The sequence below is a fragment of the Anolis carolinensis genome, chromosome 4 (assembly GCF_035594765.1).
Source record: "Anolis carolinensis isolate JA03-04 chromosome 4, rAnoCar3.1.pri, whole genome shotgun sequence".
In the NCBI taxonomy this organism is placed as follows: domain Eukaryota; kingdom Metazoa; phylum Chordata; class Lepidosauria; order Squamata; family Dactyloidae; genus Anolis; species Anolis carolinensis.
Window position 1 is genome coordinate 180,095,428 of NC_085844.1, and position 72,089 is coordinate 180,167,516.

Sequence of the window (72,089 nt, forward strand, 5' to 3'; positions counted from 1 at the left end):
TGTTAGCCATCTTTCCCTGGGAATCTCCCTCATGTGTTCTGACTCTAAGGGGGAGAGCCATAATGGTGTTTTCATGTAAAATCTATTTTTATATTTCTCCCATATTATTATTAGTGCTTTTCTCACATAATGATTTTTGAAGTTTTTTTCCTTGTAACCTCTCCTTCTCCATAGGTACGCATGCCATCCTTTGTTTAGGTCCTGACCTTCTAATGCTAATATCTTTACCTTCCGTAAGCTGGCCCACTCCTTTACCCATTCTAAAGCTGCCGCGTCGTAGTACAGTTGCAAATCAGGCACTCCCAACCCTCCTCTGCGAATGTCGTCTTTCATATATTGATACTTTATCCTCGCTCTTTTTCTGCCCCATATAAATTTGTTAATTTCTCTCTGCCATTCGTTCAGTGTTTTTTTGTTATTCAGAATGGGTAGATTTCTAAACAGAAATAACATTTCCGCTAATACTTTCATTTTTATAACGGCAATTTTCCCTAACAGAGAAAGATGTAAGACATCCCATCTTTCCATTTTTTTTAAAATTTCTCTCCATTTTTTGTCGTAATTGTTTTTTTTCAATTGAACGTTGTTTGCAGTTAGCTCAATCCCTAAGTATTTGACTTTTTTCACTGTTTCTATCCCTGTCTTATGTTGTAACTCCTCCTTTTGTGCTTGTGAGACGTTCTTTGTCAGAATTTTAGTTTTACCTCTGTTTATCCTTATTCCAGCTATCTCCCCAAACCTCTCGATTACTTCCAACCACATCTTGATCTTATCTTTGGGCTCTTCAATGATACATACAATATCATCCGCATATGCGCCTATCTTATAACTGTTGTTTTTTGCTCTCAGCCCTTTCAACTTGTTATTGTTCCTTATTTCTTCCAACAGAATTTCTGATGTTAAGATAAATAGAAGAGGTGAGAGAGGGCACCCCTGTCTCGTTCCTTTCTTTATTTCTATTCCTTCTGACAGTTGCCCATTTATTATGATTCTAGCATTTTGTTGAGAATAAATGTTTTTATAGCATTTTGAAAATAATATCCTGTATCCATTTCTGCGAGAATCTCAAACATACAAAACCAATTTACACTGTCAAATGCCTTCTCCGCATCTAAGAATAAGAAGGCAACTTCCTTTTGCTGATTTTTTTCATAATACTCCATTGCATTCAATAATGTTCTAATGTTTTCTTTTTGTTGTCTACCATTCTTGAATGCTTGGTCTACTTATCTGAAAGCTGGGCACATCCATTTCACGAACATAGGAGGGCCAGATGCATAAGTAAGAAACTACAAGCAGTCCCTGAGTTACAAACATCCAACTTACAAACAACTCATAATTACAAACAGAGGTAAAACAACAGAAAGTGAGAGAAATCTACCCCTTGGAAGGCAAATTCACATCTGGAAGAGTTATCATGGTTATATGTAACTATGTATATGTTCTGACTTACAAACAAATTCAACTTAAGAATAAACGTATAAAACCTATCTTGTTCATAACTTGAGAGCTGCCTATAGTTGGCTCAGTTCCTGCAGCTGTCTGCAAGAAGATGCAGACAGCTGCAGGAACTAGAGAACTTGAGGACCACTAGGAAGTCCAGGAGTTTGCCCTTTTCTTTCTGTAGGCAAATTTGTAAAATGCTCAGCAGTTTTCAACAAAATTGATACAGCCAACAATGTTTATCAAAGAGTTCACAAGTTATGGAATAGCTTCATATCAATACCGTTGGGTCTCTCTGTCGTGTCCCTCTATTATTAATTAGCCCAAAAAACCTTCAGAGTTTTTGATTCAAACAAACACTGAAAGCAGGAGATCGTTGCAACAAATTTATTTGATCAAGTCACCTTGCAGGGTCGAAAGTGCCACACTGAATTGAAATGCGGTTCAGTTTTTATAGCCAACACCTTTGAGTATGCACATACAAGTTTTTTCTATGAACTTTGCCTCGTTTTTTCTCTTCCTTTGTTCTTTTCTGGTGTCTCTCTTATCGGTGTTGTCTCAGTAGTCATTTTTCTTCTTGCACCTGCATGTTATTAGGTTGAACTTTTCACTAGGCTTGAATTCTCCCCTCCTTTTGGTTCCTTACCCCCTTCTGTATGCAAGACTTTGTCTAAACTTTATTGTGACTGGTAATTTTCTATTTTCCCTAACTCTAGCCCCTTTAGTACAGTACATTAGAAGTTGCTAAAATAATGCATCGGATTTAATCTTGTTTTGTGGTGAAGGGTTATCTGTGATTTTTCAAGAAATGCCATTTGATAAATGATAAGGGCATCTTAAAGTAATTCTCTTACTATAAAAGGTACCTTGTAGTTTTGCTTTTCATATTTTTGAGGAGAGGAATAGTATTCTCTATGGCCTTCTTCTAAGTGATTTTAGAATCTTGATCACACAGGGTTCTTAATCACATAGGCTGCCTAGAGAATCATGCCAAGATTTTCCCTGAACACTTGGGAAACTGGAGGGACAGCTGGGAAGGGTCTAAAGTGGTACAAGCCTATTTGTACTTGTGCTGGTTCCTCAGGCTGCATTTGATAGGCTCAACTCTAGTCCATAAATTATTTATACAACAATGCTTTGTTTGCTTTTATTGTATTGAATACTCTTCATTTTTTCAAAGCTTTTAGGTTTAAAGATCCTTATACCAGGATCCTAATCCTAATAATAATTCTAATAACCCTAACTAATCCTAATAATAGATTCAGCTTTGCCTTTCTGTGCTTTTTCCTTTTTAAAGGAAAGGTATTTTCTTTTCTAGCAAATCAGATTTGAAAGAATTTTACAGATGAACAAGAAATATTTATGGACCACTTTTGATATATAAATTGTTTTATTTTATTTGGTTTGATTTTTAAATTAGCTTTTTGAGGTAGATCATGTTGTTTCTCATCTGATTTATGAGAGAGGGGGGTCTGCGCAAAGCTCCTCTGTGGACCCATGCTTGAACAAGTATTTGGAATTTGTTTTCTTGAGATGAATCCCTTCTGTTTAGTCAATATTTGTCTTTGTTCTAAATAAACCTAAGTCCAATAAATACTTGTGAGTTTTCTCAGAAACATGGACTCACCCAAAGTAACCCCATAAGAAAATATTGATAGCTAAGAGAACTAGAGCATTGACATTACAAAGAGCTTTCCATAGAGGTTCTTCCTTGATGCTGGTAAGCTTCTTTTCAAGGGCTGCTTCCTCCTCCATGGTTAAAGTAGGTTTGGGCGTGTCAGAAATCCCACAGAACCAAAAATATACTTTCTTCCAGCAAGGAAGCTCCACTTCTGTTGGTGAAGAGAATAAGAACTTGTTAAGCATTGTTTGTTTACATGCACTGCTGATGTATGTAGTACTTTTGAAATTTTATGCGAAGGGGAAGTAGGGTAAATAAGATTCAAGAAGGATAGATGGAACAGATATAGACTTGTTTGATCAATCTTGCTCTCTGAAAATATTGCAACCAAGTAAAAAGAACTGGGACCTCCCTGTTCTTGGGCAGAATGAAATGATTATGCAGGGGCGGTATAGTTAGCCATGGGAACCTATGATTTATTCATGTAGTCTCCTGATTCACTCTGTGTACAGTGTTCCCTCACTTATCGCGGGGGTTAGGTTCCAGGACCACCCGCAATAAGTGAAAATCCGCGAAGTAGGGACACTATATTTATTTCAATATTTATACATTATTTTAGTAGTTATACACTATTTTAAGTCTTTATCAATCAATCGTGTGTTGATAAATCGCCTCCTTCTCCTCCTGTTGCTGCTTGGGCTCCTTTTCTCTCCCTTTGACTTCTCCTTCCTCCCTTCCTTAGGCTGTAAATTGTAATTTTTTATGATTTATAATAGTCTTTTAGAGTTTATTGAAAAACTGCAAAACAGCGAATCCGCGAAAAGTAAACCGTGAAGTAGTGAGGGAACACTGTGCACACCATGCTTTGTACACTACGCAACAAATCTTGGGCTCCTGAAAGTAGTCTGTTGCCTCAGATGTGGTCAACACTATTGCCTATCGAGTCAGCCTTCTGTGCATAGACTGGATAAGGAACACAATTTTTGTCCATTGCCTTAGGTGGCAGAATGTCTTAGGCCTGCTCTCATATTTCACTTTTCCCTTCCTTGAGCAATTTAAAATACACACTATCAATGCAATACACTTATCTAAAATGACATAAACACCTAATATATACAGAGTGTCTGTCTCTGTCTTTCTCCACCCCCATCCCCCAGCCTAGCACACACATACACCTCATTATGCCTTCACACAAAGGATGTTACATTTCCTTTATTGTCAGCGTTAATAACCTAATCACCAAGATAGCTGTTCATAAGCAGATGCAAGGACAGGATGAATTGGCTCATGTAAAAACAAAGGTGACAAATAATTAACAACGTTAGGTTGAACAGCTGCTTCAAATATGATTCAAACCAGCTGTCAGACCCAGAGATAAAAAATTGATTTCCTCTTATCTTTTTTTTTTTTTTGGTAGTTAGAGATATGGGTCTTTTTAACCTTCTCAAAAAGAAGTTACATTTTATAGTTAAGAAAACAAGATCTCTTCTCACTTATATTATCATTACTCTCTGGGGCCCTTCCACACAGCCCTATATCCCAGAATATCAAGGCAGAAAATCCCACATTATCTGAAAGTGGACTCGGATAACCCAGTTCAAAGCAGATATTGTGGGTTTTTCTGCCTTGATATTCTGGGATATAGGGCTGTGTAGAAGGGCCCTATGTTCTTTGTTTATTTGTCTCAGTTCAAAAACTTGATCTTAAAAATGTGTCTGAACATCATCTCCAGAAATATAGGAATAAGGAATCCTGGGAATAGGGAATTTCAGGAAGGCAGATTGAATAGTGATAAGGATGGATCGTCAGCAAAACTAGCGTATCCACTTGATTAGAGCAAAACTAGAGGACTGGGGGATTAAACATTGTGGCTCCCGCAGTGCCTCTCAGATTTGCCACAAAAATAGTCCATAAATAGCAAGCAGAAGCAGTATCTCTACATTACTGACTGTTCTAGCAGCTATTTCAGGATTGGGGACATTTCGTCATGCTATGGCTTGAAGGGGTTTGGAAGCAAAGTGGCAACTGGAATATCAGAGTGGGGGGAATTTATTTATTTATTATTATTTGTATCCCGCTTTTTCTCTCTAAAAAAGAAACTCAGAGCAACTGACAATAAAACCAATACAATACAATTAAAACCCCAAAATATACAAAATTAAAGGCTTACCATGATGGGCAGTCACTGGCCTCTATAATCCTTCCACTTTGGCTATGCTAACTACTGCTGATGGCAGTTACAGGCCAAAATGTTTCAGAGGTTTACAGTTGCCACCTTTGTTGTTAACTCTTCTTAACAATGGTTGCCTAAATACACAAAATACGCCATATTCTGTCTAAGCTTGGAAGCTAAGCAAGATCAACCTTGATTAGTACTTGGATAGGAGACCACCAAAAATACCAGGGACCTCTAAGCTGTATTTAAGAGGAAGGAAGTAGGAAAACCACCTCTAAGTACTCCTTGCCTAAAAATGCCCTATGAAATAATTAGACAGGCAGCTTGAAAGCACATGCACACCTATGTAACAATATTTAAAATATAGTATAGACCAGTGTTTCACTAAGTATCTTATGTGGGGGACTTTCTATTACCTTCTCCTATGTGCCTGTAAATTGTAGCAAGAATTAGGAAAGTATTAGAATACAGTATTCCCTCACTTATCACAGGGGTTATGTTCCAGGACCACCCGCAATAAGTGAAAATCCGCAAAGTAGGGACACTATATCTATTTTAATATTTATAAATTATTTTAGTAGTTATATACTATTTTAAGTCTTTATCAACCAATCATGTGTTGATAAATTGCCTCCTCCTCCTCCTGTTGCTGCTTGAGCTGCTTTTCTCTCCTTTCGGCTTCTCCTTCCTCCCTTCCTTAGGTTGTAAATTGTAATTTTTTATTATTTATAATATTCTTTTAGAGTTTATTGAAAAACTGTGAAACAGTGAATCCACAAAAAGTGAACCGCGAAGTAGTGAGGGAACACTGTATACAGCTGATGTGGGACATGATTCGGTGACTTTTGCTGCCCAAGGTATTAACACTATGACATGAGCTACAATTGGTTGATAAAGACTTAAAATAGTTCTTTCTGTCCTGGAAACTTTAAGAAGTTTTCTAGAACATAAATGTTTCAGTGCCTCGAACCTATAGAGAAGAAATTCTTCTGAGCAATGAGAATGCAATTAATCTTCCTATATTAATTTAAATAACCTTAGTAGAAAATGTTATAAATAATTTAATAGATAAATGTTATAGTTCAAAGAAATTATTTCTGATCTTTACGAGAACAGCAGCTATTATGAAAAACTTTTAGGATGTACCTCACTGAAGTCAGAATAGAACAACTGCTTTAGCAATTCAAACTTAGTTTGGAGTCACTGAAGTAGGATAAGGATAAAGGGTGAATGTAGGAGAAGTGTGAAACTAGTAAATTTTAAATGCAGCTGAAAAAGTGGGATGGGATTGTCCCTGATAAATTGGGACTTTGGAAAGCATGGAAGTGAATATATTGGCCAGTATCCAACTCAGTGGTTGGTTTCCAGTTCAATGACTGGGGTCACACTCTGTGCCTCCTCCAATGGTACCATTCATTATTCTATTTCTGTCTCCATGCCCAGGATTCAGGATCTGGGCAGGGTATTTGCAATAAATGGGACACTGTGATGTTCCCCCAAACTTGTCTGAGAGGTTTTGTAAGCAGAATGGGTTTCGCCAAGTTTGCACCAAGAAATGACCTGTCACCATTAGGTGAGCTAGGTGGTTGCCTGAGGTGCCATCCTCTAGGGGGGCGCTGTTGAGGCAACTCTGCCCAGGCGTGGCCTTCCTGCCTCCGTGGCCGCAGCCTGGCCTGCCTCCGTGGCGGCCGCAGCCAGGCCACGGCCACAGGAAGGCCACACCTGGGCAGAGGTGGCTCAACGGCACCCCCTAGAGGATGGTGCCTTCAGAAACCATTGAGACACCTCCACCCAGGCATGGCCTTCTCCTGCCACATGAGGCTGCTGGGCTGTTTCCTGGGCCTGGTCCAGCAGGCGAGGGGTTAAGCAGCAGTGGGCGGGGCTTCAGGCAACACGGCCAGCCAACCAGGCACCCGCTGCCGCATCTGCGCAGAGTGGCCCAGGCTTGAGGCACGGTCTGAGTCACTGGAGAAGTTGCCCCGGGGTGGCCGGGGAGAAGTTGGTCGGCCTGCAGACAGCGGCTTAGAGCCATGAGTTTTGATTTGGATGACAGGGAGGTCACACGGATTCCCCCAAAGTCACACGGGAAAGAGTTCCCACGCAAGGCCCCGGTGGATTTTGTATTTTCCTTCCCCTTTGCCCACTTTCCGCCCTTTGGTTCAAGGCAAACGGATTGAGGCATTTCAATGGGATTCATATTTGCGATGGAAACGCAAAAGGGGAAGCCTCAAAGCTTAGCATCGCTGTGTTTACATCCAGTTCTTCCAGGGACAATCAAAGAAAGGAGCTTGTCTCCCTTTTTGACCCTTAAGCCTTGCTTATGGCAAAAAAATCACCATGGGAAGGTAACAGCGCTCCATGCAGTCATGCCGGTCACATGACCTTGGAGGTGTCTATGGACAACGCCGGCTCTTTGACTTAGAAAAGGAGATGAACCCCAACCTCCAGAGTTGGACACGACTGAACTTAATGTCAAGGGAAACTTGTACCTTTATCTTTCCTACATAGCAGAATGAATCCCTTTTGATTTCACTTCCACCCAGATCCCTTCTAGACAGCTGTATAAAATCCAGATTATCTGCTTTGAACTGGATGATCTGGCAGTGTAGACAATCCAAATAATGTGAATTATCTGCTTTGATAATCTGGATTATATGGCAGTGTAGAAGGGGCCCAATAAATCTTTGTCCTTGTGTGTGTGTGTGTGTGTGTGTGTGTGTGTGTGTGTGTGTGTGTGTGTGTGTGTATATATATATATATATATATATAATACATATACACACAATATTTATATTCCGCCCTTCTCACTCCAAAGAGGAGTCAGAGCAGATCATAAAACATACATATGCGGCAAACATTCAATGCCGTTTATATACAGACAAGACAGACAATTTCATATAGGTATATATAGAGAGAGGTATATATAGCCTTTCCTGTCTTTGGCATCTTGGAGGCTTGTGCTTGGTTACGGCCATGGGGGGGGGGCGTGCTGTCGCTCCATCTCCCTGCCGAAGACCTTTGTTCGTAAACTTCCTTCCTCACTGGTAATTTTTCTGTGTGCCTTTAAAATACCTCCCTGCTTTTAAGCGGTACCTGCTTAGAGGTTGGAGTGTTCGGTGCGAAAAAATTAAATCTTAACATTTTCTGTGGCTGGAAAGTGTTTGCTTACATGGCAGAAGAGCAACTGCAGCCTGCTTTCTTCCCTTTGGAAACCATATATAGTCGCTTTGAAAATTATTTACTTGGTTGCTGTGAGTTTTCCGGGCTGTATGGCCATGGTCCAGAAGCATTCTCTCCTGATGTTTAGTCTGCATCTATAGCAGGCCTCCTCAGAGGTTGTGAAGTCTGTTGAAAAACTATGCAAGTGGGGTTTATATATCCGTGGAAGGTCCAGGATGAGAGAAAGAACTCTTGTCTGCTTGAGGCAAGTATGAATGGTGCAATTGGCTACTTTGATTAGCATTGCAGCTTCAAAGTCTGGTTTTTTCCTGCCTGGGAGAATCCTTTGTTGGGGCTGAAGCTGGATCTAGTAAAGCTTTTCTCCTGACATTAAATCCAGTCATGTCAGACTCTGGGGGTTGGTGCTCATTGCCATTTCTAAGCTGAAGAGCCGGCGTTGTCCGTAGACAGCTCCAAGGCATGTGGCCGGCATGACTGCATGGAGCGCCATTACCTTCCCGCCAGAGCGGTACCTATACACTGCCCTATACCCCAGAATCTGATCCCAGATTGTTTTCTTATCCCAGATTATCTGGCAGTGTAGACTCATATTATCTGGTTCAAAGCAGATAATCTGGGATCAGATCCTGGGATATAAAGCAGTGCAGAACCAGCCTGATTGCTCTAAAACTAAAGGTTTAACACTCTGTGAGAACTGTAAGGAGAAGAGAGATCCCCAACTATTTTAGAAGAGCTTCCTTTTGAATAGATAGAAAATTGGGTGCATTTTTGCAATTGCATTCTGGACTCCCTGCCTTCAGGTCAAGGTTTGTATGGTCTAAGGCTGAGGGAATGTGACTTGGCCAAAGTCACCCAGTAGATGCAAACAACCAGATCCCGAAATATTTTGATATTTGGGGGAGCCAGGTGGCTTCACATCCTGCTCCACTGTGGAAACTCACTGGGTGACCTTGGGCAAGTCACTCTCTCTCAGTTTCAGAGGAAGACCGAGGCAATCTAAACCAATTTTGCCCAGAAAAGGTTGTGACTGTAGGTTCCCAAGGACTTGAAGGCAGATAACAACGAAGCCTCTTTATCAGGATGGAACAGGATAAATGGGAAAAAAATTGATCAGAGGATTATATATTTAAAAATATATAATGATAATGGAGGAAGAAGGAAGAAAGGAGAAGGGGAAGGGAAAGATATAAATGCATTTTGCCCCAAACCTCCAACTTTATCTATTCACCACGTTCAATTCCTTACCCATAGCTAGTTTTTTTAATAAGAGTGTAATAAGACTTATTAAGAAAAGGTGGCGGGAATATACAGAAGATCTGTATAGGAGGGACAAAAATATAGAATATAGCTTTGACGGTGTGGTAAGTGAATTAGAACCAGACATCCTGAGGAGTGAGGTTGAATATGCCTTAAGAAGCACTGCTAACAACAAGGCAGCAGGAGACAATGAGATCCTAGCTGAACTGTTTAAAATCTTGAAAGATGATGCTGTCAAGGTGATGCATGCCATATGCCAGCAAATATGGAAACCACATGAATAGCCATCAGATTGGAAAAAAAATCAATTTACATCCCCATACCAAAAAAGGGAAATGCTAAAGAATGTTCAAACTTCCATACAGTGGCACTTATTTCACATGCCAGTAAGGTTATGCTCAAGATCCTGCAAGGCAGACTCCAGCAATACATGGAGCGAGAGTTGCCAGATGTCCAAGCTGGGTTCAGAAAAGGCAGAGGAACGAGAGACCAAATTGCCAATATCCGCTGGATAATGGAAGAAGCCAGGGAGTTTTAGAAAAAACATCTACTTCTGCTTTATTGACTATTCTAAAGTCTTCGACTGTGTGGATAATAATAAACTATGGCATGTGCTTGGTGGTATGGGGATACCAAGTCACCTTGTCTGTCTCCTGAGAAATCTGTATAAAGACCAAGTAGCCACAGTAACAACAGACCACGTGAACAACAGACTGGTTCGAGATTGGGAAAGGAGTATGGCAGGGCTGTATATTATCACCCTACCTATTCAACTTGTACGCAGAACACATCATGCGACATGCGGGGCTTGACGAATCCAAGGCAGGAGTTAAAATTTCTGGAAGAAACATTAACAACCTTAGGTATGCAGATGATACCACTCTGATGGCTGAAAGTGAGGAAGAGCTGAGGAGCCTTATCACCAAGGTGAAAGAAGAAAGTGCAAAAGCTGGGCTGCAGCTAAACATCACGAAAACCAAGATCATGGCAACCAATCCAATTGACAACTGGCAAATAGAGGGAGAAAACATGGAGGCAGTGACAGACTTTATATTTCTAGGTGCGAAGATCACTGCAGATGCAGACTGCAGCCAGGAAATCAGAAGACGTTTACTTCTTGGGAGGAGAGCAATGGCCAACCTTGACAAAATAGTGAAGAGCAGAGACATCACACTGGCAACGAAGCTCCGCATAGTGAAAGCAATGTTATTCCCCATAGTAACCTATGGATGCGAGAGCTGGGCCATAAGGAAGGCTGAGCGAAGGAAAATAGACACTTTTGAACTCTGGAGCTGGAGGAAAATCCTGAGAGTGCCTTGGACCGCAAGAAGATCCAACCAGTCCATCCTCCAGGAAATAATGCCCGGCTGCTCACTGGAGGGAAGGATATTAGAGGCAAAGCTGAAGTATTTTGGCCACATCATGAGGAGACAGGAAAGCTTGGAGATCATGATGCTGGGGAAAATGGAAGGAAAAAGGAAGAGAGGCCGACCAAGGGCGAGATGAATGGACGGTATCCTTGAAGTGACTGGCTCGTCCTTGAAGGAACTGGGGGCGGTGACGGCTGACAGGGAGCTCTGGAGTGGTCTGGTCCATGAGGTCACGAAGAGTCAAAAACGACTGAATGAAGGAGACGACGAAGACGAAGACTTCCTTATCAGCAGGGTTTACTTCTGAGGACCACAGAGTAAAATCAATTATCTGCTTTGAACTAGATTATATGAGGCCTCTTCTACACAGCCACAAAAATCCAAAAACTGGATTATATGACAGTGTAGACTCATAAAACCCAGTTCAAAGCAAATGATGTGTATCCTTTGCTTTGATAATCTGGATTATATGGCAATGTAGAAGGGGCCTGAGTTTACACTACAATATAATCCAGTTCAAAGCAGATAATCTGGATTTTTATATGTTAGTGTAAGAGCCTCAGAGATACTTGCTTACAATAACTTAGTAAAAGTTTGGGATTTACGGTATGGTGGTGAATTTCCTTCTGGAGTCCCATATCCGCCCCATCTATACTGACCATTAAATGTCTTTCAAACTCAGAGGTATTTTTGCAAATTTGGTGCTAAATTCGTAAATATAGTAATTCCTACATAACATTACCATGTATTGAACTGCCTTTTCTGTCGTTTTGTTGTAAAACATGATGTTTTTGTGCTTAATTTGTAAAATCATAATGTAATTTGATGTTTAATAGGCTTTTCCTTAATCCCTCCTTATTATCCAACATTTTCGCTTATCCAACGCTTTTATTTTTCAGTGATTGGTTGGGGGGGGGCACCAAAATTCTGTTCGCCTACACTTGAAACTTACCTAGGGCCGTCCCTGCCTGTCACTTTGTCTCTTTGGGTACATATGTGGGATAGTAAGGGTCAGACAATACATAAAAGATACAGCGTATAAACAATGAAAACACAGGAAAGCCTATTTAAAAAAAAACTTGGAATATTTCCACTGAACAAAATAGCCACACCTATTTGTCCTATATATCGATCCCTTCCACTGTTCATCTCTTCCACCGTTCTCTATACTATAGCCTACAGATTGCACGCAAATTGGCAATAATTAGAAACATTTTGGCCATAGTTTAATATAGTCAACAGGAAAGATACTCAAACTTCAGAAAATGAACTGATGAGAGACTGTATTTCAGTTCTGAACTAAAGCACGATTAATTACCCTGGCTGTTACGTTCAATATTCCTAGTAACTTCCAAATTTCCCTAGACAACTTTAGGTTGTTGTGATCATGCAATGTGAAGAAAAGTCCTGATGTGTATTTTTGTTGGGGGTTTTTTTGTTTGTAAATATCGATCCTCTACAAGAAAAGGTGTCTCAAATACTGAGACACCTTTTTAAAAATATACAAGCAGGCCCTGAGTTACAAACATCTGCCTTACAAGCAACTCAGGGCCCATCTACACTGTCATATAAAATCCAGATTATCAGCACTAAACTGGTTTATATGGCATTGTAGACTCATATAATCCAGGTCAAAACAGATAATGTGGATTATGTGCTTTGATAATCTGGATTATATGACAGTGTAGATCTTGCTTCATAGTTACAAACAGGGGTGAGAGAAATCTACCCCCAGGAAGGGAAATTCACACCTGGAAGTTATCATGGGGAAAAGGTATCTCCACTGAAGCTTGATCACCAATCCTTGTTTCGGCAACAAGCCATTTTTTTTTTCAAAATCCAGTTATCACAGGGACAGAAAGTGAGTTGAAATATTCTGAACATGGACACAGACAGCAAAACAAACTCCACAGGGGAGTTAACCCTTTCCTAGGCTATCCAACGCTTAAAAAAGATCTATTTTTGGATGAAGTTACATTTTAAAAATATGCCTGTTCCGACTTACACACACATTCAACTTAAGAACAAATCTACAGAATCTATCTTGTTCATAACCTGGGGGCTGTCTGTACAGGATGAGTATATGCAATCTATCTCCAACAAATGCCTGACACCAGGAGAAAGACACTCATATACCTCCTCTGTAATGTCTACTTTGACTCACACTTTGCACCCAAACAGAAGTATCACTTCACTGTTGTGAGCTTTCCATTCACTCTGGGTCATCTGTATCAGCAGACATTCTTCTAGGATTTGACAGACTCTGGAAAACCAATTCTTTGTATATTGGCACACAAAACACATACATCTGATAGGATAAAACAAGAAACATACCACTGTGGTCTGTATACACTAAATCGCCATTCTCTGTCTTCATGGTATCCAAACCATTCTCTCTTTTGGTGGAAGTCATTCTTGCACTTTGGCAGATGTGGTCCTCCACATCATGTTGAGGTGTTTTGCTGTGCCTAGTCCACCAAGTTAACCGGTCAAGCTGAATAATTGCAAATAAGAAAAAAAAGGGAGAGTTGCAGAATGACTGAGAGACTTATCCCTGTGTTTAGCCAAGATTACAGTCAACAATGGTTCACCCCACATATTATACGGCCTCCTGTTATTGGCAATAAAAAATTTTTAGAACACAATTCTAGCTACTTAAAAGGCAGTCCCATTGAGTTCACTATCTTCCAGTGTCAAAACCATAAACATAACTGAAGAAAAGGATTATGCCTCAGGATTAAGAATAAAACAATATGCAAGAGGAAGGGAAGTCCCTGTTTCCATGTTGCTATTTAAAGGAAATGCAATGTTTTGGGTATCTGGACAGATTGTAGTTTGGTATTTTTAATAGCGACAGCTGGGTTAGAGAAGAACATATCATACATGCTGGTGGGTTGATTACATTTTAAGCTGCTAGTGTGAGGAAAAGGAGAAAAGCTGGCCCAATTGTTTTTCTTAAATAGTGTGAAGTTTTGATCTTTTTAATGAAATGTACACCTTAATTTTTAATTTTATAATTATACATATTGGGTATAAGAGCCAGTATGGTGAAGTGGTTTGAACATTGGGCTACAACTTTGGAGACCCAGTTTTGATTCCCTGCTTGGCAATGAAAATCCACTGTGTAATTTGGGCAAGTCACAGTTTCACAACCCCAGAACAAATTTTGCTAAGACGATTTGTGATAGGATTGCCTTATGCCCACCATGAGTTGGAAACAACTTGAAAATACACGACAATAGCAATGAAATAGAATATTACAGGCTTTTATGAATCATGTAGTTGATTTCAGCTTTACATACAACTATTTATATACAGTGTGTTTCAGCTATATTCAATGTTTATATGATACTTAAACACTATAAAATTGGAAACAGGTTATCATTTGTGGTGTTCATTTGTTATACTGTACTAGCTGTGCCCGGCCACGCGTTGCTGTGGTGTTGTCTGGTGGTGTTGGTGAGAACTTGTTGAGGTAGTGGTGGTATTGAATGTCTGTTGTATGGTTGTCTTTATGTTTAGTATGCATTTGGTTGTTTGTGTACTGTGAAAGTGGTGAGGGTAGAGGGGGTCTATGTCCCTGTGTAGTATTGTATAGTATTTATACGTTGTCCATGTGTTGTGAATGCTTGGATTGTGTCCTGCTGCATAGTAGAAAGGGTTGGGCTGGATGGCCCTTAGGGGTCTCTCCAAACTCTTGGATTCTATGCTTCTATTATTATTTTTATTATTATTATTATTATTATTATTATTATTATTATTATTATTATCATCATCATCATCTTCTTCATCATCATCATTATTATGTAGAGGCTGGATGGCCATCTGTCAGGAGTGCTTGGATTGTGTCCTCCTGCATGGTAGAAGGAAGTTGATGTGGATGATCCTTAGGGGTCACTCCAAACCTTAGGATTGTATGATGATGCTATTATTATTATTATTATTATTATTATTATTATTATTATTATTATTATTAATTATTATTGACGCAACGACGTTGTATGACACAGCAAACAAGATAGATATGCTGGATTTCGTTTCACAAAATCACAAGTCGAACACTTCCCAAGTGTCTAGGACTGTGTGATGTATTTTCGGATGATGCGCGCAGATCCCAGTAGGGTGGCCTTTTGCAGTTGGCAGATCGTAATTTTGTCAATGTCTATTGTTTCCAAATGCCGGCTGAGATCTTTTGGCACGGCACCCAGTGTGCCCATCACCACCGGGACCACCTGTACTGGTTTCTGCCAGAGTCTTTGAAGTTCAATCTTGAGGTCCTGATAGCGGCTGAGTTTTTCCTGTTGTTTTTCATCAATGCGACTGTCACCTGGGATGGCAACATCAATGATCCAAACCTTGTTCTTTTCTACAACTGTGATGTCTGGTGTGTTGTGTTCCAGAACTTTGTCAGTCTGGATTCGGAAGTCCCACAGTATCTTTGCGTGTTCATTTTCCACAACCTTTGCAGGTTTGTGATCCCACCAGTTCTTTACTGCAGGGAGGTGGTACTTGAGGCATAAGTTCCAATGGATCATTTGGGCCACAGAGTTGTGCCTCTGTTTGTAGTCTGTCTGTGCAATTTTCTTACAGCAGCTGAGGATATGATCAATGGTTTCGTCGGTTTCCTTGCACAGTCTGCATTTTGGGTCATCAGCTGATTTTTCGATCTTGGCCTTGATTGCATTTGTTCTGATGGCTTGCTCCTGGGCTGCAAGGATCAGGCCTTCTGTCTCCTTCTTCAGGGTCCCATTCGTGAGCCAGAGCCAGGTCTTCTCCTTATCAGCTTTTCCTTCAATTTTGTCAAGGAACTTTCCATGCAGTGTTTTGTTGTGCCAGCTGTCAGCTCTAGTTTGTAGTGCGGTTTTCTTGTACTGGTTTTTTGTCTGCTGTGCTTTGAGGAGTTTCTGATTTTTGACTTCAATCAAAGCAGGTTCTTCACTTTGCTTTACATATTCTGCCAGGGCATGTTCTTCTTCTTTGACTGCTTGTTTGACTTGTAAGAGTCCTCTGCCCCCTGATCTTCTAGGCAGATAGAGCCGGTCAACATCACTGCGAGGGTGCAGTGAATGATGAATGGTCATGAGTTTTCTTGTTTTTCTGTCCAAATTGTCCAGTTCTGCCTGTGTCCAATTTATAATGCCAGCAGTATATCTTATGACAGGTATGGCCCAGGTGTTTATGGCCTTGATGGTGTTGCCTCCATTGAGCTTGCTTTTGAGAATTTTTCTGACCCTTTGTGTGTATTCTTTGCTGACCACAGTTTTCACATGTTCATGCTTGATGTTGTCCAGTTGCAATATGCCCAGATATTTATAGGCCTCTGGCTGGTGACAACTTATTGTTTGGCCATTGGGCATATTTATGCCCTCACTTTCAATGATTTTTCCCTTCTTCAATGCCACCGTCGAACATTTGTCCAAGCCAAACTCCATGCTGATATCAGTGCTAAAAATTCGGACAGTGTTGGTCAGAGACTGGATTTCAGTTTCTGTTTTCCCATACAGCTTCAGGTCATCCATGTACATCAGATGCGAAATTTTGTGAGAATTCTTAGATGTTTGATAGCCGAGATTTGTTTTTTGTAAGATTGTTGACAGAGGGATCATGGCAATAATGAAAAGCAGAGGGGACAATGAATCTCCCTGGAAAATTCCTCTTTTGATGTTGACAAGTCCATAGCTTTCATTTCCAACAAACAGTTCAGTTTTCCAGTGCTCCATCATGTTTTCAATGAAGGTGCCAACGTTTTTACTAATCCCGATGGCGTCCAGGCACTTGATGATCCAGCTGTGTGGGAGTGAGTCAAAGGCCTTTTTGTAGTCAATCCACGTCATGTGAAGATTAGCTTTTCGGCTCTTACAGTTCTCCAGAATCATTTTGTCAATCAATAACTGGTCTTTTGTGCCCCTGCTTTTCCGTTTGTTGCCTTTCTGTTCATCTGGCAAGATGTTTTTTTTCTTCAAGATAGTCTTGAATTCTGTCAGCTATGATGCCAGTCAGTAGTTTAAACATAGTGGGCAGACACGTTATTGGCCTGTAGTTTCCTGTTGCTGCTCCTTTTGCTGGATCCTTTTGTATCAGGTATGTTCTTCCAGTTGTTAGCCATTCACTGATACTTCCTTTCTGCAGCATCTCATTGAATTGTTGGGCCATTTTTCCATGTAAACTAATCAGATGTTTCAGCCAAAATCCATGAAGTTGATCACTACCAGGCGATGTCCAGTTCTTGACTTTTTGCACTCGTTTGCTGATCATTTCAGTTGTTATTTCCATCTGTTCCATTTTGTTCTGTGATAATTTTCCTTCGAACTCCTTTATCCACCCAGCGTTTTTGTTGTAGTTTTTATTATTTTCCCAAAGCTCTTTCCAGAACTTTGTTGTTGCAGTTTTCTCTGGCTTTATGGTTACTGTGTCTGTTGTTTGGTTCAGACTCTGGTAGAACCGTCTTTGGTCTGATTGAAACAGTTGATTTTGTCTGTACTGGATGATTCTGGCTTCATATCTTTCAATTTTTCTGGCTGTTGCTGTAAATTGTTCTTTCACGATTTCCAAAGCTTCTTCAATTTTTTTGGTGTTCAGCCAGTACTTTCGGATCAGGTATTGCTTGATTTTGTCATTCTTCAGTTTCTTCTCTTTCATATTTTTCAGGTTACTTGCATCTGATCTAAGTTTCTTGATTTTCAATTCTAGCCTGACCTTCCACTTTGGTTTTCCAGTCGATTTTCTTTGGGGCTGCCTTGGTTGTAGGAGCCCAAGCTCTTCTGTACTATCACTGCTGCACTGTAGGCATACTGGTTTGTTTGTTCAATTGATGTTATTTGGGCAGTGGAGAGTACTGCATTCACATCTTTCATGAGAGGCGCCAGGTGTCTCTTGGGCACTGTTTTTAGAGTTGGGAGCCGCTGTCTTATTGCATTTGCTGCAGCATGAGCCATGATCTTATCCTTGAGCTCTTGTTGTCTTGCTGTCAAGGTTCCTGGTGGTTCAGCAGATGTTTCAAGTGCTGGTTCTTCAAATTCTTGCAACAGCTCCACACTTTCTTCTGGTTCAATCTGTTCCACCATTCCAAGTGTTGCTGGAGTCTCTGCTGCTGTCTGTGCTGTGGTCTGATGGTAATTTACTTTGCAAATTTTCTGGATTTCTTCGAGTTCAACTTCACTGAACACTTTGTTTCTGATTATGAATCTTCGTTGGTCAGCCAGTCGTGGTTCTGTTATCTGTGAGTCAGGGTACTCTTGTTTCCACAGTTGATGCATCCTTTTTTGGTAGCCACGCCTTTGAGGTTCAGATTTGTAATAGCATTTCATAATTGTGCGGTTTTCTGACATTGTATATTTCTGCCGCTTCTGTGACTGTTCATTTGGGTTTTGATGATTCCGTAGCCCACTTGTCGATGGATGTCCAGAATCAGCAGCATCCACCGCAGTCCTTTTTATCCTGGGCGACGACCGAGCCAGTATAGACTTCGTTTGGGTTTGATTCTCCATAATGCTAATGGGTTAGGTGCTCTTGGTTGTGCTCCTCAGCTGAGGCCTCTCTGGCTTGGTTGGACCTGCCGGTAGTTACACTACCGCCAGCACAGCCCTCAGTCATCATTGGAGCAGCTAAGCCCCCCCACCACGTCAAGGTGGCACCTGCGGGGGGGTTTATTATTATTATTATTATTATTATTATTATTATTATTATTATTAAGAGGCTGGCTAGCCATCTGTTGGGAGTGCTTGGATTGTATCGTCCAATGGCAGAGTTGGGTTGGACTGGATGGCCTTTAGGGGTGTCTCCTAACTGTCTGATTCTATGATTCAATTTGTATTATTATTGTGCAGATCTTAGATGGCTATCTGTCAGGAGTGCTTTGTTTGTGTCGTCCTGTATGGTAGAAGGAAGTTGAACTGGATGATCCTTAGAGTTGTCTCCTAACCTTATGATTGTATGATCTTCTTCTTCTTCTTCTTCTTCTTCTTCTTCTTCTTCTTATTATTATTATTATTATTATTATTATTGAGACGCTGGGTGGCCATCTGTTGGGCATGCTTGGATTGTGTCCTCCTTGGCAGAATTGGGTTGGGTGGGATCACCACAGTAATTATTTCATATTACAGTAGAATCTCACTTATCCAACATTTGCTTATCCAGTGTTCTGGATTATCCAATGCAGTCTGCCTTTTAGTAGTCAATGTTTTTGGAGTCAATTTTCATTGTGATATTTTGGTGCTAAATTTGTAAATACAGTAATTACTACATAGCATTACTGTGCATGGAGCTACTTTTTCTGTCCAATTTGTTGTATAACATTATGTTTGGTGCTTAATTTGTATAATCATTACCTAATTTGATGTTTAATAGGCTTTTTCTGAATCCTTTCTTATTATCCAACATATTCACTTATCCAACGTTCTGCCATCCTGTTTACGTTGGATAAGTGAGACTCTACTGTATATTTATAATCTTATATTATCTGCTTAGAACTGGATTATATGCGGCCCCTTCTTCACAGCTGTATAAAATGCACACTGAAGTGGATTATATGGCAGTGTGGAGTCAAGATAATCCAGTGCCAAGCAGATAATATAAGATTATAAATGGGTTATATAGCTGTGTGGAAGGGCCTTGAGTCTACACTGCCATATAATCCAATGCAAATGAGATAATCTGTGGATGAGGCCTAAGTGAGGCCTAACTGTGCCTGGCCCTGGGCAGAGTAGGTTGATAGGAGTCCAAGTGGGCGGAACTTAGCCTTGTAACTGGCAGTAATTGGATAAAAACAAGTATCCCTCTCTCTCTAATTAGGACTTTATTTTTCTTTTCTTTTTGTTGTATCAACCTAGAACCGTGGATGATGGGTTGTGTTGTCAAATTTCGAGATTGGGGGGCCTGTAGTTTTGTTGTTTTGTCCGCTGCCCTGATGCCATCACTCTTTTATATATATAGATAACTTTGTGTCATTAGGGAGTAGAGTTCTGTGGCGTTGTTTTGCTTTTGCTTTTACAGATTTCCCTTGGGAAAGAGTTTCCTCAAAACACCTTAGGAACTAATTTTATTTCTGTAGCTGTCTCTTTTTGTTTCTGGCTTTTTCTACAGCTTTGGCGGGGGGAAACCGCAAACCTTTTCTCTATTGTGTTGAACATCCTCCTCCCATTCTTCCCCTGCTTCAAATTACCACCTCCACAAACTGCTTTTGGGGAAAATGTAGAAATGGGGTGCTACTATATTATTACCCCTTTTGTCTGCTTGGAAAGTTACTCTCCAAAGGTCACTTATAAATGAGCAGTACTTTTAATATGTTGAATTTCAGGCACAAAATCGAGTAGTCAGTTTCCAGCTGACACAAAAAAGTTGTATAATCTCCAGAAGATTTATAGCTTTATTTAAATTATTTTCAGCCAAGATGAGCATCAGGCAAGGCTAATCTTTCTTGTCACATTCTGCTAAATTGCTTTGATTTGATGATCCTCATCTTTCTTGAAGAATCCTTTTAAGGGGCACTTTTTTGTTACTCATTAAATCTAACTAGAATGTAATGAAGTTGGAGGACACAAAAAGAGCCAAGAGACATTTCCTTCTTTGCACGAACGGTTGTCGGTGAGTCAAGGGGAAGATGTACATATTAGGATTAAATGAATAGTTTTAAATGAAGCTAGAAACCTTAAACCGGTCTAAATGACTAGTGCAGTATAAAATGCAGATTTTTTTTTTGGTAGTGAAAGAGATCTGTGGGCATGGCTCATAACAGATATTTTATTTTTAGTTCTAGTGGTCCCTCCAGGCCATCCTCTCCTCCATCCCAGTGATCTTTTTTTCCTCTTTCTTTGCAGATTCATGTTATTTGAGTGATTATATTCCTTCTGCTTATGTGATTGTTTTAGTCAATTGTTTTGTTTTGTTTTTGTTTTTAATTCTTATAGCGTTTTATAGTGTTTTTAGTGTTTTATTGTACAATGTTTTATGCTGATTTTATATTGGAAACCGCCCTGAGTCCCTTTCGGGAGAGAGGGCGGTATACAAATAAACTTTTACTTACTTACTTACTTACTTATCATGCATGCAGAGGATACCTGTTCCTCACAAACTAGGGTTTCTAGGTTGTTACCTATAGAAGATTAACATGTCTTTCAAAGTCCTGCATACCAAAAGCTTTCTGAGCTGCTCACTTGCTCTTCCCCTTCCCCTTTAATTTATTATTTTGACCAACATTCTACATTACATAGGAGAACCTTCAAAGTGGCAATGACCACCTGAAGCTAAAACCCTGGCTATTTCTCTTATGACAAACTTCTAAATCATTAATAATATATTAACCTGGTTAGATGAGAACAAAACCTTACCCAGTCCAGTATTCCGTCCCTCTGACTGGCCAAACTGGCTAACCAGATATTTCTAGGAAGATCATAAGCTGGACATAATGGCAAAAGTCCTCTCTGATTCTGGTTTTCTAGCAACTGATAATTCAAACATATGTTGTCTCTGAACAAGAGCTTATAAACATTACTGCTGTTTCTAGAAACAAAAGAAAGGCCTTCCTTTCATCCCAACCACACTATCCTGACCTTGAAGGAAGTGAAGAAGAGGCAGCAACTGCTAGACCTAATGCCCTCTCACACTGCCATCCCCTTTTCTTATTGTGTCATGTCTAGTTAGAGTGTAATAGAATAGGGTTGTTGCATGTCTTTCGGGCTGTGTGGCCATGTTCCAGAAGCATTCTCTCCTGACGTTTCGCCCACATCTATGGCAGGCATCCTCAGAGGTTGTGAGGTACCTCACAACCTCTGAGGATGCCTGCCATAGATGTGGGCGAAACGTCAGGAGAGAATGCTTCTGAAACATGGCCACACAGCCCGAAAGACATACAACAACCCTGTGATCCTGGCCATGAAAGCCTTCGACAACACACTGTAATAGAATAGCTTTGTTATTGTGCTACTGTATAACAAAATCAAATGCCTTCCGCAACACACACCACAAAACAACACATCTATCCTTCCACACCCCAACCACCACCACACAGCCCACAATGCCACATCAATGTGAAACCATGGAGATCAACATTAGTCATAATTCTAGGATAAAAGCTCTCTCTCCATCTGTTTGTCCTTGTTTTTGGATCAAGGCCTTTTGTGCCATGACATTGCGCTGGCAATCACTGGCATGAGAAGGGGCATGGGGTGGTTCATGACACCCTGCGCACTCTTCCTCCTCCCCTCATCAAATGGCAAAAAGGGTGGGAACATTGCCCTGCCACCCTTTCTGCCATCACATGGCAAAAAGGTGAGGAAAGTGCAGGTAGCGCCATCAGAGCTACCCAGACTACACTTTGCTCCCTGTAGTGGAGGAGAAAGTGCATTTTGGTGCTTTTCCTCCATGTTGGGAGGAAAGTGGGCACATCATGCGATGGCGCACAGCAGGCTCTGTTCTTGCCACAATTAAAAGCAGAAAAATGTAGCAAAATGCCCTGTGTGAAGAGGGCCTTTGTCACCCTGTACCATCATATTGGCCAGATGGCAATAATTAAAATAAAGAATATGCCAGGTATGGTGGACCCCCAAGAATGCTCTGAGTTTTCTTAAGGCTGCAGAACCTATAAAGTTCTTCCAAATAGAGGAAAGAACAACCAATGATTCTTTCTGCAGAAGTGGGGACCCTTTGGAGCCCCTTTCTGTCTGCCACCATGCAGTTACCAAACCAAGCACAGATGCAGTAGGTTAGAACACTTTCTATAGCATGGTGGTAGAAAGTCACTAGCAGGTTTTCATGCAGTTGTTGGTTCCTTAGAAGTCTCAGGTCGTACAGTCTCTGCTGGGCCTTCTTAACCAACACATGATGGCAGGGAACTGTTCTATTGTTCTTTTACTTTTAAAGCACCATGTACAATGCTGGACATATCCCAGAACTCACATTTAACATGACCAGTAGGGTGAGAGATTCTGGTCAAGATCCTACACCAAATGGGCATGCCATAATGGTCAACCCATACAGTTTCTATGTCTTCCTCTCCATTACCTCTCAAGTCCCATGCAGGGTTGCTGCAGCTGTCCTTACTGATGAAAAGGGGAGACAGGAGGGATACAGTTCAGAAGAGGAAGATGCAGATGGCCTGAGTTCATGGGGAAATGAAATGAGGGTACAAACCAAGGTGGAATGCATTTGATAAAGAGGATACAGCAATATAAGAGGGTTGATGCTGTCTTACATATTATAAGGTGAATGTGCACAAGTTACCCACTGAGATTTTCAACTTACTAGTCCCTCTCTTTAGATCATCTATTTATCTGCATATGTGTAAGGCTAAAATGTGGGGCAAGGGTCACAATGATTCTCTCCCCTCCCCCCAATTCTGTGTGCATGATCTTTCATATTCAGCATGAAGATTGGAAATCTATTTAACATGAGGCTTGAGCTTGGCTTTGGGAAAGTAGGCTTTTGGACTGCAGTATCCAAAATCCCCTGTCACTATGGTCACTGCCATGCTTACTGAACTGTGATCCAAAAAGGAAATTCATGAGCTCAGTGCAATTTACCCTCATCTTTTCAGTTAGGAAATGTCAATAAAACACAATACATGTAATAGCTGCAAAAGCTTTCATGCTTATTAGCAACCAGAGTTCTCAGTATTATGTATTTCATTTATATACTACCCATTCTTATAACTGGCAGCCGCTTATGCTAAGGAATAAATGATAGGTTGGCGCCCTCTCTATCCTCCTTCAAGAAACACTCTGAAGACCTAGACGTTTAGGTTGGCCTTTGGTGAGACAGTCACTGGATGACCAGCCTCAGTTGGCACTATAACTCTATCCTGAATTTTATTAGGTCCCTTTTATTCTGGTATTTTAACTGATGATGCAGTCCCCCCCACCAATGAAGTCGACTGAATTTTACTTGGTGGTTATTAACTCTTGTTTTATTGTCTTACTGTGTTTCATTTTTTTTTTGTATATTGTTAAATGTATTTATGCTGTTGTTTTTGTAAATTGTGCTAGTTGGGCCTTGCCCCATGTGAGCTGCCCTGAGTCCCCGCGGGGAGATGGTGGCAGGGTATAAATAAAGTATTATTATTATTATTATTATTATTATTATTATTATTATTATTATTATTATTATAGTCATTCATCACAGATGGCAATATCAAAGACAGCTGTGTATACTGGGTGAAATGAGTTTGCACCAATGTACTGGATGTGGCATAAAATGCCCTGGTAAAAAACTAATGGCCTACTTCATCTTGTCATCTCCTCATCAAATAGTGTAGTCTTTTGATCTCACTTCCTCTGCCACTTTCGGTTTCCTCACATCCTCTTCTGACAGTCTTTAAAAGAAACTTTGTAAGGATCTAGGAAAGTCCCCCTCCCCCAGCTCTTTTTTTTCATGGTACGACTAGAATAAATCCTTCTCTTCCCAAATGCCATCTGGCATCTGGCAGTTGCATTTCAGCTTCACAGTCTCAAATTTAAGTGTAAGCTCCTTTGCAGAGTTTTCAAGGACGGCATGACACAATGTGAGTGCTATGTACAATGAAGACATATGAACTATGAGACATACCAAACAAATTCTTTGCATATTTGTTCTGTGGCACAGCATCCATCACCACAGGGAAGGGAGAGTGTCCAAAACAGCAGGGGAAAATGCTTCCACTTCCTGTTCTTGGGCTATAATTCATTTAAAGCTTGGTGCATTAATGCTACCACTCAAACATCAGATACAAATCTCTCCTTCACCTTCTGTCTGTTTGCTATTTTCACAGAAACAAGGTTATCTGGGAAAGCTGTGGGGGACTAGGTTGAGGCATGCTTAACCCACTGTTGCCAAGTAGGATCTATTATCCATTTACAGCAATTGAGCATATTATCCTTATTTTTGTTTCAGAGAGGAATGGATCTTCATATTTTCTTGTATTTAGTAGAAGGCCCTATATTCAGTCCCTGGCAACTTGAGATAGGGGTTGGAAGATCCCTCCATGAAATCCTGGAGAATGGCACCCAGGTAGTGCATATAATACTGAGACATAGGATCTGACACAGTTCAAATAAAACTAATTCAATGGTCTGACTCAGCCCAAGTCCAGCTGATTCAAAATTTTCACTTTGGAAAAGTTTCTCTTTTTGACTACAGTTCTCAAAAACTATCAGCCAACAAGGTCACTGGCCATATTCCCCTCCCCTGCCCCCAGAATTTTTTTTGGGCCTCTTTAGGTCTTAAAGTATGGTTTGATGGCATGTTTCCATCCCAAGAATAATCAAAATACATGCTTTGGTCTTAGACATCCATGGAGTGATGACTTGGAATATATCCCCCATGACTACAGAGGTCATGCAGTATTCTCTTCAGTCACCCATGGTAACTTGACTATAACAACATGTGGACACAATTATAGTGAATCAGTGGGTTGTGTACTGTTCATTCAATCGGTTGCCTCAATAGCAGATGTTGTGTGACATACAAATAAAACATTTTTAAAAATCAAAATCTTGAACAAGTTTTTCATTTGCTTGTCTTCTTAGCCTCCTTCTACACAGCTTTATAAAGTCCACATTATCTGCTTTGAACTGGATTATTGGCAATGTAAACTAAGATAACCCAATTCAAATCAGATAATATGGATTTTCTGCTGTGTTAACCTGGATTATCTTAGCAGTGTAGAAGGGGCCAATGTTCACAATATAACTCCAACCCTGTAATATATAGTAAAAAAAAGTATGTTGTATGAATTAATAAAGGGCACAACTTGTTTCACCACCTGATAAATGCTATATGGATACACTGGCTAGATTCTCAGAATACCAATTTAGTTATTTGATTTGGGCTTTCTTTAGGCATCTTAAAAATCATTCTGAAAACACACATCTGAACACATAGGAAAACATTCATTCCAGGTTCAGCCTAACATTGTGGTCTTCTGATTTGACTGAAGGAAATATATGACTGAGAAAGTATCCAAAGCATCTCTTGAAGTAATTGACTAACTCAAAGTTTTTTGGCTGTTTTATGCAGCAAATGAAATAAAGTTTTTGGCTACCAAACCTCAGCTGCTCAATGTAATTGAGATCACTCTGAGATTGAATGCTTTCTCTAAATGTAGGGCTCCAACAATATTAATGTTTTTAGCTTGCAAGATTGATGCAGTCTAAGCTGAAACACGAAAGAAGGTTCTATTAGAGCCATTACATGCTCTCTTCAGGAGCCCACTGTAATATGATTTCTTCCCCACTGTCTCCTTGATAGGAAGCATTGTGGTGTCCTCACAGCATGGAAGCCAGCTTGCTCTCCTTTTGCAGGGCTTACTGAACCTAGAGAAATATTTTAACTCTATAATACCTGTGAAGCAAGAGAATTTGTGGGAAAAGTTTATCTGTAGGTCAAGCTAGTTTACTGTAGTACTGGGATGCAACACCCTCCAGGGAAATCTTCTCTAAACTCATTCCTTCTAGATATTGATCACAAGCCATGGCTGATGGAAGTTGTAGCCTGAAACTTTTAGAGTTACGCACATTGAGGGAGATCACACTTGGAAAACAAAGCAAGTGGACAATATTTTAAAAATAAAAGCCACTTACATTTTTCTCTGGAATTGGTGGTGTGCAAAGGCTAACAAAGATAATAACAGCTGCTGTGAGTACACACAGGATGATAGCAAAGTATAGATAGTGGACATTTTTCATCACAGCTGGCCTTTGGTCTTCCTCACCACAAGAAGGTGTCATGTAGATAAACTCCATAACCATTCGAACAATACCGACAACTAAACCAAACACCAGACCCCAAAAAGCACCCTAGGAAGAAAATGTAAGAAGAGAGATGTGATGAAATGAACCTGGAAAATACCAATGTGTTTATAGAGTTGATCAAAACAATGTCTCATTGAATATGTTATTCTCTCTCTTTGCCTTCAATAGAGGAACAGATGGAAACTAATTAGAATATGATCTCACTGAGGATATGGTCCTGAACATATCATGAAAACAGGAAACATGGGTAATAGTGAACCCTATCGAAATGAATGACTTCCACTGGAAGTTATCATAGAATTACATAGGAGGACCTAGGAAATGTTATTGGTTGCAGATAGGTGAGACCGCAGGCACTGGTTCTATGGGTATAGGGATCATACTGTTTAATTAAAATATATTCCTTGACCATTTGGCTGCATATTGATATAATAGCATGCACTGTTGGGAAAAAATGAATAGCATCCATTTTGCCAATAATAATAATATAATAATAAAACTTTATTTATATACCGCCCTATCTCCCAGAAGGGACTCAGGTGGTTTACAACAGTAATACACAGCATGCAATACATAATACATACAATACATAACAATATAAAAACAGATTACTACACAAAATAAAATGTTACACTAAAAATAGCAATCAATGATGATCACAACACGTTCCAATCAGGGGGCGAGGGTCCATATTCCCATAGGTTAAACATGGTCCATAATCAGGGAAGATGAGACTATGCAATGTATATCGGGTCAAAGTAGGTGAGTTAACCAGAATAGATTCATTTGAACACCTGCTGAAACCACCAGGTTTTGAGCTCCTTACGGAAGGAATGCAGAGTAGGGGCCAACCTAATCTCCTTAGGGAGGGCATTCCAGAGCCGGGGTGCCACTACTAAGAAGGCCAGCTCCCTCGTCCCCACCAATCTTGCTTGGGATGGTGGTGGGAGCGAGAGGAGGGCCTCCCCAGCAGATCTCAAGGACTGCACTGGTTCATAGGGGGAGATGCGATCACGGAGATAGGCAGGGCCCTAGCCGTGCAGGGCTTTATAGGTCAAGGCCTACACCTTGAATTGGGCCCAACAAGTTATCGGCAGCCAGTGGAGCTGCTTTAATAGGGGTGTTGCAGTAATCCAGTCCAGATGTAACCATGGCATGGACCACTGTGGCCCAGTCAGACTTCTCGAGGTATGGTCAAAGCTGGCACACAAGCTTTAACTGTCAAAGGCCCTCCTGGCTACCGTCGACAAGCATCAACGATGAGTCCAAGAGGACCCCCAGACTGTGGACCTGTGTCCTCAGGGGGAGTGCAACACCGTCGAGCACAGGTTGCCACCCAATACCCCCATTAATCCCACAACTGACCAGGAGGGTCTCTGTCTTGTCTGGATTAAGCTTCAACTTGTTAGCCCTCATCCAGTCCATCATAGCTGCCAGGCACTGGTTTAGGGTCTGGGTGGCTTCCTTGGAATTCGGTGGAAAAGAGTAGTACAGTTGGGTGTCATCTGTGTAGAGATGGCACCGAACTCCAAAAACCCGGATGACCTCGCACAGCGGTTTCATGTAGATATTAAAAAGCATGGGGGATAGATGGAACCTTGCGAGACCCCACATGTCAAAGGCCAGTATCGAACACTGCTGAGATATCAAAGAGAACCAGTAGGGATGCACTCCCCCTATCCAGCTCTCTGAGGAGGTTGTCCACCAAGGCGACCAAAGCCGTCTCAGTCCTGTAACCAGGTCTGAAACCAGACTGAGACAAATCTAGATAATTGGTCTTGTCCAAGAATTCCTGGAGCTGAGAAGCAATCACTCTCTCCAAGATCTTACCCAATCATGAAGTGCTGATGTTTTTCCTGACTATTTCATTATCATCAGTATCTCCAGGAACATTAATAGGCCGAGAACGTATTAAGGAGGAAAAATGAATTTGTCTCCTACACGTATGGTATATTTCACAAAGAAGGTGGAGTTACAAAATGTAATCAGAACAGCAGTGGTACACTCCTGAGCTAGAGAATGAGTGCTAATGTGTCAACCTACTGCTCATACCTCATCGCACTAGAGCTTGGATCAATTTTAAATCCACTTTAAATCCACTTTAGGGAGGGGCCTTTAAATAGCTCAGCCAGACAGGTCCTGGGCCTCACCAAACTACAAATCCCAGAATTCTGCAGGAGGCAGAAACTGGATTTAAAGTGGATAAATGCTCAAGTGTGATGAGGTATGTCACAAGAATCAAATGGGCAGAACTCTTATGTTTTAAGGAGGGGACTGTGTTTCATCTGGAGAATCTTGTACAACACTCCTGCCTTGGAAAATGAAGAATGGATGTAGCTTTTTAAGTATGCAAAATACATGGTAATTATATCTAATATTGACATAGAATGTGAGCCAGTGTAGTATAGTGTAATGATTTTGTTGTTGGACTAGGACACTGAGGCCATGGAAACCCACTGGGTGATCTTGGGTAAGTCACACTCTCTTAGCCTTAGAGGAAAGCAAAAGCAAACTCTTTCTGAACAAATTCTGCCAAGAAAACCCTGTGATAGGTCCACCAAAAATACTGAAGAAACACAATTGTCCCATTTGTATATGTGCCTTTAAGTCACCTGTTGACTTATGGCAACCCCATCAATTTCATATGGTTTCTTTAGGCAGGGAACATTCAGAGGTTCTTTAGAATAAGTAATTCATATTGGGATGTTATTTCCCCTTCCAATTGGGAAGTTTTTTTATTGTTGTTGCTCTTTGTTTTGATCTGTGATTGAATAGTTGTGTAAGCTAGAGCACTGGAGCCCTCGGTGGCGTAGTGGACTAAAGCCTTGAAACTTGAAGGTTTGGTTGCTGACCTGAAGGCTGCCAGGTTCGAATCCCACCCGGGGAGAGCGCAGATGAGCTCCCTCTATCAGCTCCAGCTCCATGCGGGAACACGAGAGAAGCCTCCCACAAGGATGGTAAAAGCATCAAAACATCCCGGCATCCCCTGGGCAACGTCCTCGCAGACGGCCAATTCTCTCACACCAGAAGCGACTTGCAGTTTCTCAAATCGCTCCTGACACACACACAAAAAAAAGCTAGAGCAGGCATGGGCAAACTTCATCCCTGCAGATGTTTTGGACTTCAACTCCCAGAAATCTCAGCCAGCTTACCAGCTGTTAGGAATGGTAAGAATTGAAGTCTAAAACACCCAGGGAGCTGTAGTTTGCCCATGCCTGACCTAAAGGCAAAGATGTAAAATGTGTTTGTCAAATTAGTGTTTGTTCTATGGCCTATGAATATGATTTCTTTTTTAAAAAATGAAAGAAAGAAAATGCATCATCTCCTGTGCATTAAGGTTTAGGGGCCAGAGAATAGTAAAATGACATTTACTTGTGTCATTTTGGAGAATATGGAACTTCCCTCAACAAGAGATGCCAAAGGGTGGTGTAATCCCTGAATGTAAAACTTGAAGATCACAATATTTATTACATTTGCCAAAATGATGCCAATAAAAATGGCTTGATTCCTGTGGTTAGATCTCTCTCCTAAGACCGCTCTCATGAAGCATCAGACCAAAGAAGATTTGATGCCTGGAAGAATAAAATTAGAGAAATTCTGTCTCAGAATAAGAATTACGTTTTTGATTGTTTGCAAAGGGAGGTGGAGAAGACTGAGAGTAAGTGTTGGCTGTTCATTTTGGAGTTCCTTTTCCTTCCTCCTCCCCCCGCTTATTTCCTGTGTCATATCACTACTTTCTGTTAAACCAGTAATCAAAGTCCTAAGAATCCTTCTAAATAGACGCTGTATCCTAATGGGGGCTAAATTCCACAGATGTTGCATTCAAGAGAAAGTAGTCAATAATACTGTAATGAATGGTCTTGTCTGCCCTTAAAACTATGAAACGATGACATTTGGGAGATGCTATTATTCACAGGAACATCTTCATTGATTCTGTACTTACTGGCTCATTGATCCTCTTGCAGAAGATTGCTAGGATGAAGAGTGCAGTGATGGGTGGCGCTAGGTAACTGGTTATTGACTGAATGTAGTCAAAGAGCTGACCACTGTTGGCTGTCTGGATGATAGGGATCCAGAGAATGCTAATGGCAACAAGGATTAGAACAAACACCCTGGGGGAGCAGAACAAAGGTAATTACTTCTGCACAACTTCTGCACAAATCTATTTTTTTCAATGAAACTATGTAAAGGGGAAAATAATCATTACATAAGTTGATAGGTTTTTGGGGAAACTCAGCAAATGTGTAGTTAAAGTTCAGATAGAGAGATCTGTAAATATGGTACAAATTAAGTCTTCCTTATCACAATATCTGAAATATGAAATACTCCAAAATCCAACACTTTATGCCACCCTTTGTCTGTGAGGATGGTTAGTCATATGTCCAGAGCCTAGAGTGGCAATGCATGGTGGAGTGGACAGTACACCCTGGAAATAGTCCACAAGGGCAAGAGCAGAGCCTCTGCCTATGTTCAGCCCAGAGAGAATGGAAACGATTCACAGAGGGCAGCGGGAGGATTTTCCTCTCCCTCATTGGCTACTTTGCTGAGAGAAAACAATGCTGATGGTCCAGAATGTGTCTGGTACATCTGCTTTTTTTTTTGCAAGGTCTTTGTATAAGTGGAGTCCAATTCTTTCTCCCGTTTCTCTTTCATTCAATTGCTGGCAGTGTGCCAAGTGTGTGTATGTGGGGACTTGGTAGGTGCTGTATTTGTAATTAATCCCCTGAAAATACAAAAAAAAGGACCCCCCTCCAAATCTGGTCCTAAAAGTTTTGGATCAGGGAGACTTAAACTGCATTGCTGAAGCTTGTTGGATAGTTCAGTATCCCAGGGAACTGAAGGATATGCTGTTTTTAATGTTTACTTACTGCAGTGCAATCTGCAGTAGGCAATGGCCCACATCTACTAGCTTTGTAGGTCAAGGGTGTGTGACCTTGCCCATTCAAATATGGATTGACATCATGCTTAGTAATGTGGATCGGACCTGGTAGTTTAGATGCAGCTATTCTTATCTGAAGCTGAACTCTAAGCTTCAGAATGGAAAACATGTTCTGCAGGACTTAATTTGAGATAAGTTCCCCTGATTTTTATAGTACAGTAGAGTCTCACTTATCCAATCTTTGCTTATCCAACATTCTGTATTATCCAACACAGTCTGTCTTTTAGTAGTCAATGTTTCTGTGGTCAATGTTTTCAATACATTGTGATGTTTTGGTACTAAATTCGTAAATACAGTAATTACTACATAATGTTATCGTGTATTGAACTGCTTTTTCCTGTTGATTTGTTGTAAAACATGATGTTTTGGTGCTTAATTTGTAAAATCATAACGTAATTTGATGTTTAATAGGCCTTTCCTTAATCCCTCCTTATTATCCAACATTTTCGCTTATCCAACATTTTGCCGGCCCGTTTATGTTGGATGTTTATGAATCTACTGTACTTTGAAGACTTGTCACAATGTTTGGATTGTTTGGACTTCAACTGGATATTAGTAAGACTGGGTGCATACACGTAGATCTGAGTAAAGCAATACTCACAATTGAGCCTATGTAATTGTTACAGAAATGTAGTTGAATTTGATGCACCATTGCATAATGCGCAGCTGAGTGCATTCAGGACTGTGTAACCTATGTTGCTCTGGAGCAATTCATGAGTGATTCAAATAAGTAAATAAAGTCATAGGAAATAAATAAGGACCTGCCAACAATCATGAGTTCCTGCTCAGTGGCCTTCTTACGGAGTCGCTGCCAGATATCAATGGCAAAAAGTGTGCTGCTGCTGTTGAATATTGAGGTGAGAGAACTCATCAAGGCAGCCATCATCACAGCAATCATCAAACCACGGAGGCCTAAGAAATAGACCAATAAATCAATATTTAGTTAAAATCAATAATCAAAGTAGTATTGACCAAGCCCATTCTAGGCTCCAAAGAAAAATGGTCTTACCTACAGGCATGAGTTCCATCACCAGCTTAGGGTAAGCAATGTTTGAACAGCCCACTTTAGCTCCACAGATGTCCTCACAGATTTCTGGGTCTACACAGCCCACCTCATCTGTAGTATATAAATACAGTTGTGGTTCAAATGCTATTGGTGATGAATACAGGCATAGTAGTTCATTATGCCAGCGTCTATACTTTGAAATCATGGAAGGAGGATAGGGATGATGGCACAAATTTGCTGCAACAGCTAAGGCAACCAAATATCTAGGGTGTGGTTAGACAAGAAACATAAAGAAAGTAGTTGGCCTTTATATACAATGAAGGCTCACAAATATCCTTTCAAAATATGGACTTTATCATACTAGCCTTTTGTCTCATGTAAACCATGTTCTTAAACAAACAGAAACAGATTGTTAATGAAACAATCATCTCATTACAATAATGCTATGTTGCCACTTTGTTAATGTGTCTTCTCATGATCTGCCTTCAACACAACTTTACCTCCTACCCTTGTTTGCCCTACCTACCATCTGACAATAGATATGATCCTGCATTATATGGTAAATTGCAAGTTCCCCCAGATGAAACCACCTATCCTCCTCTCTTAAATGGAGAACTTCCTGTGCTGGGCACCTCCAACACAGGCATTGGGTGGTCTGGGAAGAGCAGGGGCAACATATAGCTGTCTGGCTATATTTCCACAGCCAGCTCCTTGATAACGCTGCCATCCTTTGGGACATCCTAGGATTATGTTGTAATGTGCCAGTCAGATTTACAGCTACCAAAAGGATGCCAATGGCATATGTTTAAACACCTTAGTGCTATCCAATGAATTCCATAAACCACCCCCTCATTCCCACTTACTGGGCAGCAGCCACTGCAATTGATGAGTCTATTTCCCTCCCATTTGAGAAGAAGCTAAATGCTGTTTCCACCCACACCCATGAGTGAGTTTTGGTATGGCATGAAGAAACAGGATCTTTGTCACAATTCTCCCTTGTGCCATGCATGAAAGTGAATAGCTGGTGCCATCAGCCAGCTGCTTCCCAATGGACAGGGGAACAGTCTCCCTTCGACTGCTGTGTCTGCTTCCTGGCAAGTGAAGATTGAGCCACATAAGGACTTTCATAGTTCTTACATGTCCCTTAAACTATGGACTTTCAAGGAATTGTGAACATACTAATAGTCATGAGTGCATAACTCCAGGTTATGTATTTGTAGCTACCATACATGATTCCAGGGCTGTAGCCAAGGGGGGAATTTGGGGGTTCAACCCCCTTCCCCGAAAATCTTCAGGTTTTTTTTTAAACTTAGTTTACTCATGAATTTTAACTGGTTAACCAAATCCCCATGAGTGTCCACTGAAGTTTATCTTTCTTGAGTGTCCACTGAAATTTATCAATGGAGCCTGATTTCTAAATTATTTTGTGCTATGGAACTACTCTTTATGATTCGCTAAAAAGAGTTTCACCCCGCCCCCCCAAAAAATTTTCTGGCTATGGCCCTGCATGATTCTGCCCTATGACTATAACTGTTTCCTGTGGCACTGGGAAATATATGATCCTCAAGATGCTGTTGAAACTGCAACTACCATGATTCCTCAACATTGGCTGATGGCAATTGTAATCCAGCAACAGCTAAAGGCCCACTCATTCCAACCTTCTGTTTACTCTGTGATAATTGCTTCTAAGTTTAGAGAGAGAGATGTGCAAGCCAAAAGACATTGGTTCACATGTGGAATGTACAACAATGTGGCAACCCACATTTCACATCATTACAATTAAATGAATACAGTGTTCTCTCACTTATCGCGGGGGTTACATTCCAGAACCACCCGTGAAAAGTGGAAATCCGTGAAGTAGGAATGCTATATTTGTGTTGTTAACAATCTCACTGGTAAATAGCGTTTCTGTCCCCTCTTCACCTCTCTGCTTTAGCCTCCTTTTCTCTCCCTTTGGCTTCTCCTTCCATCCTTCCTTAGACTTCTCCTTAGAAAGGGAGTAGAAAGTGGGATTTATAATATTATTTTATGATTTATACTATTATTTTAGTGTTTATTAAAAAAAACAACGAAGGCGCAAAAAGCAAACCACAAAGTAGTGAAGGAACACTGTATATATGGATTGGAGGGGATGCAATAAAGTTTGCTTCACCCCACTGCTGGTTGATAGCCCATGTGGTTTCATTGGTTGTGGTCCAGTGAGATACATCCATTGATAGAACAGCTTCTGTTATTAGAAGCAGGAGGGCTGAACTTCCTTCATCGATGCAGGTCATAATGCACACCAAAATCTTACTCTGACAGTTTTAAAAATCCCTGGAACTGAGAAGGATGGAAGGGAAGGGAAGGGGGGGAAAGTGCAATCTGAAACCTCTACCTTTCAATAAATGGAAAGTTAGTACTGCCCCCCTCCCATGGAAATAGTCATTTATCTGTATTGACATTTTTATGATGCCAGAAGTAGGTTACCTGGGAAGAGAGCTCTGCTGATCATGCCCGGCATAACAATGAAAAACATTGGGAAGATTTTCAAATATCCACCCAGCACTGATCCTCCTTTAGCATGAGAAAGGTTCTTGGCTGAGAGCGACCTCTGTACAATTACCTGAAAAGAGAACCAACTAGAAGGAAACCGTATTTGTAGTATGTTTTTTTGGGCTAATGAAGCAAAGTGAAACAAGATGCTCAGAGCAATTTCAATCCAGATGAGATCACGAAGATAGGCAGGGCCTGAACTGTTCAGGGCTTTGCAGGTTATCTATCTTTGCATTTATCTATCATAATTTTATTTTCAGTGTGGTATATAACTAAGGCAGACCTCATGTCCCGATCACATATATTTACTCAAAAGTCCAATGATTCTCAGATCAAACATAATGCTGTTCCTGCAACAGTATCCATTCCTAAAAATTCGCCCTGAAGGAGAATGAGAAATCTAACACTAAAAAGAAAGTCAGGGAACTCAAACCATCCATCTACAAGAAAATAAAAGTAAGATTTCAGATTTACCTGATCAGTGCACCAGCACCAAAGAGCAAGCACTGAAAGGCCAAACACAAGCCCAGGCCAGGGAATATCCCCTGTGACAGGATCTCTCATTAGATGAAAAGCATCTTCCCGTGGTAAATGACAGGTTGTATTTGGGATAATGGTACTAGGTATTGCTCTGCTATACTTCTCTTGCAGTCCTTCATACCATCCAACCTTTTCAAAGCCTAAAAAGAGAGGGGGGGAGAGGGAGAGGGGGTTGGGGAGGAAAAGAGAGAGGGGGAGAGAGGCGGGGGGAAGGAGAGTGGGAGATGTTATATCTGCTCCTTCTTCAACCTCTTCCCAAGAACCAAACTAGATGTGACATTTGTTACATGGAATGGCTTTGCAGGGCTGATTTTTATATAATAAATAGGGGGGTACAGGACTGGCTTTAAGCCTTTGGCTCTAGCACCGTCCTAGTTGGATCCAGTTCTCCATTCAGAATGAAACACATTTCTGGTGTTTGATACAGTCTGTTATCTTGCTTTCTACTAGTAATGTATAAAACCCCATACTTTTTAGGAAAAAAATGTTTTCTGCTTAACAGCTTTGCTTTAAGAAATATTTTTAGACATGGTTTACCTATAATTAAAAAATATGTAACCTGTTTCAAATTTGTAATATTGTAATGATAAATTAACACATAGAAATTATTTAGTAGAAATAAAGGAGGCAAGTATCTGAATCACTATTGTGAATGATATCTATATCTATAATAACTGCAAGTTATAATAAAATCAGAATTTATTTTATGTGGTTTCCTACTGATAAGTCAAAATTCTCAGAGGTTGAAGTACTACATTTCTTCCAGTGCACTTTCAGGCTACTGAGAAAACAGAACAAGTGGACCTGGTCAGTGGGGCATGAAGAATCTGGTGTCCCACGCCCCGCATAGCCCGGCTCCAGCCAAGGATGATCAGATGGGGGAAGTGTGAGTGCACAGCTTCCCCCCCCCCATACATTCCAATGGCAACATGGGAGCCCTCCCATGTTGCCCTGGCAGCAGCATGCACCTTTTCCGCCCTCCACCATGCCAGCATCATCTGATGGAAACCAGCCAGCTCGATGGGTGACCGGGGATAAATCGGCGCATGCTGCTAAATTTAGCCCCATGTGAAGAGGTCAATGTTTCTACCTTCATTTGGTGATATGATTACATAGTCCTGTGAAACAAGAGACTATACTGATGGTAGCAGTGCTGTGGTAGGGGTTCCCATGTTAGAGAGGTCTTTGCTAAGAGGCAGGCTAACTGCCAAATATTGTCTGGGCAGCAGTATTAGTGCAAAGTGAGACTGACATAGGATCTCTCAGAAATAACTATAATGGCCCCATTGGTTTTTTTTTTTTTTTTTTTTACCATGGAAGCCCTATGAGGAGGAGGACATGTCTCTGACTCTGCAATTTCTGAATAATTCCTCATGTTTCCATGTCTTATGCCTCCATTTCAGAAGTTCTTCAAAACATATATATATATAGCATTAATCCAGCTGTATTTTGGAGTTAACCTTAAGTCATGTCATTTTGTTAACTAAAGGAAGCAAATGATACAATTCCTCCTCCACATCTCCCCTGCTCCTTACCTATAAACATAAGAATCAAAGCTCCAGCCACCATGATCACAGTTTGCAGAGCATCTGTGTATATTACTGCAGTTAAACCACCTGTGCAAAGGATGACAAAATTCTGAATCACTTTTCATTTCTTCAGAATTTTGGAGAGTTTTCCTCACCCTTTTCTGTAAGCATTGGCTTCACAATGGATGAAGAAATGATTTCGATTTTCATGTGTTATGAAAAGAATGATGCAGGCGTACATTTTTATTATTTTGTTTACTTACTGCATTTATATGTTGTGTTTCCCTCTATGAACATTAGATCTGAGAGTTTTCTTTTCATTATTTTATCCACAGAAACCACTATCAAGCAAAACAGATTGAGAGAAAATGCATAACCTTGAATCCCCATAGATTAATATATCTCAGCATAATCCAAAAGGGATTTAATCAAGGCATGTGTCATTATAGCAAGATCTGGCTTATCAAGGAATGAGCACAGCTGGTAAATTAGCTAACATCTTGTTGGTACAATGTACAAGTAGAAATTGTGCTATGCATGCACATGATTTTTTTTCTTGGAACTATGGCTAGTACTGCTTAAGTTCATTTTGTGGTAACTTGCTTCATTTCAGGGAGATCCATTTTTCTATAGACATTGATTCTCTGTACTGCTGAGGAGAGTGGGCAGTGTATGGACATTGAGGTATTGTGTTTTGTGTATGGTTGTTTTGCATCTTCACTAGCCACCTTGAATGCCATTTTTTCATAGAAAGGCAATGTTTTATATGTTTTATTTTTTTATTTTAATGTCTAATGTAATTTTATATTTTAACATGTTTTATGCCATACTGTGGCATTGAATTATTCCCAGTTTGGAAGTTGCTCTGATTCTCCTTTGGGGTGAGATAAGGCGGGGTAAAAACACAGTAAATAAATAAATAAATAAATAAATAAATAAATAAAGTTGCTAAGAAAGAATAGTGACCTGCTATAGTGTAGACAGCAGTCACTGCTAACAAGATGACTGTAGAGAGGTAAAGATCCCAACCCAGGGAGACTTGAATGAAAAGTGCGCCAGAGAAAATATCTGTCTGGGACAAATGCAAAAAAGAGATTTGTTAGCTTGAACCAGTTGTGTTTATAAAAATACTGTAAGTCATCAAACTCATTATCAGAAATGACGTGGTGGTAATATATACATGTTTTGATAAATGTTAGCATAAAATAGCATGGAGACCTGACCTCCTTGAGCAGTGTAAGGTATTCAGCAGCCTGGCAGGACTCATTGCTAATAGCTGTCCTGAGACGCCTTTAATTTTAGTTCCCCCCCTGACCCACCCAGGCACTATCACCTTCATGGGCTTACTTCATCAGGATAGCCACAAATTTCTGAAGTAATAGGCAGGATTGCAAAGATATTAAAATCAGGTTGTTGAAAATATGCTTTTTGAACTTTACCTCCCAGGCCAATTCATTGTCTTTGACCAGACTGTCTAGTGCAGTGGTTCTCAACCTAGGGTTCCCAAATGTTTTTGGTCTTCAACTCCCAGAAATCCTAACAGCTGGTAAACTGGCTGGGATTGGGAGTTGTAGGCCAAAAACACCTGGGGACCCTAGGTTGAAAACCACTGATCTAGTGACTAGTTTGATGGGGGAATCTGGAAAATCATAGTCCTAAACATTATCTTTTCTGAGCTCTGATTGAAAGGGTAGTGAGACAAATTTTCTGGTAATGGGCCCATCATTTTCACACCCAGTGATGATGGAGATGACCAGCTATGGATATTTTCCTAATGGGGGGATTCCCTCAAGCCTGAAGTCAACCCTAAAAACTGTTGTCTGAAATGCTGCAGTGTGTGGTGGAAATGTTTCATGGGAATAAGGATGATTCTTCCAAATTAATGTTCATTACCTCTGGGAACACTCACTCAAGAAGAAATGGTTATATTTCTCAGGAATACGTACTGATATTTTGGTGAATATGTACAGAATAAGGGACAGTATAGACAGGTAGATCTGAATCCTCTGCCCTCCAAATCTTTTCTTCAGATATTCAGGCATGGTGATTACTCCAGAAGAGATGTAAACTGGCACAAAGATCCAACCGAGGACCAATAATGCCCAGGTGGCCTTGCAAAGAATAAGAAAAAATATACATTTGTAGAGTCTGTACAATCCATACAATTGTTTCTTTGCAAGCAATCATGATAATGATATAGCAAAATTGACAGTATCTTTATGGAATTGGGTGGTAAATATCAAATTGTCATGTAGAGACTTGATTTTCAGATACCTGAAAAAAAGGACAGATGGTTACTAGTGGGGGAACCAGACAATAAAACGGGTCAAAACTATTGAATTCACTAATGTGTGGTGTTTCAGCTACACTGGCCCCCATCCCAGGGATTTTAAGTTCAATACAAGAAAACAAAATGACACCTTTCTTCTTCCACATATGATGAGTATCAGACTGGCAGCCCAGTTTTACCCTTGCACTGATGACAGGGCAACATCTTTAATCACACCTAAGGATATCATGATAGCTTGTAAGATGCTGACCAGGTATGCACATCTCTGTTCTAATCAGGGTTGACCTTGTTTAATTTCCAAAAGCAGTCAGATCTGGTGCACTTAAGAGTAGTGGTTCTCAACCTGTGGGTCCCCAGGTGTTTTGGCCTACAACTCCCAGAAATCCCAGCCAGTTTACCAGCTGTTAGGATTTCTCTGAGTTGAAGGCCAAAACATTTAAGGATCCACAGGTTGAAAACCACTGTCTTAGAGTATTTAGCATCAAGAGGTGCTTAAGGGATTTTCTGACTCCAGTGCCATATAACTGGCTTTGAATGCCTTTACCATTATTTGCTAGGAGCAATAGTGGCTGGTAGGTCTTACAGTAGGGAGGCAGTAAATGCCAAGTTTTAGTCTGAACTGTAAAGGAGATATCTAGTGTGCTAAATTCTACCCCCATAAAGGTTTAATAAGTTGGATAATCCGTTTAATATTAGACTAAAATTTAGAGTAGCTTTATCACCCCCTGGCATGAAAACTATCAGCCACCATTGTGGGAAATGAGCATTAATTCCTGCTCTCCTTTAAGCTGCAGGCTGTCATTGGTTTGTTCTAAACATACTAACTTGCATGAGTACACTTCAAGCTAAGCAATGGGATCAAGCCGTCTGAAGGTGAACACTGCTTACAAATAATAATGCTCTTAGCTCTTGGAGACCTTTTTTATTCATTAACTTCTACATACTGAATCCAGCTCTGCTTCATTGTTATTCTAGCCAGAGTGCAATTTATTGCATCAGGAAATGTATTCTTGGTGACCTTTAGCACCAAGAAAAATCATGCATCTTTGTGACAGCTGAGCTTCAGATTTTTGGCATCTGAGAAGTTCATGCATCCCTTAGGATCTCTGCAGAATTTTTATCATGAGTGAAGTACCATCACTGCAAGCAACAATAACTAGTCAAGAAGTGAAATGGTCATGCTCTTCAAACAATATTAGCAGAGTTAACACCTTCAACTTTACTTGTGCAGCTACAGAGGTAGATGCAAGAGGTCTCAGTTCTGACGTTCTGATCAAACTATTGCACTGAAATAACATAATTTGACCTGGATTTGTCATGCACTCATGTTCAATATATTTTAAAATGCCATCTCAAGAAGAATTCACTTCTAGTTTTTTTAGCAACAAATTGTCTTTTCTTTAGGAATAAAAGTCTACTGAGAGGTTAAGAACTATTTTCTCCATTGGGTATTCTGTTCTGTGTAGATGAAACCACACAGTGCATATAGGAGGGTAATAGAGGGCATTGCCACCCCCAATAAAAAAATATTTCCCTGTGTTGCCAAGGCAGCAGCATGCACCACTTCTTCTCCTCTTTCACCACAGAACCTGGCCAGAAGTTGATGTGCATCATGGGAAGGACACCGTGGTGAAAGAGGAGAAGTGGCACACACCAGGTAAATCAGCCCATCTGATGAGAGCATTTAGAAATACACGTTGGCACCATGTTCAGCTATGATATTAGAAGCTAGATTTTTTGAGGATTCATGTTTAGGGTCATGAACAACCAAGAGCTATTTTTACATTCTGGCAGCAGCCTGACCAAAGTGTTTCTGAGCCACTGGAAAACAAAACTCTGGAAAACTAAGCCTGTGCCATGCTTCTGGTCAAAGGGTGCCATGTGACAAGTAATGTGGGGGACTCTGAGTGGTCCCTTCAGGTGCCTGTTTTTAAGGTAACTCATGATCAAAAGTGAACTGCAGACATCATATGACAGTACTCTAATCTCCAATGCCTCAAAAATATCTTGGTTTGGGCATTGCTATAGTGTGAAGGCAAGCTGGGGAGCAAGATCTCAGCTACAGTTTAGAATTGCTGCTTTCGGTCTCAATCAAGAGGAATCCAAAGAAAAAGATAATGAAGGAAGGAGAATACGGCAAATATCAGAGTTTTAAGTGTGATCAGCTTTCAGTGTATCACCCTCTGCAACGCCAGGAATTTGGACACTGAATAAAAAAATCATGGGAGGAGGAATTCTCAGGTGAAAGAGCAAGTCTCTTATTTTTTCACTTCCCTATAGTTATAATACCCCGGCTTGTACAAAGCTTATATAGTAGAATCTTGCCTTAAGAGCATCCGAAATTAAGAGAAATTTGAGTTAAGAGCTGTCAGTCAGCCTGGATTTTGCTTTGACATGAGAGTAGCACTTTGAGTTAAGAGCTAGTGCTAAAGTGAGAGTGCAGGGATTTAAGGCTTCAAGGGAGCAACCTTTGTGCCTCCGTGCTTCCTGCTCTTGTCTGCTTTGAGTTGCTTTGTGTGTGTGTTTTTTTTATTCCTGGTATGTTTGGCTTCATGAAGAGAGAGGAAGAGAGAGCAAGAGAGGGTGGGAGGCTGGAATGAGTACAGTTTGAAGAAAATGATGCTTCTGTCCAGGGCCGGCCGGAGATATTTTTAAATGTTAAGCGGGGGTGCTAAAAAGCGCCCCCGCCACCGGCCCCGCCTCCGACGCCCTGGCCCCGCCCAGCGTGCCCTGGCCCCGCCTCCCACGCTGTGTGGGAGGCGGAGCCAGGGCGAATAGTGCGGGGGGCGGGGCCAGAGTTGGCCCCGCCCCCCGCCCAGCGTGCCCTGGCCGCGACCAGGAAGTAAGGCCCGAATGGCCTAGCTGTGCTGTGCGCGTGCGCACAGCACAGCTAGGCCATTTTGCCCTTAGTAACAAACTAAGGGCAAAAATGGCTTATCTGGCTGTGCGCATGCGCACAGCACAGATAGGCCATTTTTGCCCTTAGTTTGTTACTAAGGGCAAAATGGCCTAGGTGCTTGGCGCGGGCGCGGGGATTGAAGCCCCGCGGGCCCGCGCCAACACCGGAGGCGTCGGTGGCGCTACGGGTCGCTGTCGACGCCTCGACAGCGCCCCTAGCAGCCAGCGCCCGAGGCGGCCGCGTCAGCGGCCGCCTAGTAACAACCGGCCCTGCTTCTGTCTCTTCATTTTGTGCTTTGTGCTTCCTTGCCACAACTTTTTAATTCTACCATTTTAAAGTTGTTCTTTCTTTTTTAATTGTTCCATGTGAACATGCAGATTTTACCTTGTTGTTAAACTGGTCAACACACATTTTGTTGCCTCAAATGTGCTTCTAACATTTTAAAGTTGATCTTTCTTTTTTATTGTTACATATGAATGTGCATTTATACATTATTTGTTATTTATAAATTACCGGTATAGTAGAGTCTCAGTTATCCAAGCTAAATGGGCTGGCAGAAGCTTGGATAAGCGAATATCTTGGATAATAAGGAGGGATTAAGGAAAAGCCTATTAAACATCAAATTAGATTATGATTTTACAAATTAAGCACCAAATCATCATGTTATACAACAAATCTGACAGAAAAAGTAGTTCAATACGCAGGAATGTTATGTTGTAATTACTGTATTTACGAATTTAGCACCAAAATATCACTATATATTGAAAACATTGACTACAAAAATGGCTTGGATAATCCAGAGGCTTGGATAAGCGAGGCTTGGATAAGTGAGACTCTACTGTACATTTTCTTATTTAAAACAATAACAAAAATGGGGGTTGGGGGGAGGAAGAGATTAACAGCGTTTCAATAGGAAATTAGCTTTGAGATAAGAGAAATTTGAGTTAAGAGTTTCACCATGGAACAAATTAAACTCAACTCAAGATATCACTGTATTGCCATTATGATCACATACTTTTCATTTAAAATTGCATGGAGCCTTTTATTTTCACCCAACATATTAATTGGCTAGGAGGAAATTAAGAACACAGTAGAAAAATCAATATTTCTACACACATTTGTTGTCCCAACATTTTGTTTATTTGTATGTTTTGCTTGCTTGTTTATAGAAAACAGTGTTATGTTCACATAGGAGCAATTTGGAGACACTTTTTAAAATGCCACAGATGACCATATTGTAGAATGCCTGCATTGTAGGTCCAGGTCTGTGTAGATTCTGTAACGTTATATGACCCTGGGGGAATGAAATGCCCTTTACTAGCTTTTAAGATTAATGGCTTTGTAGTATCACCCAAAGCTAATTTCAGTTCTTTCTAAACTATAGACTGAAACTTCAACAAACAAAACAAAACATACATTAGAGGATGTAACAGATTGCTGCTTGGACTCAGAGAATGTACTCTACAATATATGCTTTCAAAGAAAATGATTTATTTACAGTGTGTTGTGGCACACATGCTTACTAATTATTCTACTGAAGTCAACTATGCATTACGAATTGCATTTTTAAGAGTTACATTGCATCCCCTAACTGTCCAGATATGGCAGAGGTGGTTCAAATCAATCTTTTGCCATTTGACTTTTTAAATGGTTTAAAAATGTCATCGGGTGTATTGTACACTGTAGACCTAATGCATGTTGACATGCATTAATCGCCATGGCTCAGTGCTATGGAATCCTGTGAGTTGTAGCTTAGTGAGGCACCAGCAGAATGCTAAATACTTTGTAAAACTACAACTCCTATGATTTCATAGTATTGAGCCCTGACAGTTAAACTACAGGCAGTCCCCAAGTTACAAACAAGATAAGTTCTGTAGGCTTGTTCTTAAGTTGGATTTGTATATAAGTTGAAACAGATACTTTTTAAGTATAACTCCAGTTTTGGATAGCGTAGGGAAGAGTTAACACTCCTGTGGTGTTTGTTTTGCTGCCTGTGCCCCTGTTCAGAAGATTTCACCGCACTTTCTGTCTCTGTGACAATCAGATTTTGAAAAAAAAGGTTTGTTGTGGAAACAAGCATTTGTGAGAAAGCTTCAGTTGCGATATCTTTTCCCCATGATAACTCCTTCAGGATTGAATTTCCCTTCCTAGGGGTAGATTACTCTCACTCCCTATTGTCTCACCCGGTTCTTAACTATGAGTCATTTGTAAATTGGATGTTTGTAACTAAGGGATTGCCTGTTGTAGATTTTGGTTGTTGCAAGCTGAGTTCAAAGTGCAAAAGTATTTGCATTCAATTAACTAAACAGGGGAGGGAAAGGGGCAGAATCTTGCCCTTCCCAGTAGATTCTAGCAAAAGCAAACTTGTGCATCCTTGCCTAGCTTGTGTGATCTTCCTCATTAATCTTATGACATTAGCATTTTAAAATTGAGGCTCCCGCATTCAATCATTTGGCTGCCTCCTGCAGAATTCTGTTTCTGGTGATTAAGGAAAACTGAGGACCTCTCTGGTTGAAAGGCCCTGCCCTAAACTACAAGGCCCAGAATTCTGCAGATACAGCCACAAGATAGAAAAGCAGGAGCATCCTCTTTAAAATAGTAATGTGATATCATTCTAACTTTTGTTATTTTACCTGCACTCTGATGCTGCCTGGCTACATGTTAGTTTTCCTTTGTGAAAGGCTGGTGGGTGTGTTACATTAAAGGTAAAGGTTTAAGTCCAGTCATGACCGACTCTGAGGGTTGGTGCTCATCTCCATTTCTAAGCCGAAGAGCCGGCGTTGTCCATAGACATCTCCAGGTCATGTGGCCGTCATGACTGCATGGAGCGCCGTTACCTTCCCACCGGAGCGGTACCTATTGATCTACTCACATTGGCATGTTTTCGAACTGCTAGGTTGGCAGGAGCTGGGGCTAACAGCGGCTGCTTACGCTGCTCCCGGAGTTTGAACCTGGGACCTTTCAGTCTGCAAGTTCAGCAGCTCAGTGCTTTAACACACTGAGCCACCGGGCTCAGATATTTGAGGATCCCAAATAATACACTGACCCAACTAAACCCAAACCCTCAAAATCCCTTGGAAAGAGCAGATAGAATGGAAGAAAACAACCTTACGTTCCACTCAAAGCCTCCAACAGCAAGGCCTCCTGCAGCACCTGTTCCTGCTAGACCGATAAAAAGTCCACTCCCCACATTGCTTGACATCAAAGATGCTCCAATCTAAAACATACAACAAAATGGTTGTTAATTTATGAGGGGTGGGGTTGTATTTATACATACACTAGAATTGCATATAACAATTGTTCTTAGTATTAACTTTATTTATACCCTGCCTTTCTCCCTGTGGGGACTCAAGGAGGCTAACAATCCAACACTTCCGTCAAGTTTAAAAAGCGCAATACAAAAGTTAAAAAAATACTTAAACAATACAATGTGGTGAAATGGATTAAAATATAATAAATACACTTAAAATAGCCTTTAAAACTCACAGTCCCCCCTCACATCCCCCCACAACCTCCCCAAAGCCTGTCCCTATATCCTTCCCCAAATGCCTGCTGGCAGAAGGTATTAACCTGCCTGCAGAAGGCCAACAGAGATGGGGACATCCTGGTCTCTCTTGGGAGGGAGGCATCTTTTGAAAGCTAGCTTTGCTTTTATTTCAATAAAATAACCATGAGACAAATCTTTCGTTGGCAGAACAACGTCAACCTGGGGATTTGCGGAGTTGTAAAACACAAAAATAGACCTTCCCCAAGCCCATACTGATGATGAGCATATGGCATCCTGGAAAATATCCCCTTTTTGGTCTATAGCTTCTAGAAGCTCCTAGGCATCCTAGCCACTCATCATAGTCACTCAGGGATTCTGTGAGCTGTGGTTTTGTAATGTAACTTTCCCAATATATGATCAATATCAACAAAATTTCTCTTCAGAGCTTCTGTTCTTTTTATTTAGCAACTTATGGCTATTCTAGTTACTGTAAGTTAACATTTTCTGCCATCATCATCATTTGGTTTTTTAAAATACTTGTTTTTAACATCTATCCCTGTAGAATCTTTTTGTGTGTAAGACAAAGGCTGACACTTCAATTGCTGTGAATGTTATACTTTTTCCAATAAAAGGCATTGTCTCGCTGACTGTGATTCATTTCTTCCCCTTTCTGAACTGTAGGTTTTTCTGCCTCTGCATGACTGAGCCCTAAGCAAAGACTAATGGAATTTGACCTGCTTCTTACCTTAGGTATAGTTAAAATATTAATAGGGGATAAGATTAGAAAACCTTTCCTGAAGCAAACAGTGAAAAACATCTCATCTGGGATGTGTCTGATTAAAAGACTGAGTGTACAATATGCATTCGTAACTTGGGCAAACAGGAAGGCTCCCCAGAAATGTAAACACCATCCTTAAGACACATATCCCTGTCAAAATAGACAGGAGCTTTGGCAGTAAAGAAATTATATAAAACTGTGTAATACAATGCCACAGTGGTTTTAGGTAATCAACATTTTGTCATTTCCTTGGCAGCAGTTGTACTATCTCTATATCCTGGAATATAAAAGAAGAGAGAGGACTTTGTGGAGCAATTAATCCTGTACAAAGCTGTTATCCAGATCCATTACTTTGGGGGGGGGGGGGAGAGAGAAACAGCTAGGAGTCAGTAGAAAAAAGAAGATACTGCTTCTTCAGATTGGTTCCTGCCTGAGAAAGCAACAGGCCCATAATGTCTTCAGATTAGCAGTTCCTAGATCAAACTAGAAAGTGGAGTCTGAATAGTGTAGTTCAGTGGTTTTCAACCTGTTCCCAGATGTTTTGGCCTTCCACTCCCAGAAATCTTAACAGCTGTAAACTGGCTGAGAATTCTGGGAGTTTTGGGTCAAAACACCTGGGGACCCACAGGTTGAGAACCACTGGTGTAGTGGTTTGAGAATCGAGTCAGGACTCCCAGAGACCAGGGTCTGAATCTCTGTTTAGCCATGGAAGTTCCCTGGGTGAACTTGGACAAGCCATATTCTCTCAGCCTCAGAGGAATGCAATTGCAAACTTCAACCAAGTAAATCATGCTAGCAAAACTCCATGACAGGTGAAGTGAAGGACTCTTGGACTGGAAAAAATAGAGTGATGCCACTGCATTGACACTAACAACACTGGTAACACACATTATGGTGCCTCAATGTTAGACCTAGTTCTGGGTATATTTCACCTTCTGATGTCATATGTTTTCACCTATCAACTCTAGAGATACAGAGCATATGCCATGGATCAGTCTTCATCTGCTTACTCATAGAAACCATGGTAACCGTATTTAAGAAACTAGAATTGGTATGCAATTTTTCTCAATAAACTTAGGAACAGACCTACAAACCAACACACCCTCAAATTTTAAATATATATTTGGACTTTTAAATAATACTGACAATTCAACCATAGATGGTAACCTGCAAAAATCTGAATTTCATACAACATGGGCTTCATCTAGTGTGGGCTTTTCTAGGAACACCAAGCCTTTTCACTAAACAGATATATTACCCAATGTGCCAGGCGATCATTTTGCATCTTGCATCAAATCATCACCTGGAATATACAATTGTCAAGTTCTTCTAGAGAAAACTAGGCTTAGCAAGAAAGACTGCTTCTTAAAATGTCTGCAGGGTAACCACATAAACAACAAGAAAGCCAATACTTGAATATTACCTGAGGGAAACTATAGCACAAAGCACATTAAGATAATAACAACTTTTCTTACATATATATAGAAATAAGGAGGGAGAAAGAGTCATGGGAAAAACGTAGTGTACAGAATTTGTAGTTAATGTAGCCCACAGGATGTAAGACAAAGTTGGAGTCTGAAATAGCATTCAGTTTGCATTGAACACTTGAGAAATCTACTGCTCTGTGCTTTTGTCACAAAGTAAAAAGGATATTTACTCCTCTGACACTTATTTCTCTGAGTCTTTAAATTATTGTTATACTACCTTTCTGCTCTAAAGAAAATGTGTCCTTCAAAAGGTTTATGCCTTTCCAGTGAATCATTGTGGAGATTTATGTATGGGGTGTTTAGTGTTGGAGTTCTAGCACAGTTGCTCAATAAAATGAAGAAGTTACTAGACAGTTCAAAAGAGACTTTGCCATTGTTTCAAGCAAAAGAATAATTGCAACTGCTTTTCAACTTGGGGTTATTTTTTCCTTTTAACGTGAAAAAATAAGTATTTTTAAATCATAAAAAGAAATCCCTTTTTGACATGCTAGGTTTAGATTAAAGTCTCAGCAAAACAAATAGCATTCGTTTTGAACCAGACAATGCCACTACAAATGCAAATTGGTTTGTTTGATTGTGTGTGTATGTACTTACTTACTTAGGCGATCCCTCGTAGTTCGAGGATGATGGTCTTCCAGCCGTAGGGTCCTGTGGATGGCTTCTTAGGTGGCTGAAGAGGCCTATTCTTGATCTGCATGTTCTACCGCAGTGAGGACATCGGTTTCCAGGTGGAAGGCGATCCCAGTCAGGGTTGGCTTGATGGGACTCCCTCTTGGCACATTTCTCCTTTAAGCCCTCCATTCGTGCCTCTTCACAGCTGATCTCCAATTAGAGCACTCAAGGGCCAGGGCTTCCCAGTTCTCAGTGTCTATGCCACAGTTTTTAAGGTTGGCTTTAAGCCCAACTTTAAATCTCTTTTCATGCCCACCAACATTATGTTTCCCTGTTCTTGAGTTCAGAGTAGAGTAACTGCTTTGGGAGACGGTGATCGGGCATTCGGACAACGAGGCCAGTCCAGCGAAGTTGATGGTGTAGGAGCATTGCTTCAATGCTGGTGGTCTTTGCTTCCTCAAGCACGCTGACATTTGTCCGCCTGTCTTCCCAAAAGATTTGCAGGAATTTTCTGAGGCAACACTGATGGAAACGCTCCAGGAGTTGAGTGTGATGTCTGTAGAACGTCCACGTTTCGCAGGCGTAGAGCAGGGTTGGGAGGACAATGGCTTTATAAATGAGCACCTTGGTATTTCTACAGATGTCTCGATCATCAAACACTCTCTGCTTCATTCGGAAAAATGCTGCACTCACAGAGCTCAAGCGGTGTTGTATTTCAGTGTCGATGTTGACTTTTGTGGAGAGGTGGCTGCCAAGGTAGTGGAAATGGTCAACATTTTCTAATGTTAGACCATTAAGTTGTATTCCTGGCATTGCAGAGGGATTAGATGGTGCCTGTTGGAAGAGCACTTTGGTTTTCTCGATGTTCAATGAGAGGCTGAGCTTCTCGTATGCTTCTGCAAAGGTGTTTAGAGTGGCTTGTAGGTCTTCTTCTGAGTGTGCACGGACTACGTTGTCATCGGCATACTGGAGTTCTATAACAGATGTTGTGGTGCCCTTGGTTTTGGCTTTCAGTCTGCTGAGGTTAAATAGCTTGCCATATGTCCGATAGATGATTTCCACTCCGGTGGGAAGCTTCCCATCAGCAAGGTGAAGCATCATGGCGATGAAGATGAAAAATAAGGTAGGGGCAATAACACATCCCTGCTTGACACCTGGTTCCACGTTAAATGGGTCACTTTGGGAGACATTGCTGTTCAAGACAGTCTTGGATACCAACCGTGTGTGTATGTATGTGTATGCACACAAATGTATATATTTATAAGCTTTCTGTGCTGCCAGCAACAGAAAGCTATTTGTTTGCCTAAGAAGTGGTGACTAATATCTTAACAACCTAGGAAGAACTTTCCACTACATGACAATTCTTTTGGGGGTGATTTTCCCTTCCTAGGCGTGGATTACTCTCACTTCCTGTTGTTTCACCCCCATTCTTAACTATGAGTCATTTGTAAATGGGATGTTTGTAACTCGGGAACTGCCTGTAATGTAAATGCAGAAACCAATGCAGTGAAGCTTCAACTGAGAAAGAATGGGATTTTATTCCACCTGAGCCTATTGCAGCTATAGCTGTGCCTGTGTGCCGCCAACAGGCAAGGAAAACAGCAGCTACTTCCAGAATCCTTCATTGAACTTGCATTGACAGAGAAACAGAGAGAAAGGAGAAAGGAGATATATTCTTGTTACATCATGTTAAAATCAATTTGGCTACCAAAATGGAAATAACAAGAATAAGGAGGCTGATTAAAGAAAAAAATCACTGGATACCTTTGAGAAGAAGCATTGTAATATTCTGTTAAAGAAATAATGCCCAAGAACACATCCAGCTGAGGTATACTTATATTGATTTTCATGATTGCAGTTGAACTAAATAATCTCTCTCATAGGAGTTTCTGACTCCAAGGAAGCTTTTTTGTGTAAGCAGTTGTATTGATTTCACACCTGTTTTCTTCAGACTAGTTACCTGAAAGAGCTTCATCATCTCATACCACCTCATCAGGTGGGTGATTTTCCGCAGCTTAGTATGCTGGCAGCACAATGCCAGGATGGAGTCCACTGGAGCCCATCAATTGATGCAAGGCTACTTCTGGAGGGGCTTCATTGGGCTCTATGCCAGCAGCATGCTGGCAGTGCACCAAGAGGGAGCCGTGAGCAGTTGGATGACTACCCGTCTCCTCATTGAAGAAGTCGGGAACAGCACGAAGACGTTGTGGGATTGCAGCCCATGACTCACAATGACAAGAGGACGAAGCTGGGTGCTGCCCCATGGTTTCCCATGCTGTCCCCAGGCTTCTGGACCTCCATGTGATGAGGTCAATAGAATGATTTGAATCCAGGGTCACTTTGCATCATTCTGTATCCAATTACTTTCTGAGCCCACTCCCACAACTATGTAACTATACAAAAAACATCTGGCTTGCACTGCCCCTGAAATGGATTAATTTTATTTTACAATTTTGAGTTGTGATAGACTAACATAGCTTTGAATTATTTAACATGTAATCTGATTGGTTGTTCAATGTTTACAGAGGCAATTGCGATGCAATATAATTTCATAGAATCAAAGAGTTAGAAAAAATCACAAGAACCAGACAGTCCAACTCTCTGCTATGCAGAAACACAAAATCAAAGCACTCCCAAAAGCACTCTTGGCTCTGTTTCAAAACCTCCAAAGAAGGAGATCCCACCACACCATGGGTAATGTTGAGTACAGCAATTGGTGCTACCATCCTAATTATATACATGTCATGGAAGCATAGATCTCAATGTCCCCCCTTAATCTCTCCTCTTTCTGCCTCAGGAATGAATATTGGTATCTTCCCCATTCCCCTTTTTCTTTTGTCTGCTTCAGGTTGAGAATCCCGTTTCAAAATGCTCGGAACAAGAATAGTTTTGGGTTTCAGATTTTTGTGGAAGATTTTGGCATACCTGTATTTAATTATGCATATGCACGCAATGTGATATCTTGACAATGGGATCTGGGTCTAAACACAACACTAATCTGTTTCATATATATCATATACATAGCTTGAAGGATCATTTTCAACAATATTTCTAATGACTTTGTGCATGAAACAAAGTTTGTATACACTAAAAACTCACCAGAAAGCAAAAGTGTTGCTATCTCAGCCACCAATGTTTTGGAAACTCTCTTGGGTCCCACTCTGGGACAAAGGTGGCATACATATGTAACAAACAAATTAACAAATGAACGAACAAAGAAACAAACAAAAATAAATGTAGGGGATGCTCAACCTCTACCTTATTTACCCCATTTCCCCTTGTTATTAGGCATGAATGTTAACACTCCCCATCTGGATTTTTTTAGTTTGTTGGAATTGAGTATAATATCATGGCTACTGAACAACATTTCCTGAAAAAATTAGACTAGCTGTCTGTTTTATACAAGACTCTGTAGACCATGATGGGTGTATGGATGGTGGAGAGAGATAGAGCGTCAGCATATAGCAGTCAACACGAGGAATAAACCGAGACATGACTAAGCATCTTCCAGTGAAATCTCTGTAGCATGAGGAAGACTGACATGGACAGATAAGCAGTAGGAAATAAAACCTCTCTGCCATGTGTTCAGTTCTTATCATTCCTCTATGGCTAGCCAAAGCAAAATATATTATGACATTTAGACTACAAAAGTTATTTTTCCTTTAAACATAGGTTGGATGGGCATCTTTCTGAGGTGGTTTATTCCTGCATGGTTCTATGATCCTGTTATTCTAAAGGGGGAAATAGGCTTACAAGTGGGGAGGGAAACATATCTCTTTTGATGTAGAAGTTGGATTCTGTTGCTGTTTAGGATTCATAACACATAACTATATTTCAGTATTAATTACAAGTGTAGGACAAAATTATAATCAAGGAGAAGACAGAGGCAGCTGAGTTGAAACTACACTTATTGTATAATGCATGAAAGGTGGTTTCTCTTCTTTCTTGGATCCCTTGTGTCTGGATATTGTAACACTTTGTACATTAAAGAGAACCTTCTTGGTGGCTGCCCCCAGATTCTGGAAGACCTTTCCTAGAAAGCCCAGAATGAACACTTTGTTGTTGTCCTTCCATTGGCAAACCTTTTTATTTAAGCAAGTTTAAAAACAGAACAAAAGGGCTAAGGGATGCTGTATTGTTTTAACTTTCCTTTTTGAACCTCATCAGATGCAGGGTCCACCCACTCCTGTCCCATTTTTACACACTTTAAAAACAATTTAAAGACAGATCCCCATGGAGCCTCTTATATGGTGCAAGACTTTTTCCAGTGGTTCCCTGTAAGGCTCCATATTTAAACTTTTTTTAAAAAAAATTGTAAAAATAGAGGATTTGGGGTCTTCAGAGGTCCCAATTTGCACATAAATGACCAAAGGCACTAATTTTAATGTGGGATGGGAAGTGCCATATTCTCCAATATTAGATCTTTGTAGTGACATCGAAGTGTGGGCATTCCTTTGTGCAGCCTAGAAATGTGCCTCAATAATCCTTTTCTCGACATTAATCCTCTTGTGTGAAACTTTTATGGTGATTTGTTTAATAATTTATTGTTCAGGAATTGCACAATTTTAATACATTAACAGTTTGCTGTGGCTATATTTTCCCCTTTTTAAGATCTAGATTCTAGACTTCCACAATTCCAAGGTTTTCTCTTTTTTTATTAAAAAGAAAGAAAGTGGGGACTGCACTCACTCATGTGATAGCTCAGAACATCGAGGATTACTATAGAAATTGACAAAAGTACATTGTTCACAGGCCTGTAGCGAGGGGGCGGTTTTAGGGGTTCAACCCGCCCCCCCTCTGAAATTTTTCAGGTTATAAAAAAAACCTGGTTTACTCATGAATTTTAACTGGTTAACCAAATCCCCATTCTAAGTCTATGAGACACAAAACATTAAGAGTCCCTCCAGGCACTATCTCAAGCAGATATTGACAGGTTTGTAGCGGGGAGGGGTGTGTGCTAGGGGTTAACCCCCCCCCCCCCGAAATTTTCAAAACCCCTCCCGAAATTTTTTTCTGGCTACGGCCCTGATTGTGCATGAATATATTATCCATTTAATTATAAACACAATGGAACGAAACTCTATGGTAAAGATTACAATTTCCTCCACTCTCCCCACATGGGATGAGGTCCTTTAAGAGCATTTTATCTTTTTAAATTACATTTTATTGCTTTACGCAACATGGATGGTTTTAACTCCATAAATAGTTTAATTCTATTTTAATATGTATCTTTTATATGATTAATTGCAGTGTTCTTTTGAATTGTATGCCACTCTGAGTTACAATTTTGGAGGAAAAAAGTAGGAAAACAACAATGCTATTTTCATCATGCTAAAGACTTACAGGCCACCATGTCATGGATCTTCCAGCCAAGAAATAGCCCCCGACTGTTCCTCGACTGGCTCGAATAGATGACTGAAATGGAGAAAAATTGTTAGTATGAATCAGTGAAACGAAAAGGGGGGAAATCCCTACTTGCTTGGATATTTGGATAGAGGAACTAAAATCTGCTTATAGAGATATGTTTCATGTTATATGTTTCCACCTGTATCAAAATTATGGTAAAAAACTCTTTTGAAAGAAAATTGAGTGTCATCATCCAAATTAGAAATTTTCTCTTAGGTTGGTGCCAAAATTTTATTTTTTGGGGGATTGGGGTTACAAGCAGGTTTTTTTGTGTGGTATATTTTTGGTCTGTCACTCTTCCACCCACAATATTTTTCATTAATGTGGTGATTTGATCTCCAAAGTGAACTTTTAGACTCTCATGGGTAATCCCTTGAGCCCTCTTTGATAGAGGGAGTACATCTTCACTGGCTAGTGAATGTTGCGTGAAAGATCTTATCTGCAGTGGATCACTTACAGGAAAAGTGCTGCAATAATGGTGTCTGTGAAATTTCTGTGCACAAAACAGGGTTGTTGAACAAATAGTATATTTTCCCTACACCATAATTCTTCAGTAAAACACCATGACATTCAAATATTGTGAGAAAACTGTACAAAGTTTTGGCTGATCTGTTACTGTTCCTGATAGGATTTCCTGATTATCAGAAAACACATTTTTCACCTGACAATACAAAATAAAGTATAAAATAAAGTATATCTTTTCTATAACGACTACAACTATCCTATAATGAGGAAGGAGTGCAGGAACTCTGAAGAAGGGTCATCATATTTGTTTTCACCACCCCTTTCTTCATCATGGAATAAGTTTCAAAGCCTGTTTCTGCAACTAACTGGAGTTAAAGACTTTAAAGCTGAGTCAATTTGATTGATAGGAGCTTCAGGACTGACACAAAATACAAAATGTAAAGAATTCATTACTGCAGTAATATCATTGAGCTTAGATGGCTTTTGAAATGCACTGGATAAATTCATTGAACATAATGTTTCAAAACACTATAAGTCACAACAGCTTAAACCATACTCCATATTTAGAGCCAAGATACTGTTGATTTATCAGATACTAGGTAAACATTATATGTGTGAACATGCATTTGTCCATGTGTAATGAGGCATTTGTTAGCTTTTTGTCTTTCTATGGCAGATCCTGAAAGAAACATGCATTAGACCAATGAACTCTTGGTGCAATCCAGAACACCAGTTCTCATAGATATGTATGTATGCTATACATCAGTGCAGTGTATAAGGGTTATTTGGAACTACAACTCCCATAATTTTCAGGATTCATAGATTTTGCTAGTGTCTATGTATGTGTGTGTTGTGTGCCTTCATGTCCATTTTTATTTATGGTGATCCTAAGACAAACCTATCACAGGGTTTTCATAGAATCTTAGAGTTGGGAGAGAACACAAGGACCATCCCATCCAATACCTTGCCATACAGGAACACACAACCACAGCACTCTTAACAGAGGACCATCTGGAGACTCTACTACAACACATAGTAGGTATTTCACGATCAAATAGCTCTTACCATCAGGAAGTTCTTTCTAAAATTTAGGTGGAATCTTTTTTCATGTAGTTTGAATCCACTATTACATGTCTTAGGACCTCATTACATGGAGGTCTAGAAACTGGGGAACAGTGGAGGAAACTATGAGTTAGCATTCTGCTTCATCCCCTGACCATCATGGATTGTGGGCTGCCATCCCACGATGTTTCTCCACTGTCCCTGGCTTCCTTCCATGCTGCCCCTAGGTTCTTCTATGAAGAGTCAGGCAGTCACCTGTCTCCTGAGGGCTCCATCTCTGTATACTGCCAGCACGGAGCCCTGCCAGAAGCAGCCCTACATCATTTGATGGGCTCCATTGAACTCTGTCCTGGCAGCGTGCAGAGACAGGGAAAACCACTTGTCTCTATCCCCTCCTCAATGTGACATCCTTTCAAATATTTAAATGTGGCTATCAGTTTTCTCTTCCCCAGACTAAACTGTATATTTAAATATGCATTTTGTAGAACGTTCTTAGATGATCAATTGTGTGTTTTTAGCAATGTTGTAACCCGCCTTGAGCCACAAGGACAAGACATAAAGTTCTTGTTATTGTTGTTGTTGTTGTTGTTTTTATTATTGACACAACAACATTGTATGACAAACAAGATAGATATGCTGGATTTCGTATCACAAAATCACAAGTCAAACACTTCCCAAGTGTCTAGGACTATGTGATGTATTTTCGGATGATGCGCGCAGATCCCAGTAGGATGGCCTTTTATTTATTTATTTATTTATTTATTATTTAAACGTATATGCCACCACTCCCCTAGGTCTCGGGGCGGCTTACAAGAAAGGCTAAAATCTAACAATTTAAAAACATCTTTAAAATATCTTTTTAAAAAATCAAAAAAAAATCTTAAAAACACTCCCCCAGGGCTTGGAGTGGCTTACAACAACAGCTAAAATCTAAGCAATTTAAAAACAGCAATAGCGGAGATCAAAAGCCTGCCGAAACAGGTGTGTCTTACATGCCCTGCGGAAGCCTGATAAGTCCCGCAGGGCACGAAATTCAGGCGGCAGAGTGTTCCAGTTGGCAGATTGTAATGTTTCCAAATGCCGGCTGAGATCTTTTGGCATGGCACCCAATGTGTTATTATTATTATACATATCCAGTTCCCTTTCTCATAGGGCATGGTTTCCAGATTTTTTTTTACCATTTTGCCACCCTTCTCTGGACATTTTCCAGCTTGTCATTAAAAAAAAAATTGCAGTGCCATGAACTGGAGAAAACAATATTTTATTGGAAAGATTTGTTCAGACAGGGTTGGTCACTGTCCTCTTCTCAAACTAAGAGTGTGACTTGCCTAAAGTCAACCAGGGGTTCCCAAGGCCAAGCGGAGATTTCAATCATGATCTTTATAGTCATAATCCAATGTTCACACCACAGACACTAATAGTACTACTACTATTACTGAGGAAGGCCACTTTAGTAATATTTGGCAACCCTAAATATCTTTTGTATCCCTGGGATGAAGAAGAAGGGTTGTCAGGAAACACAGATTTAGGTGAATAAATAACCTTAGGACCCTGAGTAGGAAATGCAACTCATATTCCCAAAGTAACAAGTATATAATGGAAAAGAGGCATTTCCTACTGTAGGGTTTATAAACTCAATTCATATTGTCTGTAGCTACCATTCAGGATAGAAATGAGCATCCATATACAATGTAGTATGTATTCTACAACATGGTTGAGGCCTACATGTTCACCCAAACTCCTATTGGAGCCTCCAAAGTCCCTGAACACCACATTTAAAAAAAGAAAAGAAATGAAAATGAAAATATGCTTTAAAAAATACTGCCTGACCTTCACTCCCCAAACTAAAAGTAGCCCAAAACTAGACTCAAAAATCCAGAAGGAAAGACCAGAAGTAGACTTCTGGTTACTTCATGAAATATATTGCAGCCAAAAATTAGCAAAAAGATATTCATTCCCAACTAGAACATGGATTTCAAATATAAAGCTAGTTCTGTTCAAGCATTCAAATGAGAAATGTCATCTAACAGGAAGAATTTGGAAAAGCTACTTTCCCCAGTCCACATTATCTGTCAGCCTCATCACACTAGAGCATGGCTCCACTTTAAATTGGTTTTCTACCTCCTGCAGTTCTGGAGCTTGTAGTTTAGTGAGGCCAAGTACCTCTCTGGCTGAGCAGTTTAAAACCCCCTCCCTAAACTTCAAGCTCCAGAATTCTGCAGGAGGCAGAAACTGGATTGAAAGTGGAGCCATGCTCTACTGTGATGAGGTCCTGTGCCCATGTTGGCTCAGGGAATGTCCAAAGATGACATTTCTAAACTTTGGAAATTGGGATATTAGCGCTAAATTGTAAAGTGGCTTGTTTTAAAAAACAAGTTCCCAAATTTGCTTGTTTCTGAGACTTACCCATATTCCAACAGCAAGAACAAAGGCGAAATAAGAAACAACAACAATGATGTCAGGAACATCTAAGACAATGGCCTTTCTTTCAGGCCTGTTGCTGGGTGGCTCAGCAGTGGCTGGTGTTTGGTTCATGACTGCCGAAAAGGTGTTAGCTGTTGCCTCTTTATCTCACAGTGGACTTTGGTATATGTTCCTCTTCATTACTTCCCTTTAATAATAATTAACAAGTTAGAGAAAGTAACAAAGAAAGTTGATGAAGGAGCAGGCACATTGAGAACATTCAGTCTTTGAGATATTTCTGTGAATATATGATATAGAGTAGTATTCCGCACCTGCAGCAATTGTCATATTCAACTCAACTGCATGTCTTCTCTATTTAGACACCCTTGTATCACTATCTCTGTCTAGCTTACAGGTATCCTTTATCTGAAATGCTTGGGATAAGAAATGTTTTATATTTCAGATTTTCGTTTTGGTTTTAGAACACTTGTATTTGCATATATTGGTATATACATAAAGGGGTAGTAACTTAGAGAAGGGGTGCAAGTCTAAACATGAAATTCATTTAGGTTTCAAATTTAACTTATATACATAGCCTGGAAGTAATTTTACACAATATTTTTTCACAAAGTATGTATCCATTTAACCATCAGAAAGCAAAGATGTTACTATCTTAGCCACCTATTTTGGATTTTGGAATTCCAGATAAGGGACATCAAAACTAGATGGACCTTATCAAAAAGATGTGTCCAACTCAAACATTTGACCTGGATGAGTCTAAAAGCAAACCTGTATAACCTGTAGGATTAGCCCAGTTGTCATGTGCAGACTGAAGGCCCTTCCACACAACCATATACCCCAGAATATCAAGGCAGAAAATCCCACAATATCTGTTTTGAATTGGGTTATCTGAGGGAAGTTCCACACAGACCTTTAACCCAGGAGCAATTGTGTTTTAAAAATGGATCAGAATAGAGGAGACATTTAGCTGTGTTTTGCATGACAGAGGACTACTTTATTGATGATTTTATGAAAACAGCTGTTGCACAGGTTTGTCTGGCAAACACAACCACAATGGATAGCAAAAGTTAAACAGATCTAATTTATCATGCTAAGCTGTGGTGTTTTCATCTACTTCTTTGGGGTAAATGCTTCCATTCCTCACAGTTTGGAACATAGGCAACACAAACAGTAAATCGTTTCCATTCTTCATATACAGCCAGGATCACATACTTTCTTCAGGAAGTGACAATAAGCACATTTTCTGGTTGGCTGGCTTTTTGCTGTACATCCAAGTACAGCTTAATGAAGAATTTACCCTTACTGAACTTGGTGAGATGTCGTTTTCAACAAATATGCAAAAGAGAGCTAGTTGTTGTTATACTGTTAGGCTGATCCCAATAAAATAGTTTCAAGTGGCAATTGAGCAATGATACAAAGAAAACAGGAGCCATATATTCATGGGTAGCAGAGCACCATCTTGTGGTTATAAAATAGAGGAAAATAAAGTTTAACAATAGGGCTGCCTTATGTTGCTCCAAACTAGTCAATCAAACTGCCTACCTTTTCCTCTGGCTTTCTGCAATCTGTATCCAGACTGTATGGACAATGGGAAATGCTTTTATATCATCCTATAAATGATTTTTCAGTTACTTTTTTTATAAAACTGCTCAGCAACACATTTCTACATTGCACAGATACTTATAATTGAAAAAACAACAACATGAAGACCACTTGAAGAGAAGATTTACCAGCTGAGGAGGGGAGAATGAGAAAGCTCTTCACTCTGAAAATATTTGGCATCTTGTTAATGGAGTTTCTCTCTAGCCTGGCACCTGTCAGGAAAAAGCATCTAAGGGCATGTTCTCTTAAGGTCTTCAGTCCCTCACGCAATCCATCTTGTAGCCAGTGGCTTCCTTTCATTGTGGAAGTGTTCGTATAGTGGCAGACAAAGTGACACATGTACTAGAATATTTTCTATAAAGGACCCCATCACCTACATTTTTAAAAAAGTAATAAATCAAAGACCAACCAATTTGTTGATTTCCATCCCTCACCCATTACATCAGCTTTCCAATTACATGTTTAAAACTGCAGATTTGAACTGTCAGGAGAATTGGTCAAACAATGAGCTTTGCCTTAAACAGAAAGGTTGAACAAGATTTTTTGCTGACCACATTATACATTAACCAGAGTGAAAGAGTCTTCATCTTATCTCTTGAATTAACTGAAAAAGATGTGTTGGAGAAAGAGTCCTGTTAATTGTTGTCTTCCACAAATATACCTTTGACCACTGCTTAACGGACAGACAACTTTTCCTTTTGCCATCAAAACTGACTTTTTAAAATAAAACCTCATTTACACCATGTATCACCAAGGAAGCTAAACTTTGATTTACTATCATGTTTAATAGAAACTCAAACATCCTGGAAGGTCTTTCAGCAGCACGTTCAACAATTTGTGGCTAGAAATTAAATTCAGGGCAGTGAGGACAGGAAAAATTCAAGGTCATACAGTCTGACTTTCTGGTGAAAGAATACAAATCTCTACTTAAAGCAGAACAAATCAAAACACTAGTGGAGAATTCAGAGTGTTAGATCCTACACAACAGACTTCAGAACATGTCTAAACCCCAAGCAGCAATAACACCTAAAGGAAAAAGCCAGTGTGGTGCAGTGGTTAGTGTATTGAATTGTGACTTGGGAAATTTAGGTTCTAATCCTCACTCAGGCTGGATTGACAATGCCATATAATGCAGTTTGAATCTGCATTACATGGTCAGAGTAGACACATATAATGCAGTTTAGACTGCATTGTATTCTGCAAATGTGGCCTTCTTTTTGTTTTTTCAATTCACATCAAGGGGTGAAAGAAGAAATAATTTCCAGAGCTCCATTTGTGAGGAAAAAGTTTATATTATTCTGAAACCTTAGATGCTACTGTATGCTGTACAACCAGGGAAGCGAGATATTGTTAGAAAGACTGCTTCCTATGATGTTTTGTCTTAAGGTTTCCACATGTATAGTAACCTCATACAAACCTCCAATATTCTCACTGTGGATGAAGGTCTCCATGCAATCCCTTGAATTAAGTAATATCAGATTGGTGGAGGGTTCAACAAGAAAAGACCTGCTCACAGAAGGCTACAGATTTATCTGAACATCTACACAACCATGCCATCCTATAGGAAATGGCTAAGTTGAGGAAAATGGCAATTCTTCACAATCTTAGGATGAAAAAGGAGAAGGGAGTTTTGGTCTGGGAAGACTAATGACCCTGCAGTGCATACAATATTAAAATCCCTTTGGATCACTTTCTTACTATCCCATAGTGATTGCAAAAGCAGATGCATCAAAATAACCCAAACTTCCTTGTGATCATTAGTCTCCTAGAGTGAAATCCTGTCTTGATACCCTATATAGAAGGAATAGGCAACTTTTGGAGTCCTTGGGATTTTTGAAAAACATTGCCACCTCTCTCGCTCTCTTTTTTGCACACCCCCCCCCCCCACATTTTCCCAAAATGATTTTTGAAAAAAGATCTTGTCCCTACAAGTAGTGCAGAGAAGCAAAGTTAGTCCAGAGACATTGCCCTCAATGTCTCATGGTGTACTGTGGGGCAAGTCCTTTTGAAAAATATTTTTGGGGTGCTGGGAGATTTTGGAGGCTTCAAAAAAGCCTTGAGAAGGCATCCTTTCCCCTTCCTTTTTTAAATAGTCACAACAGAAACAAAATTATTTTTGGTTACCAAGACTACCACCTACTAACAACCAATGATTCTTCCCCTAATGTGTAAATTTACCTTTCCCTCCGTGTGCACAAGTGCAATAGTCAACTGTGTAAGTTTTTAAAAGAATATGGTTTTTATATCTCACAGATTAGTTTTCCTTATATTTATTAATTATATGTTTATTCAATTGCAACAGGAAGTTTTTAAAAAGTAAAGCCATTTGCACTAGGCTGCTCATTACCAGATTTCCTTTTGGAAGATGCTACTTGTAAAGTTGACCTATGCTGACTTTAAAGTGCTCAGTATCCAGAGCTTGGAAACTCATTTTTTGGAGACTGCCAAGATCCACCTCAATTTTTATCCAAACAGATGTTTTGCGACCTCTGCCAATTTCCATATTGCATCTTTGGCAATCGGTGAATGACTTTTAGAAGCCCTCTCTTACCTTTGTACTCTAGTTCAAATTCAAAATGACAGAAGCTAAAGAAAAATATAGGGTAGAATTCTGTTGCTTAGGTCCTTTGAACCAGTTGTTCAGCAGTGAACCAACTCATGGGTAAATCCCAATGATTCAGTAACCAGTGTTAACAACAGAATTTAGGTCATGATTTGCTTGAGGTTCCATAGCATATAAGTCACCACTAATGAGACAGATTGGAAATGTAGTGGTCATGTGTCCTATCTGACAGAATACAGTCCTCAGTTTGAGAGACTGTCAGAGAACTATCCTCTCTTGGAAGACCTCTGCTATTTGAAAGGTGCCCAGCCCATTCATATGAAATATAAAGCACCAGAAGGGAGGTCAAGATCCATGAATAAATCCACCAAGAATAAGCACCTGGACCATGGACTGAGTAGGCAGGTAGAACTCTGTAGAAACCATTCCATTACCCCCACAATTATTTTATTTCTATTTAAATTACAGTAATCATTGCTAATGATACATCTATACATATGCAAATCTTAGACAGATCTAGGTTTGGGGTGCTGGATATTCCAGTGATGCATAAATAATCATTTCAAAAGAAAGCAAAGCACACCTACCTGATCTCTACCATTTAGACAAGTACAACCCTCAAGAAAATTACTATGTTATATTTCAAGATGTAAAATCTCTCTTCTCAAAACAAAAAGGGGAGAGATGTTTTTATCCTTGCAAGATTATCACTAATAAAACTATTATGAAAAACACTTCAGACCCAGTAGAGCTGTAATAATGCAAAAATATCCATGTTACTCCAAATTGTTGGTCATAGAAATTTATTATAATGTTCACTAAAACAAGTATTGTTTCCATGTGTAAGAGATGACTGGGAAGTATTTCTTCCTATGTAGTGCTTGATAAATCTAACTCTGCATTGTCTATAGGATAACCTTGACCCTTTGTGAGCATGAAGTAGAAAAGAACAGTACCTGGAATTCCAGTTTCCAGTTCTCTTACTGTCTTCCTCCTGGTATGATGTTTCTGTTGCCATACTTTATTTCAGAGCATACGGAGTCTGGTTTGGACACTCCTACCTATTAGGCTTGATCGATCCATGAAAAATTTGATTCTAAACTCGTTTCAAAACTAGAGGGGGCATTTTTTCGTTTTTGTTGCTAATAACGAATTTGGCCCCCAAAATTTTTCGAAATTAACAAAAATTCGTTATTTTCGAAATTAATTCGTTAATGGCGGACGCGCATGCGTGGTGGCCCAAAAACAGCCCGAAGGGGGGGGGGACTTAGGGGGCTCTCCCGCCCTCATTTTTTGAGTGATCTTCTTCAGACTTGGAACAGTGGTAGAACACATTTAACACTGATAGCTCACCAAAATGTGGAACGTTTCCCTTATCCTCTGATTTTTGGCAAATTTTCATAGCTTTTATAATAAACCATTTTTTAATAATTGCAGAAATCTGTTCCTGGTTTGAAAGTCTTATTTCCTGTTAAATTGGGTTGTCTTTACTGTGAAAGTCATTGCTCTACTTCAGAAACTTTGTTTTTGTGGCTGAAACTTTGTTAAATTGGTGTAGTCCCCGGCTGAGACACAAGCAGCCCCGCTTGTGTTTGAGAGCGGTGAAGGGACAAAGGCACCCCCCCTTCTTTCCCCAAAAGGAGTTGTATTTTGTACAGGGAAGTATGGGATATGCAACTCTTTCCCAAACTTGGCTTAGGATTATCAGGAAGCGTCCCCGGCTGAGACACAAGCAGCCCCGCTTGTGTTTGAGAGCGGTGAAGGGACAAAGGCACCCCCCCCTTCTTTCCCCAAAAGGAGTTGTATTTTGTACAGGGAAGTATGGGATATGCAACTCTTTCCCAAACTTGGCTTAGGATTATCAGGAAGCGTCCCCGGCTGAGACACAAGCAGCCCCGCTTGTGTTTGAGAGCGGTGAAGGGACAAAGGCACCCCCCCTTCTTTCCCCAAAAGGAGTTGTATTTTGTACAGGGAAGTATGGGATATGCAACTCTTTCCCAAACTTGGCTTAGGATTATCAGGAAGCGTCCCCGGCTGAGACACAAGCAGCCCCGCTTGTGTTTGAGACTGGGGAAGGGACAAAGGCACCCCCCCTTCTTTCCCCAAAAGGAGTTGTATTTTGTACAGGGAAGTATGGGATATGCAACTCTTTCCCAAACTTGGCTTAGGATTATCAGGAAGCGTCCCTGGCTGAGACACAAGCAGCCCCGCTTGTGTTTGAGAGCAGTGAAGGGACAAAGGCACCCCCTCTTCTTTCCCCAAAAGGAGTTGTATTTTGTACAGGGAAGTATGGGATATGCAACTCTTTCCCAAACTTGGCTTAGGATTATCAGGAAGCGTCCCTGGCTCGGATCCCTTGTTTCCAAAAACACTTTTGCGTGGAAAAAAGAAAGGAGAAAGCCCACCCCGCCCGCAAGAAGAAAAATGGCGCAGTAGAAAAATTGCTGAGCCAGGAAAAAAACACCCACAGGACAGCCCTTTGCAAAAACAAAAGAAAAAGAAAGACCCAACTAACACACACCACCCAAACTCAGCCAGCCACCCCACCTTTTCTCCCGGTCTTCACACAGCCATGCTGTGACGCAGCAATCTTTCCTGCCTGCCAGTGCCTGCACCAAAATCTCCCTTCCACCCTCTCCAAAATTCCCAGTGCGACTGAGCCACGAGGCGTGTGCACGCTCAGGACGTCCTACCAGCCCCTCCCCCTGGTTAAACGTGCTCTCTGATTGGCTACAAGGTGCAAACAACACGCTAGATTGCCCCAGTGGACTTAAACAAATTTGGATGATTTGCCAAAGCATTTTTTAAAAACGAAAAAAAAGGCGCCATAATGGAAAACGGCCAATCGCGGTTCGAAACCGCGATATCCAGGCGTGTGGACAACCAAGGTTCGATATTGCTTCAAAACAAACGAAAATAACGAATCAATAACGGTAAACGGGGAAAACGAATTATTTGAGCAAGCCTACTACCTATCATTCAGTGATGTTTACAGGAGGCAGCCAAATGTTTTCCCTCCCTCATCTGTAACTGACAACTTGAAACTGGAACGGGACAAAAATGGCTTTGTCTTGGAATATTTACATACAATATAAGTTTCATTCAAAGCCAGCTGCCCATAAAAATTCCTTATTGTTATGTCATTTAGCTATGCTCCACCCAATTCTTTTGACTTTATCTGGCCGCAATGTCTTTCAGGTTACCTAGCTTTTGATCAACACCATAATCAGTTTTCCAGGAATGTGATGTTGAACTTGGATGGAGATTAAGTCTTGTAAAAAGCTTTTTTTTTCATGTCAGGAGTGACTTGAGAAACTGCAAGTCACTTCTGGTGTGAGAGAATTGGCCGTTTGCAAGGACATTGCCCAGGGGACACCCAGACATTTTCATGTTTTACCATCCTTGTGGGAGGCTTCTCTCATGTCCTCACATGGGGGGCTGGAGCCGACAGAGGAAGCTCACCCGCTCTCCCTGGATTCAAACCAACAACCTCTCAGTCAGCAGTCCGGCAGCCAGCACAAGGGTTTAAGTCATTGCGCCACTGGGGCCTCCTCTTGTCAAAGGTGTGGACTTTAATGTCAGGAAATGCCAAAGCCACAAAATGAAGTGGGGCTGAGCTGGAAAACAATACACATCCATGGTAGCTTATAACACAGATGTTCCATCTGAATTCTACTACAAACTATGTTCCACCAAACTGAGTTGAACTCCACTGTTTGGTAGGTTGGAAAGAAGAATGGTAGGCAGGAAAGCCCCTGCTTGAGTTTATATAGCCTGGCCATGTATAAAATCTCCAAAACCATCATAGTAAATCATCCCGCTCTCCAGTATTGGACAGCAACTCACAATATTCTTTATCATTGACTATTTCAGTTGGGGATTCTGCCCACCATACTCAATAACTCTTATGCGTTGTCTTCAGAGGCAAAAAAAAGTTTTCACTTCCCTGCTTTAGGCATCTATTCTACTGGTACTTCTTCTCTTTTGCACATCTGGGAATGCAGACTAGATTCATACAAAATATGCAAGTATTATCAACTTGATTTTCATGCCTATACTGTACATATAACCATGCAAGCGAATCAGTTATAAATCAGAACATTTTTGTTTAACTAATTTGTTAGCCATGAATTTCCCATGTGTAAAACTGACAAGGAAGAAATTACATGGGAATTAAGATTCTCTGCTCACAAGCACTTCCTTTAAAAAAATTAGATTGAAAGAACATTTGCCCTAAATGTCCTTCACACACATTACTCTCTATTACTGGAGTCTCTTCCTGAGCCCTTGAGAAACTTGGATCAGTAGCTTAGGCTCACAAAAAGTAATTGTCTGTGATGGAAGTTGTAAGTGATGAGAGAAATTGATTGACCTAAAGCTATATAGTGAGGCTTGTAGCCATTCAGGGACTCAAAGCCAGATCTTTTCTGTGCAAACATATAGAATCATAGAGTTGGAAGAGACCACACAGGCCATCCAGTCCAACCCACTGTCAAGAAGCAGGAAAATGACATTCAATGACATATACTGAGCCAATAAGCTATGGTCCCTATTTCATTCATCTAGGAGAGGACACAAACCTGGCTTCAGTTACATGAAAGGCGCTGATTTTCAAAATGGGGGATATTCAAGGCTGTTCAGAAGGTTCATGAGTCTTGATGCAGATATGGTTGCAGATCTAGGGCAGAGGCTGGTGCATATAGAAGCTGTGAAAGTGGACATTCCCTGACTGTCCCTTTCTCTAGACAGCCCTCAAAGTATTTTCTGGTTTAGGAACCCAATCTGCTTGATGAGTTTCTTTGTTTCACTCATATCATTGAGCTCAGAACAATGTATGTAGGAGGCAACAATTAGTCCATGTTCACCCCAAAAGTTTCACATGAATCTCCTAAATCCCAGGCCAGCATCCTAATTTACATGGAACTGTAGCTCTAGACTGTGATATGACACCAGATCAAACACATCTCATCAATCAGGTCCACTAGTTTCCATCTTTTTCTGGAGTTAATTCAAAGTTGTTAAAACACTCTTAATGTCCTAAATATTTGGGTGTAGGGTACCTAAGGACCATCATTTCCAAAATATGAGTCCTAACTTCAAGCCCTCTTTTGGGTGTCCCTACCAAATTAATTCTAGTGGGTAGGTAGGGTGTTATTAGGGACAGCATTTAGTTATGGAGAACTAAAATGCTTGAATTCTGCTTACTGTATGCACTTTTATAAGCCTACAGGAAATTCATGGAGTTGTGGTCTTGATTTTTCCTAAGAACATGAAAAAAAAAAAAACAACAGTCAGTGACCTAACTCCTATTGCCAGTCCTATAGAATCAATTAGATTTTCTTACAGGCCAAGTCACCATTCAATAGTTGATTCAATGAGCCTATTCCAGCTGGGAATAACTGATAGGATGCCAACAAGTGGTTGTTAGTGGCTAATTACAGCTTTTTAAATCTAATTGGTGTTTTGCATCCTACGTCTTCTGGATATTTTCTTTTAAAAGGCCAATGGAGAACATTAATTGCATTATAAAGTGAGCAGTAGAACTGATATCACTTGGTAGAGCTTAACTTCCTATACTTAAAACAGCATTTTGATGGGTCAATCTAGTAATGCAGTGTTTCTCATACTGTGCTTCTCCAGCTGTTTTGGACTTCACCTCCCAGAAATCCCAGCCAGCTTACCAGCGGTTAGGAATTGTGGGAACTGAAGTCCAAAACATCTGGAGGAGCACAGTTTGAGAAACTCTGTAGTAATGTCTTGATTGTGCAGAAATATACTTCATAATATGGACAGCTCAGATCTCCTTAGGAACTAATGGCTTGGGAATAATTTTGAAGATTCCAGAGGTCCCCAGTCCAGCCATCCTAGTAGATCAGTGGTTCCTATCCTTTGGTCCTCCAGATGTTTTGGGCTTCAGCTCCCACAATTCCTAACAGTTGGTAAACTGGCTAGGATTTCCGAGAGCTGAAGTCCAAAACACCTGGAGGACTGAAAGTTTAAAACCACTGTAGTAGATGAAGCTGCAGAGTTTGGTCAAGGATATATAAATGGCTTTATAACTGGTACCCACTCCACCAACTGGTATAAGAGAGTACACCCTCACTGAGGAAATGAGAAATTTCATTTAGAGAATAGTCAAGAAACCCTGAGCCAGGTAAGTATGTGAAAATGTCATAATGCTTACTACTCACTAGGCTTGTCCGATCGATGGAAAAAATGTTTCAATTCTCGTTTCTAAAGTAGGGGGTGCCGGCTCTTCGATATAGAAATTATTTCTTAATGTTTCACCCAAAATTTTTGGATATTTCCGAAAATTCGTAATGTTTCTAAAATGTTTCTAAAATGGCAGACGCGCATGCACAATCGCCAAAAAACAGGAAACTGGGGGGGACTTTTCTGGGGGTCTCCCGCCCTCATTTCTTGAGCTATTCTCATCAAATTTGGTACAGTGGGAGAACACATTCCACACTCTTTGCTCAACAAATTGCAGAATGTTTCCTGTCTCCTGTGATTTTTAATGAATTTTCATAACTTTTTATAATACACTATTGTTCAATATTTGAAGAAACCTGTTCCTGGTTTGAAAGTCTTATTTCCTGTTCAATTGGGTTCTTATCACTGTAAAAGTCCCTCTTCTACTTGTGTAGACTTTGGATTAGAAATGCAGCACACACCAAGCAATGCCTTGACAGGATTGGCAACGTCCTTTGGAAACTATAAATTGCCTTTGAACCTTTTGATCTATGGTGCCACTGGCTGACCTTGTGATTGCAAAAATGAAACTCTGGCTGAGGACTTTGGATTAGAAATGCAGCACACGCCAAGCAATGCCTTGACAGGATTGGCAACGTCCTTTGGAAACTATAAATTGCTGTGGACCCTCTATTGAATCAAATCAATATCTGACTTTGTGATTGCAGAAATAAAACTCAGCCCAAGGCTTGGGAATAGAAATGGAGCGTGAGAGAAGCAATGCCTTGGCGGGTGCCCCACGTCCTTTGGAAACTATTTCTTCCAATGTACCCTTTAGGTTTGAAAACAATGTGTGTCTTTGTGATTGCTGCAATAACACTCAGCCCGGGGGCTTGGGATTACAAACGGAGCGGGAGGGAAGCAATGCACTTGCAGGAATGCAGACGTCCTTTGGAAACTATTATTTTCAAGTCCCCCCCCCCCCTTTCAGGATTGCAAAGAAGGGCTGATGTGGTGAGTGCTAAATTCCAAAAAAGAAAACAGAAAGGCAAAAGGTCTCCCTCAGGAGTAGATGGAAAGCACCCCAAGCTCAGCACTAGCAGGGACGCAGATGTCCTTTGGAAAAAAAAAGTTTCCTAAAGCCAGCCACAGCAAGGACTCTGCCCCAAGCCCCCAGCCAATTTCCCCCCCCCCCCAAAAAAAACACAATATCGAACCAGCAACAACAGAAACACTCTACCCCCAGTCACTTAGCCCTCTCTCCCCCAAGCAAGCAAGCAGCTTCCCAGCGCGCGCGAAACACCATCTCTCCTCGGTATCCCAACCCAGAATGGCTTGGCTCAGTTGGGGAGGGGATTTTTATAGAGATCCTCCACATGGACGCGGAGGACGCTAGCCCCCACCTTTTTCAGTGGAAGTCTCTGATTGGCCAGGGAGCGGTAGCCATGTTAGGCTGCGCTAGGCTCCCATTCATGTTAGGTTGCAGAAACAAAACAAAAAAAGTAAAAAAAATTTTTAAAAAAAATATTAAAAAAAAATTTTGGAAGGAAAAAATTTAACGAAAATTTTAAAAAACAATTAGAGAATGGGCCAACGATGGTTCGAATTACATTGCCAGTTGCGCCCAGGGAAAACGTTTCAATACTCGTTTCAAAAAACGAGAACAATCCGAAATAATTACGAAATGAGAAACATAACGAATATTTGGACAACCCTGCTACTCACTACTGTTGGGGCAGACATGAGTTGCAGTCCAACAAAATCTGGAGGATTACAGTTTGCTTGCCCATGACTTGCAATAAATTCATTCACATGGTTCATGTGTATATTTCAGCATAGATATATTGAATCATAACATTGTCATTAACCAGGACAAATTGCCTATAAAGTATGTTTTTACATGCTGAAAATAGGAGAATTGCTCTCATACCATCAAGAATAACTTCAAACATGGGGCTTTACCATTCATACACTAAAAGAAATTACTTCTTAATGTCTGTTGTTGACTTGTGTTCTAACAGGTAGTTAAGTAGATAAATCTGCTTTGGAAATGACGACCAGTCAGTGGTAATGCTATGATATTTCTAAGAAGATATTTTAGCTTTCACTAAAATAGGGACAAAACCAGAGTCTGGAAAAATTACTTTTGGACTACAAATCTGAGAGTTGATGTTCATGCAAGGAGTTCTTTCATGGAAACAAACATTTTGTATTTGTATATATGAAGAGACTGGGTTTCAAAAACAAAAGTAATTTGCTTTTAACCTGTGATCTGGTGACATAGGTACAAACCACTGATAGCTGAAAGCACATCACTGTAGAAATTGAAAAAAAAGGTTTACAGTCAGAGTGGAGAGCCTGTAATTTTATATATTTATATACTGTTTGCTTCAACCATTTTTGGAAGGTGGCTAGGGGCAGGGAAAATTGGGAGGGAGGAATTTAAAACACATTAAAGACTAAAAGACAGAATTATAGTGCTATGATTTCACTTTTTCTGCTGTGGCAACTTCTTGTGAAATCCTGGAGTCTGTAGTTCAGATTTCTCAGTTCACCAAAATTACAAATCCCAGTATTTCTAAGGATGAAGCAATGACAATTAAAGTGGAATTGTAATGCCTGGATGTGACAATATTACCCCAGGATAACTTGTGTTGAAAAGTGGGGAACTAAAATTAAATGAATGCAGATAGTGATGGTTTACTTTAATAGTAGTCATTCACAGCAGATGATAAGAAGCACAAGCATTTTTGCATGGAGGATTATAAAGCATGGAAAAAAGATTTTGGAGGCTGTCACTTCCTTAATGCAGTTGCTAAGAAGTTTGGGAAATGCTACATGTTAGTCTGATGACTAGTTACTTTCAACCTGGTGCAATGGAGGGGAGAGCAGCCAGCTCCAGAAAGTGTGTAGGTGCGTTAAACAATTCTGAATTTGACTGAAGTCTTTAGGGAATTTAGATTTAGAATGGGATCAAGTGTGGAAATAAACATTTGTTCTCAACCCTTCTTTTTTAAAAATATTAGTAGCTTCAACTCAGTTAAAAGGATCTGCCATTTGTTACTATGCCACTCCAACTGCTGAAAATGTTGGCTGTCTGACACAATACTAATAATCTTCTCAAGCTGAATTTGCCCTGACTTGCAAAAAACTATTGGGAGTCAATAGAAAAAGCTGGCAAATTGCTAGCCTTCAGGCTCAAGTGTCTACATACTCATAATTATAATGCTAGAGAGACAATACTAGCAGGGTGTATGTCACACAAAAAGCAATTAGGGCAATTTAAGCAATTTCATCCAACTCTTTAGTCAAGAGAACATGTTCTGACTGAAAAGACAACTTCAGGTTTTCTAGGTCAGGTAGAAATCTCACCTTTAGATGAGCAACTTCACAATTCCTTGCAAGTTTCCTTTTCCTCACCCCAAAAATTCAGGCAATCAGGGCTGTGACGGATGGTGGGAATGGGGGCCTTGTCCCCTAATTAGAATTCTTAACCCCCATCCCATA

General features: G+C 40.4%; 1 protein-coding gene across 1 annotated transcript; it reads right to left on the reverse strand.

Annotated features, from left to right (window-relative positions):
- Nucleotides 1-1,816: 1,816 nt before the first annotated feature.
- slc5a9 (solute carrier family 5 member 9) lies at nt 1,817-58,355 on the reverse strand. The gene is made up of 14 exons (XM_062978321.1): nt 58,208-58,355; nt 54,212-54,283; nt 45,617-45,721; nt 39,262-39,426; nt 38,282-38,387; nt 37,322-37,402; nt 35,721-35,926; nt 35,181-35,316; nt 32,715-32,822; nt 32,467-32,617; nt 30,710-30,878; nt 26,596-26,811; nt 13,382-13,541; nt 1,817-3,275 (listed from the first exon to the last, which is right to left on the reverse strand). Exons 1-14 carry the CDS (start codon nt 58,334-58,336, stop codon nt 3,067-3,069), a joined length of 2,013 nt encoding a protein of 670 aa, XP_062834391.1. The 5' UTR covers nt 58,337-58,355; the 3' UTR covers nt 1,817-3,066.
- Nucleotides 58,356-72,089: the final 13,734 nt, after the last annotated feature.

What these genes read in the sequence shown, in the direction of transcription:
- slc5a9 (XM_062978321.1), bottom strand. Translation starts at nt 58,336, where the DNA reads ATGAACCAAACACCAGCCACTGCTGAGCCACCCAGCAACAGGCCTGAA. An exon ending in TTGGAGGCTTTGAGTGGAAC is followed by an intron (nt 39,427 to 45,616) that starts GTAAGGTTGTTT and finishes ATTCTTTGCAAG; the next exon opens with GCCACCTGGGCATTATTGGT. An exon ending in GAACTCATGATTGTTGGCAG is followed by an intron (nt 30,879 to 32,466) that starts GTCCTTATTTAT and finishes CTGCTCCCCCAG; the next exon opens with GGTGTTTGTTCTAATCCTTG.